The sequence below is a fragment of the Kogia breviceps genome, chromosome 6 (genome assembly GCF_026419965.1).
Source record: "Kogia breviceps isolate mKogBre1 chromosome 6, mKogBre1 haplotype 1, whole genome shotgun sequence".
NCBI classification, from domain to species: domain Eukaryota; kingdom Metazoa; phylum Chordata; class Mammalia; order Artiodactyla; family Physeteridae; genus Kogia; species Kogia breviceps.
The window spans coordinates 57,412,313-57,484,401 of record NC_081315.1 but is presented as its reverse complement, the minus strand read 5'-3'; the positions used below and the strand labels follow the sequence as shown (position 1 = coordinate 57,484,401).

The window sequence follows — 72,089 nt, the reverse complement described above, 5'->3', positions numbered from 1 at the left end:
AATGACACAATAGAGCAGTTGGATTTAATAGATATCTACAGGATATTCCATCCAAAAACAGCAGAATACATATTCTTTTCAAGTGCACATGGAACATTCTCCAGGATAGATCTCATGCTAGGCCACAAAATAAGTCTCAACAAATTTAAGAGGATAGAAATTGTATCAAGCATTTTCTCTGACAACAACAATATAACTAGAAATAACTAGAAATCAATCAATCAAATCAATCAAGGAAGAAAAATGGAAAAGCACAAACACATGGAGACTAAATAACATGCTACTAAAAAACCAATGTGTCAATAAAGAAATCAAAGAGGAAACCAGAAAATACCTTGAGACAAATGAAAATGAAAACACAACTTTCAAAATCTATGGGATGCAGCAAAAGCAGTTCTAAGAGGAAAGTTTACAGCAATACAGGTTTATCTCAAAAAAACAAGAAAAATGTCAAATTAAACCTAACCTACCATCTAAAGGAATTTGAAAAACACCAAAATCAAAATTCAGCATAAGGAAGGAAATAATAATGATCAAAGAGGAAATAAATAAAATAGAGACAAAAAAAGAAAGAGAGAAAAGAGAAGATCAATGAAACCAAGAGCTACTTTTTGGAAAAGATAAACAAAATTGATAAAGCTTTAGCCTCACTCATTAAGAAAAAAAGAGAGAGGACCCAAATAAATGAAGAAATGAAAGAAGAGAAATCACACCTAACACCACAGAAATACAAAAAACTCATAGAGAACACTACAAACAGTAATATGCCAACAAAATGACAACCTAGAAAAAGCTGACAATTTCCTGGAAACATACAATCTGCCAAGACTGAATAAAAAGAAATAGACAAGCTGAACAGACTATTCACAAGTAGTGAAACTGAATTTATAATTTAAAAATTCCCAGCAAACAAAAATCCAGGACTGACTGGATGACTTCACTGGGGAATTCTACTGAACATATAAACAAGAGCTAATACCTATCCTTCTCAAACTTATTCCAAAAAATTAAAGAGAAAGGAATACTCTCAAATTCATTCTATGAAGCTACCTTTACCCTGATACCAAAGACACTACAAAAAAGGAAAATTATAGGCCAATATCTCTGATGAATGTAGATGTAAAACTCCTCAACAAAATATGAGCAAATGAAATTCAACAGTATATAAAAAGGAACATACACCATTCTCAAGAGTGATTTATTTCAGGGATGCAAAGATACTGCAATATTTGCAAATCAATCAGTGTGATACACCACATTAACCAAAGGAAGGATAAAAATCACATGATCATCTCAAGAGACACAGAAAAAAGCATTTGAAAAAATTTAACACCCATTTATGATAAAAACTCTCATCAAAATTGGTATAGAGGGAACATACTTCAACATAATACACACCATTTATGACAAACTAACAGCTAACATCATACTCAATGATGAAAAGCTGAAAACCTTTCCTCTAAAATCAGGAACAAGACAAGGTACCCACTCTTGCCACTTCCATTTAACACAGTACTGGAAGTCCTAGCCACAGCAAACAAAAAAACAAACAAACAAACAAAATAAATAAAAGGCATCCAAACTGGAAGGGAAGAAGTAATCTTCAGATCTGCAGATGACATGATACTACATATAGAAAACCCAAAGTCTCCACCAAAAAACTATTAGAATACATGAATTCAGTAAGTTGCAGGATATAAGATTAATGCACAGAAATCCATTGATTTTCTATACACTAACAATAAATCAACAGAGAATTCAAGAAAACAATCCCACTTACAATTGCATCAAAGAGAATAAAATACCTAGGAATAAACCTAAACAAAGAGGTGAAAGACCTATATTCTGAAAACTATAAAACACTGATGAAGGAATGTGAAAATGATACAAAGAAATAGAAAGATATTCTATGTTCTTGGATTGGAAGGATTAATATTACTAAAATGTCCATACTAACCAAGGCAATCTACAGATTTAACACAATTCTCATCAAAATAACCATGGCATTTTTCATAGAACTACAACAAATAATCCTAAAATTTATATGGAACCCCCAAAGACCCCTAATTGCCAAAGCAATCTTGAGAAAAAAAGAACAAAGCTGGTGGTATCACCCTCCCTGATTTCAGATTACACTACAAAACTACAGTAATGAAAACAGCATGGTACTGGCAAAAAACAGACACATAGATCAATGGAACAGAATAGAGAGCCCAGAAATAAACCCATGCACTTATAGTCAATTAATCTACAAAAAGGAGTCAAGAATATACAATGGAGAAAAGACTCGTCAATAAGCGGTGCTGGGAAAACTGGCAGATACATGTAAAAGAGTTAGATTAGAACATTTCCTCACACCATATACAAAACCAAACTCAAAATGAATTACAGGTATCAATGTAAGACTGGAAACCATAAAGCTAGGAAGAAAACATAGGCAGAAGAGTCTCTGACATATATTGTAGCAATATTTTTTTGGATCTGTCTCCTAAGGCAAAAGAAATAAAAGCAAAAGTAAACAGACAGGACCTAATTAAACATAAAACTTTTGCACAGAGAAGAAAATCATCAACAAAAGAAAAAACATCCTACCAAATGGGAGAAAATATTTGCAAATGATATCACCAATAAGGGGTTGATATCCAAAATACATAAAGAGCTCATACAACTCAATATCAAAAGAAACCCATAACCAAATGGCAGAAGACCTGAATAGACATTTCTCCAAAGAAGACATACAGATGGCCAAGAGGCACATGAAAAGATGCTCCACATCACTAATCATCAGAGAAATGCAAATCAAAACCATGATGAGATATCTCCTCACACCTGTCAGAATGGCTACATCAAGAAGTCTACAAATAACAAATGCTGATGAGGATGTACATAAAAAAGAATCCTTGTAACTGTTGATGGGAAACTGATGCTGTGTTCCACAGCAGCTGCTGTGGAAAAAAAGTATGGCAGGTCTTCAAAATACTAAATATAGAACTACCATACGATTCAGCAATTCCACTACTGGGTCTACAACCAAAGAAAACAAAAACACTAATTTGAAAAGATAAATGCACCCCAATGTTCAGAGCAGCATTATTTACAACAGCCAAGATATGAAAGTAAACCTAAGTATCCATGAACAGATGAATGGGTAAAGAAGATATGTTATACATAGACAATGGAATATTACTCAGTCATAAAAAAAGAATGATATTCTGCCATTTGCAACAATGTGGATGGACCCACAGATTATTATCCTTAGCAAAATAAACCTGATAAAGACAAATACTCTATGTTATCACTTATATGTGGAATCTTAAAAATAAACAAATGTATATAACAGAAACAGAAACAGATTCACAGACACAGACGACAAACTAGTGGTTACCAGGCATAGAGGCATGATAGGGGTATGAGATTAAGAGATACAAACTACTATGTATAAAACAGATAAGCATCAAGGATATATTGTATAGCACAGTGGAAGTCAGCCATTATTTTCTAGTAACCTTAAATGGAGTATAATCTATAAAAATATTGAATCACTATGTCATACACCTGAAACTAATACTGTAAATCAACTATACTTCAATAAAAACAACAAAACCCAAAAATATTGTTTATAACATTGCAACCACACAAATATTCTTTAGGATAAAGCCAAGAAACACCTAGGATTCTACTTCCATCTCTGCTGTTCTGTTCCAATGTCAAGATCACTATCACACACAAAGTAAAGCATTTCAGTGTTAAGATCAAATGAAAAAATCCTTCCTAGTGGAATATACTCCACGAATCACTTGAAATCATGCCCCATTTTGGTCTGTTTCATATTTGGATCATTACAATTTTTTTATTTTTCCTTGAGTTTCCCAGGGACTTTGATGTTGCTTTTAGGAGAAATAATGCCTCCATCATATCTCTAATGTATTTCTGTTTCCAATTTTATTGATTGAAATCTATTCTGTGCTTGTTCTTGAAGTCTAATTTTAGTCTTCCCCCATGTCTTTTCAAAGCATGATAACTCATTTCTTTTTAGGGAGGAATATTCCATTGTCTGGATGTACCCCAGTTTATTTATCCATTCACCTACTGAAGGACATCTTGGTTGCTTCCCAGTTCTGGCAGTTATGGTTAAAGCTGCTATAAATATCCATGTGCAGGTTTCTGTGTGGACCTGAGTTTTCAATTCATTTGGGTAAATACCAAGGAGTGTGACTGATGGACCGTGTTGTATATTTAGTTTTGTAAGAACCCTCCCAAACTGTCTTCCAAATTGGTTGCATAATTTTGCATTTCCATCGGCAATTAATGAGAGTTTCTGTTGCTCCACATTTTTGCAACCAGCATTTGTTGTCATCAGTCTTCCAGATTTGGCCGTTCTAATAGGTGTCTAATGATATTTCATATTTGTGTTAATTTGCATTTGATGACAGATGATGTGGAGCATCTTTTCATGTGCTTTATTTGCCCTTTGTATATCTTCTTCAGTGAGATATCTATTAAGGTCTTTGGCCCATTTTTAATCAGGTTTTTTGTTTTCTTATTGTTGAGTTTTAAGATTTCTTTGTATATTTGTGTAACAGTCCTCTATCAGATGTGTCTTTGCAAATATTTTCTCCCAGTCTGTGGGTTGTCTTCTTATTCTCTTAACATTATCCTTCCCAGAGCAGAACTTTTAAATTTTAACTAAGTCCAACTTAACAATTATTTCTTTCATGGACTGTGCCCTTTAGTGTTATAGCCAAAAAATCATCACCATACTCAAGGCTATCTAGGTTTTTCCTTATGTTATCTTCTAGTTTTATAGTTTTGCATTTCATATTTAGGTCTGTGATATATTTTGAGTTAATTTTTGTGAATGGTATAAGGTCTGAGACTAGATTCATTCTTTTGCATGTCTATGTCTAGTTGTTCCAGCAACAGTTCTTTAAAAGATTATTTTTGCTAAATTCAATTTTTAGAACTGAAATTATTCTCTCTTTGTCATTGTTCTATCTAGTTTTCAAGTGTAGGTTTTATAATACTTTTAGTTTTTCTATTTGTTGTGTTCAAGTCTTGTCAAATGATAAACACATAAATACTTAAATATATATTGAGAAATCAAAGGAATATATGCAGCACAACTAGAGGCACCATATTTCAAGTCAATTCTCTAATGTTTGCTGCAGAATGCATCATTTTTCATATTTTCTCTTTTTTGTGAATCAACTTTCCTAACTAGATTATAAACTTCTTTTGTACTCCGCATTTCTCTTCCCACGACTCCCAGATTAAAACAATATAAGGTACAAAGAATGCATTCAAGATATATTTAAGCAGAATTTGGTCAATAATGCTTTATAACTGTCTGAATTATATCTAGAACCTAATATGTATTTATTAATAATTTCAACAAGTTTTTATAATGATTCATTCATTTAATAAATTTGAACTAAATGTTTATTGAGTACCTGTTATAAGCCAAGCACTATTCTAGGTATTGGGATATATCAGTGAAAACAAAACAAAAATCAAAAAAAACAAAACAAAAAAAAAACAAAGATCTCTGCCTTCAGGAAGCTTCCATCTAACAAGTAGCAGAAGAAAGGGAGGGAAGCAACTGACAATGAAAATAATAAATTAGCAATTATACAGTGAAGAGAGATGAAGTAGGGTGGAATACGGCAGATTGGAAGTATGGAGTATGGTGAGTTATGGGCAGATTGTAGTATGAAGTAGAATGGTTGGCAGGTCTCACTGAGAAGGTGAGATTTGAGAAAAAAAAACTTAAGGAGGTAAGGGAGTTAACCAAGCCGTTATCTGTAGGAAAGCATTCTTTACAGAGAAAGAATAGTTAGAACTGCACTGTCCAGTAACAACTATGCCTACTGAACACTTGAAATGTGACTTGGTGGCTAAGGAACTGAATTGTTTTTACTGTGTTTCAACTTATTTAATTTAAACTTAAAAGCTGACACTGGATTTATTTGAAAAAATTTAAGTTATGTTTAGAATAACTAGGATATGTGATTCTATGCTTCAACTGTAAACTTTATAAAATCTAAATACAGATCAAATATCTCTGATAAAAATTCAGTGTCCAAGTGAAATGTGCTGTCAGTGTAAAATACAGATTTCAAACACAAAGTAGGAGAAAAAATAGTAAAACTTATTGGGTTAAATAATTCATTAATAAAATTAATTTCACTTGCTTCTTTTAACCTTTTTTAATGGTGCTGCTAGAAAATTTTATTTATTTATCTGTTTACTTCCTTCCTTTTTTTGGGGGGGTGGCCACACTGTGCGGCATGAGGGATCTTAGTTCCCCAACCAGGGAGTGAACCCATGCCCCATGCACTGGAAACGCAGAGTCTTAACCACTGGGCCACCAGGGAAGTCCCCCTTGCTGCTAGAAAATTTTAAATTGCACATGTGGTTTGCTTTATATTTCTTCTGGACAACACTGAGCTAGAACAGGGAGTCTTCCTCCTATGTCTGAGGAAAGGTAATTGTGGCTGGCTGATGGTGAGTGAGCGAAAAGTACAGCAGATGATGAGGTCAGAGAGGTAAAGGGTCCATGTCATGTAGGTGCTCATATACCTTTTAAACCTAGGGAAAGGATCCCTGATCCAGGGCAGCACTCACCCTCTCTCTCCCTGAAGAAATGGGAACCTCCCATTTTGTTCAGTCCTTCTCCTCAGGGTGGGAGACTGGGGGGGGGGGGGGCTTATTAAGACTTTTTTTATTAAAAAAATTTCAAGAGCAGCTGAAACAACAGCCAGATCTTCATCTGCATTTTTTCTCCATACAATACAAAACTGATTAATTAACATAGATTTAGAAAGAAAAAAAGCTTTAAAATCAGATGGAAAATAAGCTATTTTCATTCACTTATCAGCTATAAGATGTCCAAAATTGCGTGGGATCTTGTGGACTGAGGACACAAAATAAGGGTAAACAGGATGTGATTTACTGATTGGAAAACCCTGTGGAAGTTATGCATTCCTAAATAAGAAGGGGAATAAAGGAAGAATAATGTTTACTTTCAAGTCTGTACATTTTTTTAAAATGCATAAGAACATTATAATAAAGGTGAGCATTTTATATAACATGAAGAATAGAGAAAAATTCTGTCCCTAGGCATGGCTAATGTTGTAATCAAGAGTTTAGTTATTAACTTTTTTGTCAAAGCTGGAAATTCCCATGAAGCAACTACTGTTGCAACATCATTCAAACTTAAAAGAAAACTGAAGATAACCTAATGCTTTTCAATTTAAGCTTACTCTCTTCTGGAACAGAAAATCTTAGCTTTTAAAAAAAGGGAAGCAAAACTAAAAGGGGTGGTCCCTTAAGGAGATGAGAGAAGATGAACAGGTCTGGTAGCTTTCTTATATGTGACTCAACATACTTTCTAGAGGCTCTAGGGGAGAATCCATTTCTTTTCTCATTCAGGTTGTTGGCAGATTTCTGTTCCTTGTAGACAGATGTAGGACTGAAATCCCTATTTCCTTGTTGGTTGTTGGCTGAGAGCTATTCCCAGTTTCTAGAGGACACCATATTCCTTGGTTTCTGGCCCCTTTCCTCCCTCTTCAAAGCCAACAACAGCAGGTGGAGTCCCTCTCACACTCGAGTCCCCCCTTCCTCTTATTTTGCTGTATCTCTCTAACTATTCTGTCTTCCTCTTTTACTCTTAAGCACCCATGTGATTACACTGGTACCGCTTAATATATGTATGTATATATTTTAAGGTGCATAACCTTAACTCCAACTGCAAGGTTCCATTTGCCATATTCACAGCTTCAAAAGATTAGAGCATGGACATCCGGGGGGCGGGCATTATTCTGCCTATCATATTAGCCAAATGGTGTGGTAGACTTGAATGCAGGGGATAATACCCTGGAAAACACTGGTACTTAGGTGCAGCTGGAGAGAAGGTTCAAGATGGAAATTAAGACGGAGACTAAGCAGAAGTTTCAAGAAGAGAGATTTTTTAGAGCTACCATATGATCCAGCAATCCCACTCCTGGGCACATATCCGGAAAAGATGAAAACTCTAATTCAAACAGATACATGCACCCCAATGTTCACAGCAGCACTATTTACAATAGCTAAGACATGGAAGGAACATAAGTGTCCATCAACAGATGAATGGATAAAGAAGATGTGCATAAAAAGAATGAAATATTGCCATAAAAAAGAATGAAATATTGCCATTTGCAGCAACATGGATGACCTAGAGAATATCATACTAAGTGAAGTCAGTCAGACAAAGATAAATATTATATGATATCACTTACATGTGGAATCTAAAAAATAATACAGGGAATTCCCTGGTGGGTCCAGTGGTTCAGACTCTGCGCTTCCACTGAGAGGGGCATGGGTTCGATCCCTAGTCAGGGAACTAAGATCCTGCATGCTGCATGGCCAAAAATATAAAATTAAAATTAAGAAATACAAAATAATACAAATGAATCTATTTACAAAATAGAAACAGACTCACAGATGTAGAAAACAAACTTATGGTTACCAAAGGGAAAAGGTAGGAGGGGGAGGGACAAATTAGGAACATGGGATTAACAGATACACACTACTATATATAAAATCATAGTCAATAAGGATTTACTATGTAACACAGGGAACAATATTCAATATCTTATAACAACCTATAATGGAAAATAATCTGAAAATATATATACATAACTGAATCACTTTGCTGTACACCTGAAACTAACAAATATTGTAAAACAACTATACTTCAATAAAAAAAGAAGAGAGATTTTACGAAGGAGGAAAAGTTGACTTTCAAGGACCACAAAGTCAAGCTATATAAGACACAAAAAGAGTCTTTTGAACTTGGTTATATAAGAATAACCAGTAACTTATGACAGTTCCACAACAGAAGAAATTCTGACATCAGTAGATTAAGGAGAAAATGGGAGAAAGGATGGGATCCTTACTGAAAGAATGGGATTGATGATGATGATGATGACGGTGGTAGTGGTGGTGGTGGTGTTAGTCCACTCGTGCTGCCATAACAAATAGGACACACTGGGTGGCCTAAACAACAGAAATTTATTTTCTCACAGTCCTAGAGGCTGGAAGTCCAAGATCAAGGTGCCAACAGGTTCTGTTTCTCCTGAGGCCTCTCTCCTTGGCTTGCAGATGGCCACCTTTTCTCTATGTCTTCACGGGGCCTTTTTCTTTGTGCACATGCCCCTGGTGCCTCTTCCTTTTCTTGCAAGGACACTGTTCCTATTGGATTAGGGCCTCCAGTCTTATAACCTCATTTAACCTCAATTATCTCCTTAAAGGCCCGATCTCCAAATACAGTCACAATGGGTTTTAGGGCTTCAAGCTATAAATTATGAGAGGACACAACTCAGCTTATAACTACGATGATGACAATAACAATTGCTGCTAACATTTATGGAGTGCTTACTGTATGCCAGGCATAGTGCTAAACATTTCACATGTATTGTCATTTGATCCTCAAAGCAAACCTATAAAGAACCATTATTTCTCTCATTTTATCATTTGAAAAGCTGAAGCAAAATCATACATCTACAAGTGGCAGAGCTGAAACCTGAATCCTGGTCTTTTAGCTTAAGCCCATGTTTTCAAACACAATGCTATCTCTACTTTTTAAATAGCTGCAATGGAAGGGAAACAAATAAGACAGCAGCCAGGTGAGAATATGAAGATGAGGAAGGTTTTTTGTTCTTTCCTTTGCTTTTATCTTGTTTTTACTAGTCCAAAGCTAAGAATGTCTTGAACAAGATAATACACTAAACAGGAAAAAGCTCAGAGAAAGGGAGAGGTTGAAGATTGATTCTACTGTTCCACTTTTAGCTTCTGCCCTGATCTTGATGAAAACTGAAAAATAAAAGTTACAATGCACAGCTATTTAAGTCATTCCCTCTACAAATAATTCTTAACTACTTATCATGTGACAGGCACTATACAAGAATCTTATAATAGTGAGCAAAAACCAGAAACTGTCCTTGCCCTTATAGTACTTACAGTCTAGTGGGGGAGGCAGGACTAATTAAATAATCAGGAAAGATTATATAATAATAAACTGAGATAAGTGCTATGAAAGAAAAGAACATACTTCTAAGAGAACATTTAATAAAGAAATCTGATCTAGATTGGAGGGGGTCAGGGAAGACTCCTACTCTAAAAGAAAGTTACTACTGAGCTCAAAACAGAAGAACAAGTAATATGTGCAATGGGGAAGGGTGGGTAATATTCTGGGCACCAGGAAGAGCAAGGCAAATATCCTGTGGGATGTGTGGGAGGGCTATGGGATACTTGAGGAAATGAAGGAAGGTTAGTGTGGTTGGTGTTGAAATAACAAAGTGCAGAATGGTGGAAGATGAAGCTGGGGAGGCAGGCAGGGCCACGATAATGAATTTGGTCTTAATCTTAAAGGCTGTTGGAATATTTTAGGAGTATCACAGAGACACAAGATTAGATCTGCCTTTAAAAAAATCCCTCTGGCTCCACTGTAGAGACTAGATTAGGGGGAAAACAGAACGGATGCAGGTTTATCTATGAAGAGACTACTGCAGACTCCCATGTTTCTGGCTTGCACAACTGGTTGTAACTGATGGGTGATGGTGCCATACACTCAGATTAGGTACACTGTAGAGGGAAAGATTTTATGAGTTTGGTTTTGGATATGTTGAGTTTGAGGTGTCTCTTAACTACTCAAATAGAGATGCTGAGTAAGCAGTTTATACACAGGTCTAGAACTCAGAGAAGAGGTCTAGATTGGAAATATAATTTGGGAAACATTGACATATATACATAATTAATGAAGTATGATCATTGACTACGCTGCCTAAGATACAGCTAGTGTTATAGGATGGAAGATATAGGATAGAAAGTGATAAAAGTCTGCCTAGGCCTAAATCTTGAAGATATACACAACATTTAATTATCAGGGAGAGGAAGATGAGACTGCAAAGAAGGAACAGCCAGAGAGGCAGGAGGAAAACCATGAGTACAGTATCACAGACACCAAAGAAGAGAATTTCAAGGAGGAGGGGTTCACAAGTATAAAATGCTGCTGATAGACACCAATTCACAGACTATCAGAGTTTAAAGGGAACTCAGACATCATCCAGTGCCCCATTATTTCCCAAATTATGGAATTAGGATTCAGGTAATACACTAGTTAACTAGTAGAATCTAGATTAAACCCATAATTCCCAATACATAGGCCAATACTCTTTTCATACACTCATTTGCCTGATGACAATTACTTGACTCAGCTTTTCCTTTTTAATTAAATCACCTCTACTACTTTGGTCTTTCACCAAACCTCTGGCTATTTTAATGCCATACTTCTGAAGCTTCTCCAAGTCCTTAAATCATAATCCATTCTAAGAGAAGCCTTCACTAAACCCTAAATTAGGTTGTTGACTGTTCTGGCTCTGCAACCAGAAAATAAGTTGCCACCCCCAGCCACTCCCCTCCCCACCCCCGCCCCTACTAAAGCTGTTAGGCATCAGTATCTCAGCACAGCATCCTACACTTTATATTCAAAGGAAAGACTGCTTAACTGGGAAACAACTGGAAGAAAGAACTGGAGCCTAACTCTTTGTCAAGTTGGTATACTCAGTCATCCTCTCTTGCCCAGGTAAAATTACAAGTTCAGCCCCACAGAGATAAAGGGAGGGAGAAATAAAGGAAGGAGAGAGGTGGAAGGAATGCAGGAAGATGGGACACAGTCTCTTTCCTCCCCTTTTATTCAGTGATTTTACATGACAGAGACAATTGAGGAAATTATTATGAGTACCATATAGCCAATTTAAAATTATCTTTTGAATGAAGGGAAACATATTCCATAGACAATCAATCCGACAGTGGATAATTCAAAACTCATTTGTTTTTGGAATATATTTCATCTTCAAAGTATCTTAACATCTGAATTTGGTTTATGACTGATAACCAGGAGCCCATAATACCTTAAAATAAAGAACAATCCTGTCAAAACATATCTCAAGATAGGCTGGAAAGATTGTTGTAGTGTCTGTCCCAAACCCTGTTCCTCACTCCATGCTATTAAAGAATAGCACCACCTTTTAAACTGATGCATTGTCTCAACACAGCTGCTGGGTTTTTTGGTTTCTGTTCACATTTATAGATGCCCTAGTTGTTTCACACTGTCAATACCAGTCTCTGAAGTAGATGGTTAATCAATTATTTTTTTATTCAAGAGGCTTCCTTCCTAAACTTATATAGGATTAGAATGAATGAAGACCTTTTGTGTATCCATGAAAGCCTTAGAATATATGACAATGCTAATAAGTTTTGGAAATAGATATTTGATCCTGTAACGCAGGATTCCCACGTGGGTTAATCCTAATGCACCTAATTAGCGTAACTGATTATTACGGTACATCCTTTACATACCACCTCAGCATCAGTAGACTGGTTCACAAACTGGAAAGGTTCTGTTTTCCAACCCAGAAACACGGCACAGGATTCTGAGGTTTCCCACTTCTTCACACCTCCCCTTCTCTATCCATTGCATATAATAGGTTTTCCTGAGATCAAAGCTGTCCTAATTTACTCTTTCTTGCTCTAGGCTAGGTGCGGGTACAGGTATGCAGTGGCTAGTGGCCAGAAAAAGGACGTAAGGAGAGAGGGAAGTTGTGGCAACACCTTACAACAACTTTCAAAGACATTATTATTATATAATGGCTAAGTTCTATAGTACTTTGGGGCTTGAATTTAAAAGTACTTTAAAAGTTAACTAGATTTTGGAGGCCAAGGATTACATAAATATATTTATTAAGACTTTACTTGATCTCAATTATATGTGGAATCTAAAAAAACCAAGCTCATAGATACAGAGAACAGACTGGCTGCCCGGGGCGCTGGGGTTCCAGTTATAAAATAAATAAGTCCCAGGGATCTAATTCACAGCATGGTGACTATAGTTAATAATAATACTGTATGGCATATTTGAAAGTTCCTGAGAGAGTAGATCTTAAAATTTTTCATCACAAGAAAAAAATTCTGTGACTATGTATGGTGACAGATGTTCACTAGACTTATTGTGGTGATCATTTTGCAGTACATAGAAACATCAAATCATTATCTTTTACACCTGAAATCTCAATTATTTATACATACACACACACTTTACTTTATACAAGGCAAATAAATAGGAGATAAAAATAAATCAGACAAGGTTCCTGCCCTGGAAGGACCTCTCAAGTTTAACTATCACCACCATCATTTTAACATCTATAGGAAAGTAGGTTCTGATTTCCTAACCAATATCTCACAGATATCTTGAATATCACCCCATCAACAACCCTTTTGCTAATTTTATAAATGTTAGTGATGCACATTTAACTCATATTTAGCTAATGGTTTATTTTGGTGAGAGGTGTCCTTCATCTCTCTTTGTCATACATGCACAAACACAGTGGTTCTCCAGCTCATATTTCTATAGTCTATTCTCTTACTTCCCTTGCCCTTAATGCTACTGCACTTCACACTTATTCATTTCTCTAAATTGTCAAAGTCACTTAGTAGTTTAATTTAGTTATTCACACAATTTGGAATGGCCTGAATATGTAATGAGAGTACTGAGCAGCAAGTAAAAGACATTTCTTTTTCCCTAAAAGGGGAAAAATCAATTGAGAACAATTGAGAATATAAGTAAAAAGCCACTTAATTCAAGTTTTTAGAGAAATAAGAAAGGTTCAACTCACAATCATTTATTTATTTATTTATTTATTTTTAATTTTTATTTTTTGGTACGCGGGCCTCTCACTGTTGTGGCCTCTCCCGTTGCGGAGCACAGGCTCGGGACGCGCAGGCTCAGCGGCCATGGCTCACGGGCTTAGTTGCTCCGCGGCATGTGGGATCTTCCCGGACCAGGGCACGAACCCGTATCCCCTGCCTTGGCAGGCGGACTCTCAACCACTGCGCCACCAGGGAAGCCCAACTCACAATCTTTTAAATTTAAAACACAGAAATAACATTTTTTCAAGAAATAACTTTTTAAAAATAAATTTTACAGATATTTTTAAAAATTTAATTCCATATTACAATCAATTAAAAAGTAAGGATGAAGAAAGACAGAGATATGAATAAATTTTGAAATAAAAGCAAGAGAAAGGGCTTCCCTGGTGGCGCAGTGGTTGAGAGTCTGCCTGCCGATGCAGGGGATGCGGGTTCGTGCCCCGGTCCGGGAAGATCCCACATGCCGCGGAGCGGCTGGGCCCGTGAGCCATGACCGCTGAGCCTGCGCGTCCGGAGCCTGTGCTCCGCAACGAGAGAGGCCACAGCAGTGAGAGGCCTGCATACCGCAAAAAAAAAAAAAAAAAAAAAAAAAGGGGGGGGGGGGAAGCAAGAGAAAGGGAAGGAAAGACAGTAAGAAAATTAAAAGAACTTTGACCTTTGGACTTTCCAAAGCAAATATCTACTATGAGATTCTTCCCCTGCACCATGAATACAAAGCTAACAGGAAAGAAGTCACTATTGCTGCTGTTTACAAATTTAATTCAAAACATAGGAAAAAATGCCCTAACCATGGAAAGAAAGACAAACACCAGTTGCTTCTGCAGCAAAGACTATATGTACATAAATAGGCAGGAAATTCCTACTCTTTTTATCACCTTTTAAATAACTAGTTTCTTTTCTTTTTGGCCAAGATGAAAGATAGAAATGAATTTCTTTAAACATATGCATCAGCAATGATTAATTCCTAGAATTATGAAGCTCAGTGAGTCAGTAACTGTTAATATATGTATTTTATCAACTTTCTATTTCACTCAAAGATAAAATCTTTCTTCAGATATGTTCTTTGTGGAACCCTGTACCTCTAGCCATTATAGGAAGCTCAGGTTCAGTCTCTACCTTATCTGGTAACCAGACTCATGTAATTCATGCAGACTCCCAAAGGGCCTATTTACAGTATTCCATATATAACAATCTTTCTTTATTTTCAAAGAATACAAACAAAGCTATTGTTACAATGGCTACCAAGTTGGGGTTTTTAAAATATAAATAAATAATCTCAATACTAAGATAAAAAAAGACACTTATACTAATTAAAGCATTCATGAGAGCGACAGCAGAACTTCTTGGCTAAATTCTGAACTAAGTTTGGTTCTACTTAATTTTATCATACAGAATGCACCTTGTAGTTATGAGTAGTTAGCACCTTATTCATACAGGTTTCCTGTCCAACCACCTCAGAAGGGATTCCCTAAGTTTCCAATACAGTTGCTATCTCTAATAGTCAGCATACCATGAGAAGCTTCTGAAGAGAGAACAAAAAACATTGCGACAGCGCAACTCTGAATATTATGGATAAAAACCAAAATGGGCTGCTATCAATGTTCAAGAGTAATTTCTGAAGGTTTAAAACAAACAAACAACAACGAAAACCCTAGTAACAGAGATTGCCTCAGGGAAAGGTAGACCTGTTTTTTGTATGTCTGAATTATTTTTAAACTGTGTGTGTGTGTGTGTGTGTGTGTGCATACACACACACACACACACACACACATATCACAATGAAAGCCAGTATAACATAATGGATTTCTGGATCCAGAATGCCTCTGTTCAAATCCCAACTCAGCCACTTTCTAGCTATGTGATCACTTAATAACTATGTGACAATGGACATGTTTCTTACTTCTCTGTATCCAGTTTCCTCATCTGTCAATGGTGATAATAATAGTTCCCCTCACTGGGTTGAGAAGAATCAAAGAGTTAATAGATACAGAGTCTGGTGCACAGTAGGCACTATGTAAATATTAGATATCATTATGTTAATTTTTAACTTTTTGAGTTAATTTTAGACTTATAGAAAGTTGCAAAAATAGTACAGGTATCCTTATCTCCATCACTTCCCTTCCCCTAATGTTAACATCTCATATTACCATAGCACAATTATCAAGAACAGGAAATGAACATTGGTACAATATTGTTAACTAAATGACAGACTCTATTTATAGTTCACCAATTTTTTCCACTAACATTTTTTTTCCAAGATCCTATCCAGGACCCATATTGTATTCCTACTTAGTTTCCAAATGTGATAGTTTTTCCTTGCAGACACAAACTTAACCAAATGATCAAAGTAAATATCGTTAGTCATAAGACATATCAACAATATAAGTTCCTTGACATGATACACTAAAAAGGACATAACAGCATTTGGTTGTTTTCTTGCCAAAAATGCATAACCTCATTTCAATTATGAGAAAACATAAGTTAAGCCAAAATTGAGGCACATTCTACAAAATAACTGATTAGTACTCTTCAAAAGTATCACTATCATTTTTTAACTTTTTAAAAATTAAGAGTAAATTATATTTTTAATGAATATCTATAAGCCATGATAACATCTCAAAATTTGGCTAACTTTAATTCTAATGTACAGGTAGTTCCCCACTTATCAATGGAACCTAATTCCAAAGTTCATTTGAAGACCCATTATTTTCCACCAAGATGATTTTTTTCATGACAGAGCCTATATTTCAAGTTCATTATGAGGTAACTCTATTTTAGCAGGCTAGCCTAGAAATCTAACTAACCTAATATATATTATTTTTCTAGAGAGAAAGGTATTATGGGCCTCAACTAGAGATGTCAGGAATACATCTCTTTCTCTTATTTACTCCGTCCCCAACCTGATGAGCAACAGGAACTCTGCCTCTTTCCTGGTCTATCTAAATACATGCAACGCTGCATTACTCTGCTGCTGTTAAACAATAATGCTGGTTATTGGTAATTCCCAGGACGGCTCCCCTTTTACTCTAGAACTACTTCTCTTTTCCCTTTCCCAAACTATTTGAGACCTATTTCTGGAGCCCTCAGTTTAGGCAATATGTTCATATGCCTCTTTTCTGAGGCTTTCCAGACTCAGCTCTGGACTCTGCACATTCTTCAGATTTTGAGAAGACTCCACAGGTATAAGTAAAAGTCTCCCTCCACTAGTTTAACTCTTACAGAACTCCATCTACTAGCTGAACTGATCTTTGGCATCCTTCCAAATATGTAAATTCAAACTTAGAGGGGTCCAGAAGGGACCTGGGATGAGGAGAGGTAGCAACTAGTACTCTAGAAAGGATTTAGAATATAGGCTAGAGAAAAAAATGTTAATGGAAAGGAGGAATGAGAATAAGGGAGCAGCACTGCAATAATTAACGCTAATGCCCTAAGGTAGTTTCCTTGCCTCCTGCTCTATCCTTCCCTGTTTTCCCTGGAAGAATCTAAGGCCTTCATCTGGTATAAATTCCCAGGGACAGAGACTGCTGGCTGCCTAGTGCACTGAAATCAACTACTGCCTCTGACCAGACTTTCTGTCCATCTTAGCTAATTGTAGAAAAGAAAACAGTCTTCTTCCCTTTTCCTCTCTCCCTGGAATAAGCAAAGTTTTCTAATGGTTATGACTACTAGTCATGACGGGGAAATAAGAGTATAAACATGACTAATAAAGGGCAAGTTTTAAGTCACAATAACCATTCTCTGGTATTCAATGAAATATAAATTAAATGGGGCTCTACACTTCCTCAAGCTTTTCTGATTGATTTCTCTCACCAAAAACCTCAGATTCTATTTATCCCAAATTGTTCCATACTTGGTCCTCTACTTCAATATTCTAAGCTTTCTATTTTCCGGGGAGGTTTGGGTCTGGAATTATATAAACCCCTGAGGTTCCCTTTCACTCCCCTGTTTCATCACAGAAGGGAACTCAGATAGGCTTTTTCATTGCTCTTGTCCTCTGACTCTAGTACTTATTAAATGTGTTAAATGACTTGGGGAAGAGTTACATAATCTTGTGAAGCCTCATTTTCTTCTTCTTCTTTTTTTTTTTTTTTATTTATTTTTTTTTTTGCGGTATGCGGGCCTCTCACTGTTGTGGCCTCTCCCGTTGCGGAGCACAGGCTCCGGACGCGCAGGCCTGGCGGCCATGGCTCACGGGCCTAGTCGCTCCGCGGCATGTGGGATCCTCCCGGACCAGGGCACGAACCCGTGTCTCCTGCATCGGCAGGCGGATTCTCAACCACTGCGCCACCAGGGAAGCCCTTCTTCTTCTTTAAAAAGAGGATACCAGTGCTCTTTCCTACAGAATTAGTGTAAAGACTAGTGAGACACTATGTACAATACCTGGCATATGGCAGGCATCCAACAAATGATCGCAAATATTATGGTCTCCATCATCCATCCTGCTACCACCAATTGGCACAGATGCAAGGTGAGAAGTAGGAGACTAGAGCTGAGGAGTAAGCCATGTTTCCCTGACCACACCTCTTACTGCTCAGCTACCCACACATTAAAATTAAAAGACTAAGGGGGGCCTTCAAGATGGCAGAGGAGTAAGATGTGGAGATCACCTTCCTCCCCACAAATACATCAAAAATACATCTACGTGTGGAACAACTCCTACAGAACACCTACTGAACACTGGCAGAAGACCTCAGACTTCCCCAAAAGCAAGAAACTCCCCACATACCTGGGTAGGGCAAAAGAAAAAAGAAAAAACAGAGACAAAAGAACAGGGACGGGACCTGCACCTCTGGGAGGGAGCTGTGAAGCAGGAAAAGTTGCCACACGCTAGGAAGCCCCTTCACTAGCGGAGACAGGGGTGGGCGGTGGGGGGGAAGCTTTGGAGCCACGGAGGAGAGTGCAGTAACAGGGTGCGGAGGGCAAAGCGGAGAGATACCCACACAGAGGATCGGTGCCGACCAGCACTCACCAGCCTGAGAGGCTTGTCTGCTCACCCGCCTGCTGGGGTTGGCTGCGAGAACACAGCCTGAAGGGGGCTAGTGCACCATGGCTAGCCAGGAAGGAGTCTGGGAGAAGTCTGGAACTGCTGAAGAGGCAAGAGACCACTGTTTCGGGGTGCACGAAGTGAGGGGATTCCTTCCCAGTGTGCCCACAGAAGGCAGAGCACCACGTAAGCCAGCTCCAGAGACTGGTACAAGCCACAGCTATCAACTCAGACCCCAGAGACAGGCATGAAATGCTAACATTGCTGCTACTGCTACCAAGAATCCTGCGTGCGAGTATAGGTCACTACCCACACCCCACCCCGGGAGCCTGTGCAGCCCACCACTGCCAGGGTCCTGAGATCCAGGGACAACTTCCCTGGAAGAACACACGGCATGCCTCAGCCTGTTGCTACGTCATGCCAGCATCTGCCACCACAGGCTCGCCCCACATTCCAATAATGACTACTGTACCCCTCCCTTTCCCCAGCCTGAGAGAGCAAGAGAGGCTTAATCAGCCTCTGCTTTAATCTCCTCCTGTCTGGGCAGGGAACAGACACCTGAGGGTGACCTACATTCAGAGGCGGGGCCAAATCCAAAGCTGAGCCCCAGGAGCTGTGCGAACAAAGAAGAGAAAGGGAAATCTCTCCCAGCAACCTCAGAAGCAGTGGATTAAATCCCCAGTCAACTTGATGTACGCTGCATCTGTGGAATACCTGAACAGACAACAAATGTTCTCAAAATTGAGGTGGTGGACTTTGGGAGTAACTGTAGACTTGGGGTTTGATGTCTGCAATTGATTTGTTTCTGATTTTTATGTTTATCTCAGTTTTTAGGGATTGTGATCACTGGTGGATTTGTTTATTGGTTTGGTTGCTCTATTTATTTATTTTTATTATTTTTTATTTTATCATTTTTTAATTCTTTTACTTTGCTTTATTTGCTTTCTTTTTTTTCTCCCTTTTCTTCTAACCATGTGGCTGACAAGGTCATGGTGCTCTGGCAGGGTGTCAGGCCTGAGCCTCTGAGGTAGGAGAGCCAAGTCCAGGACACCGGACCACCAGAGAGCTCTCAGCTCCATGTAATATCAATTGGCAACAGTTCTCCCAGAGATCTCCATCTCAACACTAAGACCCAGCTCCACCCAACAGCCAGCAAGCTCCAATGCTGGATGCCCCATGCAAAACAAATGGCAAGAAAGGGACACAACCCCACCCATTAGCAGATAGTCTACCTAAAATTGTACTAAGTTCACAGACACCCCAAACGGACGGGGCCCTGCCCACAAGAAAGACAAGATCCAGTCCCACCCACTAGAACACAGGCACCAGTGTTCCTGTGCCTGTGGAAGCCTACACACCAGGAAGCCTACATATTGATAGTTACCTTAAATGAAAATGGATTAAATGCTCCAACCAAAAGACACAGACTGGCTGAATGGATACAAAAACAAGACCGGTACATATACTGTCTACAAGAGACCCACTTTAGACCTAGGGACATGTACAGCCTTGAAGTAAGGGGATGGAAAAAGATATACCATGCAAATGGAAATCAAAAGAAAGCTAGAGTAGCCATTCTCATATCAGACAAAATAGGCTTTAAAATAAAGACTATTACAAGAGACAAAGAAGGACACTACATACGGATCAAGGGATCAATGCAAGAAGAAAATATAACAATTGTAAATATTTATGCACCCAACATAGGAGCCCCTCAATACATAAGGCATATACTAACAGCCATAAAAGGGGAAACCGACAGTAACACAATCATAGTAAGAGACTTTAACACCCCACTTTCACCAATGGACAGATCATCCAAAGTGAAAATAAGGAAACACAAGCTTTAAATGACACATTAGACAAAAAGGACTTAATTGATATTTATAGGACATTCCATCCAAAAACAACAGAATACACTTTCTTCTCAAGTGATCATGGAACATTCTCCAGGATAGATCATGTTTTGGGTCATAAATCAAGCTTTGGTAAATTTAAGGAAATTGAAATTGTATCAAGAATTTTTTCCAACCACAATGCTTTGAGACTGTATATAAATTACAGGAAAAAAACTGTAAAAAATACAAACACATGGTGGCTAAACAATACACTACTAAATAACCAAGAAGTTACTGAAGAAATCAAAGAGGAAATCAAAAAATACCTAGAAACAAATGACAATAAAAACACAAAAACCCAACACCTATGGGATGCAACAAAAGCAGTTCTAAGAGGGAAGTTTATAGCAATACAATTCTACCTCAAGAAACAAGAAAAATCTCAAATAAACAAACTAACCTTACACCTAAAGCAAATAGAGAAAGAAGAACAAAAAACCCCCAAGTTAACAGAAGGAAAGAAATCATAAAGATCAGATCAGAAATAGATGAAAAAGAAATGAAGAAAACAATAGCAAAGACCAATAAAACTAAAAGCTGGTTCTTTGAGAAGATAAACAAAATTGATAATCCATTAACCAGACTCATCAAGAAAAAAATGGAGAAAACTCAAATCAACAGAATTAGAAATGAAAGAGGGGAAGTAACAACTGACACTGCAGAAATACAAAGAATCATGAGAGATTACTATAAGCAACTATATGCCAATAAAACGGACAACCTGGAAGAAATGGACAAATTCTTAGAAAAGCACAACATTCCAAGACTGAACCAGGAAGAAATAGAAAATATGAACAGACCAATTGCAAGCACTGATATTGAAACTGTGTTTAAAAATCTTCCAACAAACAAAAGCCTAGGACCAGATGGCTTCACAGGTGAATTCCATCAAACATATAGAGACGAGCTAACACCTATCCTTCTCAAACTCTTCCAAAAGATAGCAGAGTGAAGAACACTCCCAGACTCATTCTATGAGGCCCCCATCACGCTGTTACCAAAACCAGACAAAGATGTCACAAAAAAAGAAAACTATAGACCAATATCACTGATGAACACAGATGCAAAAATCCTCAACAGAATACTAGCAAACAGAATCCAACAGCACATTAAAAGGATCATACACCATGATCAAGTGGGGTTTACCCCAGGAATGCAAGGATTCTTCAATATGTGCAAATCAATCAAAGTGATACACCATATCAACAAATTGAAGGAGAAAAACCATCAAATCATCTCAATAGATGAGGAAAAAGCTTTCAACAAAATTCAACACCCATTTATGATAAAAACTCTCCAGAAAGTAGGCATAGAGGGACCCTACCTCAACATAATAAAGACTATATAGGACAAACCCACAGCCAACATCATTCTCAATGGTGAAAAACTGAAACCATTTCCTCTTAGATCAGAAACAAGGCAAGGTTGCCCACTCTCACCACTATCATTCAACATAGTTTTAGAAGCTTTAGCCACGGCAATTAGAGAAGAAAAAGAAATAAAAGGAATCCAAATCAGAAAGAAAAGAAACTGTCACTGTTTGCAGATGACATGATACTATACATAGAGAATCCTAAAGACGCTACCAGAAAACTACTAGAGCTAATCAATGAATATGGTAAAGTAGTAGGATACAAAATTAATGCATAGAAATCTCTTGCATTCCTATACACTAATGATAAAAAATCTGAAAGAGAAATGAAGGAAACACTCCCACTTACCACTGCAACAAAAGGAATAAAATACCTAGAAATAAACCTACCTAAGAAGAAGGAAGACCTGTATGCAGAAAACTATAAGACATTCATGAAAGAAATTAAAGACAATACAAACAGATGGAGAGACATACTGTGTTCTTGGATTGGAAGAATCAATATTGTGAAAATGACTAAAGTACCCAAAGCAATCTACAGATTCAGTGCAATCCCTATCAAAATACCAATGGTATTCTTCAAAGAAGTAGAACAAAAAATTTCACAATTTGTATGGAAACACAAAAGACCCCAAATAGCCAAAGCAATCTTGAGAAAGAAAAATGGAGCTGGAGGAATCAGGCTCCTGGACTTCAGACTATACTACAAAGCTACAGTAACTAAGACACTATGGTACTGGCAGAAAAACAAAAATATAGATCAATGGAACAGGATAGAAAGCCCAGAGATAAACCCATGAACATATGGTCACCTTATCTTTGATAAAGGAGGCAAGAATATACAATGGAGAAAAGACAGCCTCTTCAATAAGTGGTGCTGGGAAAGCTGGACAGCTACATGAAAAAGAATGAAATTAGAGCACTTCCTAACACCATATACAAAAATAAACTCAGAATGGATTAAAGACCTAAATGTAAGGTGAGACACTATAAAACACTTAGAGAAAACATAGGCAGAACACTGTATGACATAAATCACAGCAAGATCCTTCTTGACCCACCTCCTAGAGAAATGGAAATAAAAACATAAATAAACGAGACCTAATGAAACTTAAAAGTTTTTGCACAGCAAAGGAGACCATAAACAAGACCAAAAGACCACCCTCAGAATCGGAGAAAATATTTGCAAATGAAGCAACTGACAAAGGATTAATCTCCAAAATATATAAGCAGCTCATGCAGCTCAATATCAAAAAAACAAATAACCCAATCCAAAAATGGGCAGAAGACCTAAATAGACATTTCTCCAAAGAAGGTATACAGATGGCCAACAAACACATGAAAGGATTCTCAACATCACTAATTAGAGGAATGCAAATTAAAAATACAATGAGGTGTCACCTCACAATGGTCAGAATGGCCATCATCAAAAAATCTACAAACAATGAATGCTGGAGACGGGGTGGAGAAAAGGGAACCCTCTTGCACTGTTGGTGGGAATGTAAACTGATACAGCCACTATGGAAAACAGTATGGAGGGTCCTTAAAAAACTAGAAATAGGGAAGATGGTGGAAGAGTAAGACGTGGAGATCACCTTCCTCCCCACAGATACATCAGAAATACATCTACACGTGGAACTGCTCCTATAGAACACCCACTGAACGCTGGCAGAAGACCTCTGACCTTCCAAAAGGCAAGCAACTCCCCCACGTACCTGGGTAGGGCAAAAGAAAAAAGCATAAACAGAGACAAAAGAATAAGGACAGGACCTGCCCCAGTGGGAGGGAGCTGTGGAGGAGGAATGGTTCCCACACACTAGAAGCCCCTTTGCGAGCAGAGACTGCGGGTGGCAGAGGGGGAAGCTTCCGAGCCACGGAGAGCACAGCAACAGGGTGCGGAGGGCAAAGCGGAGAGGCTCCCGCACAGAGGATCGGTACTGACCAGCACTCACCAGCCCGAGAGGCTTGTCTGCTCACCCGCCGCGGCAGGCGGGGGCTGGGAGCTGAGAGCTGAGGCTTGGGCTTTGGTCGCATCCCACGGAGAGGACTGGGGTTGGCTGCATGAACACAGCCTGAAGGGTTTAGTGCACCACGGCTAGCTGGGCCGGTGTCCGGGAGAAGTCTGGAGCAGCCGAAGAGGCAACAGAACTTTTCTTCCCTCTTTGCTTCCTGGGGAGCGAGAGGGGATTAAGCGCGCCGCTTAAAGGAGCTCCAGAGACGGGCGCGAGCCGTGACTATCAGCGCGGACCCCAGAGAAGGGCATGAGACGCTGGGGCTGCTGCTGCCGACACCAAGAAGCCTGTGTGCGAGCACAGGTTACTCTCCACACCTCCCCTCCCAGGGGCCTGTGCCTCCCGCCACTGCCAGGGTCCCGGAATCCAGGGACAACTTCCCCGGGAGAACCACAGCACACCTCAGGCTGGTGCAACGTCATGGCAGCCTCTGCTGCCGCAGGCTCACCCTGCATCCGTACTCCTCCCTCCCCCTGGCCTGAACCAGAGCCCCAGAATCAGCGGCTCCTTTAACCCCATCCTATCTGAGCGAAGAGCAGATGCCCTCGGGCGACCTATGTGCAGAGGCGGGGCCAAGTCCACAGCTGAACCCCAGGAGCTGTGCGAACAAACAGGAGAGGGGGAGGTCTCTCCCAGCAGCCTCAGAAGCAGTGGATTAAATATTCACAATCAACTTGAAGTGCCCTGCATCTGTGGAATACCTGAATAGACAGTAAATCATCCCAAGTTGAGGAGGTGGACTTTGGGAGCAAGATATATTATTATTTTACACTTTTTCTCATTTTGTGAGTGTGTATGTGTGTGCTGCTGTGTGAGATTTGGTCTGTATAGCTTTGCTTTCACCATTTGTCCTAGGGTTCTGACCGTCCCATGTTTTTTTTATTTTTACTTTTTATAATTTTTCTTAATAATTATTTATTTTAATAACTTTATTTTATCCTACTTTATTTTTATCTTCTTTCTTCCTTTCTTTCTTCTTTTCTTTCTTTCCCCCTTCCTTCCTCCCCTCCTTCCTCCCTTCCTTCCCCCCTTCCTTCCCCCCTTCCTTCCTTTCTTTCCTTTCTATTTTTTCTCCCTTTTATTCTGAGCCATGTGGATTAAAGGCTCTTGGTGCCCCAGCCAAGAGTCAGGGCTGTGTCTCTGAGGTGGAAGAGCCAAATTCAGGACACTGGTCATCAAGAGACCTCCCAGCTCCATGCAATATCAAACAGCAAAAATCTCCCAGAGATCTCCATCTCAACACCAAGACCTAGCTTCACTCAAGGACCAGCAAGCTACAGTGCTGGACACCCTATGCCCAACAACTAGCAAGACAGGACTCCAGCCCCACCCGTTAGCAGAGAGGCTGCCTAAAATCATAATAAGGCCACAGACAACCAAAAACACACCACCAGACGTGGACCTGCCCACCAGAAAGACAAAATCCAGCCTCATCCACCAGAACACAGGCACTAGTCCCCCAAACCAGGAAACCTACTCAACCCACTGAACCAACCTCAGCCACTGGGGACAGACACCAAAAACAATGGGAACTACGAACCTGCAGCCTGCAAAAAGGAGACCCCAAACACAGTAAAATAAGCAAAATGAAAAGACAGAAAAACACAGCAGATGAAGGAGCAAGGTAAAAACCCACCAGACCTAACAAATGAAGAGGAAATAGGCAGTCTACCTGAAAAAGAATTCAGAATAATTATAGTAAAGATGATCCAAAAATCTTGGAAATAGAATAGACAAAATGCAAGAAACATTTAACAAGGACCTAGAAGAAATACAGAGGAACAAGCAATGATGAGCAACAAAATAAATGAAATTAAAAATACTCTAGGAGGGATCATTAGCAGAATAACTGAGGCAGAAGGACGGATAAGTGACCTGGAAGATAAAATAGTGGAAATAACTACTGCAGAGCAGAATAAAGAGAAAAGAATGAACAGAAATGAGGACAGTCTCAGAGACCTCTGGGACAACATTAAACACACCAACATTCGAATTATAGGGGTCCCAGAAGAAGAAGAGAAAAAGAAAGGGACTAAGAAAATATTTGAAGAGATTATAGTTGAAAATTTCCCGAATATGGGAAAGGAAATAGTTAATCAAGTCCAGAAAGCACAGAGAGTCCCATACAGGATAAATCCAAGGAGAAACATGCCAAGACATATATTAATCAAACTATCAAAAATGAAATACAAAGAAAACATATTGAAAGCAGCAAGGGAAAAACAACACATAACACACAAGAGAATGCCCATAAGGTTAACAGCTGATCTTTCAGCAGAAACTCTGCAAGCCAGAAGGGAGTGGCAGGACATATTTAAAGTGATGAAGGAAAAAAACCTACAACCAAGATTACTCTACCCAGCAAGGATCCCATTCAGTTTTTGATGGAGAAATTAAGACCTTTACAGACAAGCAAAAGCTGAGAGAGTTAAGCAACACCAAACCAGCTTTACAACAAATGCTAAAGGAACTTTTCTAGGCAAGAAACACAAGAGAAGGAAAAGACCTACAAGAACACACTCGAAACAATTAAGTAAATGGTAACGGGAACATACATATCGAAAATTACCTTAAATGTAAATGGATTAAATGATTCCACCAAAAGACACAGACTGGCTGAATAGATGCAAAAACAAGACCCATATATAAGCTATCTACAAGAGACCCACTTCAGACCCACCTAGGGACACATACAGACCGAAAGTGAGGTGACAAAAAAAGATATTCCATGCAAATGGAAATCAGAAGAAAGCTGGAGTAGCAATTCTCATATCAGACAAAATAGACTTTAAAATAAAGAGTATTACAAGAGACAAAGAAGGACACTGCATAATGATTAAGGGATCAATCCATAAAGAAGATAAAACAATTGTAAATATTTATGCACCCAACACAGAAGCACCTCAATACATAAGGCAAATACTAACAGCCATAAAAGGGGAAATTGACAGTAACACAATCATACTAGGGGACTTTAACAACCCACTTTCACCAATGAACAGATCATCCAAAATGAAAATAAATAAGGAAACATAAGTTTTAAATGATACATTAAACAAGATGGACTTAATTGATATTTATAGGACATTCCATCCAAAAACAACAGAATACACATTTTTCTCAAGTGCTCATGGAACATTCTCCAGAATAGATCATATCTTGGGTCACAAATCTAGCCATGGCAAATTTAAGAAAATTGAAATCTTATCAAGTATCTTTGCCGACCACAACGCTATGAGACTAGATATCAATTACAGGAAAAGGTCTGTAAAAATTATAAACACATGGAGGCTAAACAATACACTACTTAATAACGAAGTGATCACTGAAGAAATCAAAGAGGAAATCAAAATATACTTAGAAACAAATGACAATGGAGACACAATGACCCAAAACCTATGGGATGTAGCAAAAGCAGTTCTAAGAGGGAAGTTTATAGCAATACAATCCTACCTTAAGAAACAGGAAACATCTCGAATAAACAACCTAACCTTGCACCTAAAGCAATTAGAGAAAGAAGAACAGAAAAACCCCACATTTAGCAGAAGGAAACAAATCATAAAGATCACATCAGAAATAAATGAAAAAGAAATGAAGGAAACGATAGCAAACATCAATAAAACTAACAGCTGGTTCTTTGAGAAGATAAACAAAATGGATAAACCATTAGCCAGACTCATCAAGAAAAAAAGGGGAAAGACTCAAATCAACAGAACTAGAAATGAAAAAGGAGAAGTAACAACAGACACTGCAGAAATACAAAAGATTATTAGAGATTACTACAAGCAACTGTATGCCAATAAAGTGGACAACCTGGAAGAAATGGACAAATTCTTAGAAATGCACAACCTGCCGAGATTGAACCAGGAAGAAATAGAAAATACGACAGACCAATCATAAGCACTGAAATTGAAACTGTGATTAAAAATCTTCCAACAAACAAAAGCCCAGGACCAGATGGCTTCACAGGCGAATTCTATCAAACATTTAGAGAAGAGATAACACCTATCCTTCTCAAACTCTTCCAAAAGATAGCAGAGGGAGGAACATTCTCAAACTCATTCTATGAGGCCACCATAACCCTGATACCAAAACCAGACAAAGATGTCACAAAGAAAGAAAACTACAGGCCAATATCACTGATGAACATAGATGCAAAAATCCTCAACAGAATACTAGCTAACAGAATCCAACAGCACATTAAAAGGATCATACACCATGATCAAGTGGGGTTTACCCCAGGAATGCAAGGATTCTTCAATATATGCAAATCAATCAACGTGATATACCATATCAACAAACTGAAGGAGAAAAATCATATGATCATCTCAATAAATGCAGAGAAAGCTTTTGACAAAATTCATCACCCATTTATGATAAAAACCCTGCAGAAAGTAGGCATAGAGGGAACTTTCCTCAACATAATAAAGGCCATATATGACAAACCCACAGCCAACATCGTCCTCAGTGGTGAAAAACTGAAGCCATTTCCACTGAGATCAGGAACAAGACAAGGTTGCCCACTCTCACCACTCTTATTCAACATAGTTTTGGAAGTTCTAGGCATAGCAATCAGAGAAGAAAAAGAAATAAAAGGAATCCAATCAGAAAAGAAGTAGTAAAGCTGTCACTGTTTGCAGATGACATGATACTATACATAGAGAATCCTAAGGATGCTACCAGAAAACTATTAAAGCTAATCAATGAATTTGGTAAAGTAGCAGGATACAAAATTAATGCACAAAAATCCTGGCATTCTTATACACTAATGATGGAAAATCTGAGAGTGAAATTAAGAAAATACTTCCATTTACCACTGCAACAAAACAAATAAAATATCTAGGAATAAACCTACCTAAGGAGACAAAAGACCTGTATGCAGAAAATTATAAGACACTGATCAAAGAAATTAAAGATGATACAAATAGATGGGGAGATATAACATGTTCTTGGATTGGAAGAATCAACATTGTGAAAATGACTCTACTACCCAAAGCAATCTACAGATTCAATGCTATCCCTATCAAACTACCACTGGCATTTTTTACAGAACTAGAACAAAAAATTTCACAATTTGTATGGAAACACAAAAGACCCCAAATAGCCAAAGCAATCTTGAGAACGAAAAATGGAGCTGGAGGAATCAGACTCCCTGACTTCAGACTATACTACAAGGCTACAATAATCAGGACAGTATGGTACTGTCACGAAAACAGAAATATAGATTAATGGAACAGGATAGAAAGCCCAGAGATAAACCCACACACATATGGTCACCTTATCTTTGATAAAGGAGGGAAGGATATACAGTGGAGAAAAGACAGCCTCTTCAATAAGAGGTGCTGGGAAAACTGGACAGCTACCTGTAAAAGTGTGAAAGTAGAACACTCCCTAACACCACACACAAAAATAAACTCAAAATGGGTTAAAGGGGCTTCCCTGGTGGCGCAGTGGTTGGGAGTCCGCCTGCCGATGCAGGGGACATGGGTTCGTGCCCTGGTCCGGGAGGATCCCACATGCCGCAGAGCGGCTGGGCCCGTGAGCCATGGCCACTGGGCCTGCGCGTCCGGAGCCTGTGCTCCACAACGGGAGAGGCCACAACAGTGAGAGGCCCGCGTACCACAAAAAAAAAAAAAAAAAAAAAAATGGGTTAAAGACCTAAATGCAAAGCCAGACACTATCAAACTCTTAGAGGAAAACATAGGCAGAACACTCTATGACATAACTCACAGCAAGATCCTTTTTGACCCATCTCCTAGAGAAATGGAAATAAAAACAAAAATAAACAAATGGGATCTAATGAAACTTAAAAGCTTTTGCACAGCAAAGGATACCATAAACAAGACCAAAAGACAACCCTCAGAATGGGAGAAAATATTTGCAAATGAAGCAACTGACAAAGGATTAATCTCCAAAATTTATAAGCAACTCATGCAGCTCAATAACCAAAAAACAAACAACCCAATCCAAAAATGGGCAGAAGACCTAAATAGAAATTTCTCCAAAGAAGATATACAGATTGCCAACAAACACATGAAAGAATGCTCAACATCATTAATCATTAGAGAAATGCAAATCAAAACTACAATGAGATATCATCTCACACAGGTCAGATTGGCCATCATCAAAAACTAGAAACAATAAATGCTGGAGAGGGTGTGGAGAAAAGGGAACCCTCTTGCACTATTGGTGGGAATGTAAATTGATACAGCCACTATGGAGAACAGTATGGAGGTTCCTTAAAAAACTACAAATAGAACTACCATACGACCCAGCAATCCCACTACTAGGCATATACCCTGAGAAAACCATAATTCAAAAAGAGTCATGTACCAAAATGTTCATTTCAGCTCTATTTATGATAGCCAGGACATGGAAGCAACCTAAGTGTCCATCAACAGATGAATGGATAAAGAAAATGTGGCACATATATACAATGGAATATTACTCAGCCATAAAAAGAAATGAAACTGAGTTATTTATAGTGAGGTGGATGGACCTGGAGTCTGTCATACAGAGTGAAGTAAGTCAGAAGGAGAAAAACAAATACCATATGCTAACACATATATATGGAACCTAAGAAAAAAAATGTCATGAAGAGAGTAGGGGTAGGACAGGAATAAAACACAGACCTACTGGAGCATGGACTTGAGGATATGGGGAGGGGGAAGGGTAAGCTGTGACGAGGTGAGAGAGTGGCATGGACATATATACACTACCAAACGTAGGGTGGATAGCTAGTGGGAAGCAGCCACATAGCACAGGGAGATCAGCTAGGTGGTTTGTGACCACCTAGCGGGGTGGGATAGGGAGGGTGGGAGGGAGGGAGGTGCAAGAGGGAAGAGATATGGGAATATATGTATATGTATAACTGATTCACTTTGTTGTAAAGCAGAAACTAACACACCATTGTAAAGCAATTATACTCCAATAAAGACGTTAAAAAATAAATAAATAAATAAAAATAGAACTACCAAATGACCTAGCAATCCCACTACTGGGCATATACCCTGAGAAAACCATAATTCAAAAAGAGACATGTACCATAATGTTCATTGCAGCACTATTTACAATACCCAGGTCATGGAAGCAACCTAAGTGTCCATCGAGACATGAATGGATAAAGAAGATGTGGCACATATATACAACGGAATATTACTCAACCATAAAAAAGAAACACAATTGAGTTATTGGTAGTGAGGTGGATGGAACTAGAGTCTGTCTCACAGAGGGAAATCAGTCAGAAAGAGAAAAACAAATACCGTATGCTAACACATACATATGGAATCTAAAAATAAAAAATTGGTTCTGATGAACCTAGGGACAGGACAGGAATAAAGATGCAGATGTAGAGAAGAGACTTGAGGACACAGGGAGGGGGAAGGGTAAGCTGGGACAAAGTGAGAGAGTAGCACTGCCCTATATATACTACCAAATGTAAAATAGATAGCTAGTGGGAAGCAGTTGCATTGCACAGGGAGATCAGCTCGGTGCTTTGTGACCATATAGAGGGGTGGAATAGGGAGGGTGGGAGGAAGACGCAAGAGGGAGGGGATATGGGGATATATGTATACATATAGTTGATTTACTTTGTTATACAGCAGAAACTAACACAACATTGTAAAGCAATTATACTCCAATAACGATGTTTAAAAAAAAAGCAAATAATGATTATTTGATAACTCTCCTTCCAAAAAGGTAAAACATTAAGTTTTCTTTTCAGAAGAAGAATGGTAGATTGAAATTGTAATCAACTTATCTCCCAGAAAATGAAAGAGTTATAGTTCAATAAATCACCTGTAGCTTAGCTGTTCCAGGAAACCCTCTCCTTTGCAATAAATTTAATTAAGATAATGGAGGGCTTCCCTGGTGGCGCAGTGGTTGAGAATCCGCCTGCCGATGCAGGAGACACAGGTTCGTGCCCTGGTCCGGGAAGATCCCACATGCCGCGGAGCAACTAAGCCCGTGAGCCATGGCCGCTGAGCCTGCGCGTCCGGAGCCTGTGCTCCGCAACGGGAGAGGCCACAACAGTGAGAGGCCCGCATACCGCAAAAAAAAAAAAAAAAAAAAAAAAAGATAATGGAGAGCCATCCAACTCCAGGAACAAGATACAGATAGCCTGTGTCTAACCAGCATGAAAAGGCATAGTTAAAAAGCAAAGTAAATTGAACTGTCAGTAACTCAAATCTTCAGTCACTGAAAGCTAAAAGGTCATTTTTCTTTTTGTGTTCATCCTTTAGAGTACAGATAACTGTTTCTCCTTTAACATCAGAAATTTGGTAGAGTTCAGTAATCTTTGATGCAATGTGTATCAGGTTCGGATTCCATTCCTTCTGTCATTCTGAAAAGGAGAGGAAAGGTAGATGGCTCGCAGTTGGTCAGTATGGTGATGGAGGCCCCTGAAAATTGGTTCTTCTTTTGTGCATGCATTTGAGACTGCAATGTTTGGGGTAGCACATATCACGGATGAAGTCGTCCTTATGAAATGTGAGCTGTTGTACATCTCATTCTCAAATACCAGATTACATTATCAGGGTACAGCTTTTGAAAATGTCTTCTTATGTCTAAGTCCCAGAAAGAGATTAAGTATTGGCTCAGAAACATCCTTGTTCAAAATTCACTGTCTCTGTGGAATGATTTCAAACAGCAATAAAATATGCACTATTCCTTAGTGCCTTAATGATTTTTTTTATTGTTTATACAATTTTTTTCCAAAATTTTTTTTGGAAAAAAAACAGCCTTGCCCAGTGCCTACTAACTGCCTTGAATAGTCTGTAGGATCTGTCTGATTTCTGGGAAAAGTATTTTAATAATGTTATAAGAAAATCACAGAAGTAGTATTCCACTAAGGGTTTCTGAAAAAATCTAGTGGTAGCTCCCTATATGTCTTAATTCCTTTATAAAAGAGCATTCAGGTTTTGTACCACTATACTTTTAAGAGTTAAGAACTCTATGTCAATCTGTTCCATCTATTCATTATTTTAGGTGCCTATCACATGTGTGGCAACCTCTTCCCTAGGAGTGATAAGCTCAGAACAACAGGATTCTGTTACATTATACTGATTTATAATAAATGGGAACTGTTCCATTCCTAACCCATTTTTCACTAATTTAACTGGCAAAATAGCCTTAATTACTTTTCTCTGCAAGCAATATATTATTTAAAAACAGTGAATGGTGGGTTGGGAATTATCTTTAAATGCCTTGCACTAATCTCTTCCCACTTGAAAACATTTAAAAATTCTACTTTAATTGCATAATTGGGGATCATAACTAAAACGTCATATGAAACACGGATTATAGAAATGTTAAGCTGGAAAGGGTTTTGGTGATTAATTATAAAAACTACATTTGTTTCCTGGGATTCTCCTTTAAATTCAAGAGGAAACTTGTTTGAGTGGATGAACTTAGAATAGTCCAATTCCCGAAACAACCAAAAAATGGCAAACACTTCTAAAAAGAGAGAGAATACAGTTTAATCTTTGTCCTGCTTAATCAAACAGAAAGAGCAATGAGATATAATGACTTAGTGAAGAGAGAAAGTACAAAAGGACTAGGAAGATTTAGAAAAGTTTCTAAAACAAACCAAAAAAAGCCCAGTATCTCTTCTTCTTTCCATACCCATCTTTATATAAAATTTAGTATCAAGGTAGTAGAATATGCTAAATGAATAACTAGACATGTACTGTCCAATATGGTCATCTCTAAACACATGTGACTACTAAGCATCTGAAATGTGGCTAGTCTAATTTGAAGATGTAGTACTAAAAATATTTAAATCTCTTAATGTTTTTATAATGATTACACTTTGAAATAACTGTTTCATGTTCCATAAAATATATTATTAAAATTAACCTGTTTCTTTTTACTTTTTAAATGTGGCTACTAGAGGTAATTCCCTGGCAGTCCAGTGGCTAGGACTCCGCATTTCCACTGCAGGGAGCACGGGTTGGATACCTGGTTGGAGAACAAGGATCCCACAAGTTGCGCGGCATGGCCCAAAAAATAAAAATAAAAAACATTTTAAAATGTGGCTACTAGAATATTTAAAATTAAGTAGGTGGCCATTATATTTCTTCTGGATAAAGCTAGACAAGACAGTAAGTGCTCTAAAGCCAGGAGAAGAAACCACTATGTACTGAAGAAAACTTTATGAAGATATCAAAACTTAAAAGAAGGAAAGGATACAGGAAAGCTGAGGAAAGTGCTAAAGAAACCATAACATATGAATAGAAATTAATCCTCCTCATGTGATAATAGAAAGTATTTAGGTCAGAAGAAGTCATAGTCTTAAAGACACACATCTACAGAAACAGTAGAAATTAGGCAGACTGCCTTCTACAATAGAACACTGTAAAACTTGAAAGACACAAAAATGAACTTGGTTGATTTTTTTCACTGCTCTATTTTCAAATCTCAAAAGAGTGCCAGGCATGTAACAGACACCTAAAATAAATATTCGTTCTATGAATGAATGAGCAATGAACTACTGTAGAATGGGGTGGTGCTTTCCAGTAAACTTTAAGGCAGGGACTCTGGAAGAGGCGGTAAAAAGGGAGAGAGTGTTAAGGAAAGAGAGAGCATCCATATTAGCACCTGCCAGAGCCTAATTAGGCTTACTTTTTTGTATGTTCCAAATAAAGAAGTAAAAAGGTTAAAGCACAAACCACCTCCTGTCCCAACTCTGCATAATTTTGGATCTACATATTACCTGAGAACTTGAAGTGAAGAAAAAATAATGGATAAGGATTTATGAAATCCAAGAACACATTCCTTTTATTGATGCTTTACCAGTTTTCCTGTGAGAAAATTTGCCTTGAATCATATATGCTAAATGAATGAATGAATGAGAAAGAGAAATAATATCCAGCTACTTTGAGATTAATTAAAATAAAGACTAAGAGGTTTTAAAGACTTGTAGTGTTTGATAAAATAATTTAAATGTAGGATATGTCTAAATAAATATATGATTTCAGAATAAAATGTAATCATAATTCTCAAAAAAGAAGTTGAGTAATGTGAAATAATCATCCGAAAATAGTAAACTAGCTATGAACCCCAGATTATACCAACAAAACTAGGGAATAGGAAGAAATGTTTGAAAGAAAGTTACAGTGATTCTTCTCATCTTACAAAGGGAGGAACCAGAAGATTCTATTTATGGTTGATGTAAATTATTTTAAAAAATTTTAACCTGACTTTTTCTAAGATTACTAGCAAAACACAAAACAATGTATTTTTTTCAAATCACATACAAAAATGTTAAAGAAAATATATTTAAAGTTAGAAAGAAATCAAAGAAAAAATAAAGACAAAAGATACATGAAGGAAGCATTTTTAAAAGCTTACAGATTACCAGTTACATGGAAAATAATTAAATTCACCTATTAAAAGTTCCCTTTGATATGATTTTTTAAGTGTTTGCAAGTGACATATTTAAAATAAACAGATTTAGAAAGCTTAAGAGGGAAAGGTAAAAAGAAAAAGGAAACGGGTTACATGGAAGTAGAATCCAAGAAATAAAAACATCACATGAGAAAAGTCATTTTTTAAAAATCCACAACTCATACAACTTTATGTACTAAGTAACAGTGCTTGAGATGTATATATATATATGTAAAAATTGTTAAACATGCAAAAAGAAATATATATAAATTCAGAAGTATAGCTGTTTAGGAGACTTCTTCAGACATGCAATTATAGTCAGCAAAATATAAATAAGGTGAAATAAAAGGTCGTTTAATGTCAAATAAAATAAGCCTTACATGTAAGAGTTTGGACTTAAAAGCAAAAGAAAACGTGTAATTTTTTTTTTTTACTTTATTTATTTATTTGGCTGTGTTGGGTCTTCATTGCTGCACGCAGGTTTTCTCTAGTTGCAATGAGCGGGGGTTACTCTTCGTTGCAGTGCACGGGCTTCTCATTGCGTGGCTTCTATTGTTGCGGTGCATGGGCTCTAGGGCATGCAGGCTTCAGCAGCTGTGGTGCACGGGCTCAGTAGTTGTGGTTCGCGGGCTCTAGAGCACAGACTCAGTAGTTGTTGAGCACGAGCTTAGTTGCTCTGCGGCATGTGGGGTCTTCCTGGACCAGGGATCGAACCCGTGTCCCCTACATTGGCAGGCAGATTCTTAACCACTGTGCCACCAGGGAAGTCCAAAAAAGTATAATGTTTCAAAAGAATGTTCTTTTATATAGTTATGTGAAGGATGGAGAGTGAAAGGACTGAATCTTCCTGAATGGAAGAATGAATGGCAATCAGAATTTCACTGCCCAGCGTAGTCCAATAATTAAATACATTTCTAGGAAATGCTACCTTAAGGCTTGTTCCCATATGGGTGTACTCTATTCTATATTTATACAGCACTTTATTATCTACAAAGCACTTTCACATTCGTATTACTTTCAACCCTGTAACAAAAGGAAGGGACAGTAATATTTAGATGAGAACAAAATAGAAACTATTGGAAGAAAGGAACATGACTCAAGGAGGGAAATTCCTATTGCTGTAAGAGGATTGCTGGTGTATAAAATGCCTTATATATGCCACTTAAGACTTCTCTTCCATGGTCAGCATTTCTACTCCCTCCAAGAAGAGTATCAAAGCCAAAGCAGCAGCAACAGACAAACATGAATATGAAGGGCATGGCTACAGTCCTGGCTGTGATATTCTGTGCTACAATTGTTCAAGGTATATGGTACTTTTTACTTCTCAAACTATAAATTTCTTTTCTAATGCTTCAAATGTCTTTTCTTCCACTTTTATCCTAAAAGATACAGTAAATTTTTATTTAACCTCACAAATTAGAAGTTACTATAGGTTTGGCAGAGAATACTGGAAATGTTTAAAATACTAGAGATGATTACTTAAACTAGAGATGATAAATTTAATAGAATTTCTTATTTGGCTGCAAAATCTGGCAAGAGCCTTTGGCAATAGTTTTAAATGTCTGCTAGGAAGATTTTATATGAGAATGTTATTAGCTTTCTGGAAAAATTCTTGAGCATAAAAGCAAGAGGCAAATAAGCTTGATCTCCAATAAACATCTTTCATTCTTCCCCTTATTCTTTAATGGTTTGCTTACAAATTTAAAGAGAAGATTATCAACTTCTACTTAAGCTCCTTTCCCAGTAACAGCAGTGTTGAGTGCTATTTGACAAATTACTATCTTTAGCCTTAATGAAAACCTGGCCCACATTCTTCAATCAAGATTATACATAATACAATGGAATATTACTCAGCCATAAAAAGAAATGAAACTGAGTTATTTGTAATGAGGTGGATAGACCTGGAGTCTGTCATACAGAGTGAAGTAAGTCAGAAGGAGAAAAACAAATATCGTATGCTAACACATATATATGGAATCTAAGAAAAAAAATGTCATGAAGAGATTAGTGGTAGAATGGGAATAAAACACAGACCTATTAGAGCATGGACTTGAGGATATGGGGAGGGGGAAGGGTGGGCTGTGACGAGGTGAGAGAGTGGCATGGACATATACACACTACCGAATGTAAGTTAGATAGCTAGCGGGAAGCTGCCGCATAGCACAGGGAGTTCACCTCTGTGCTTTGTGACCACCTAGAGGGGTGGGATAGGGAGGGTGGGAGGGAGGGTGACACGAGAGGGAAGAGATATGGGAACATATGTATATGTATAACTGATTCACTTTGTTGTAAAGGAGAAACTAACACACTATTGTAAAACAGTTATACTCAAATAAAGTTGTTTAAAAAAAAAGATTATACATAAATCATAGCTATATGATTGCAATCAGATGTATTAGTAACTGATGCTGTGATCTGTTCTAGGCTTCCCCATGTTCAAAGGGGGACGGTGTCTTTGCACAGGCCCTGGAGTAAAAGCAGTGAAAGTGGCAGATATTGAGAAAGTCTCCATAATTTACCCAAGTAATAACTGTGACAAAACAGAAATTATGTAAGTAATGGACTCACTGAAGATAACAATGGTGGTGGCTTTTTTGCTTTGTTTTTCTTATGTTTTTCCATCCAAAATTTAAAAACTGTTTTGGATCTTCCCTTAACAGTATCACCCTGAAAACACATAAAGGACGAAGATGCCTAAATACCAAGTCAAAGCAAGCAAAAGTTATAATCAAGGTAGGTTACCAGATTACTTCCATTTTATAATCTATTTTATCCAAGACAAATCTTTTGAAAAAATAAAATTGACAACTGCAGAATTGTTTTGCTATGATCCTGTGTAAATGTTTTGATAAAGGGTCTCTGGTTATAATTAGCTTCCCTTTCCTGCTGTATGTTTTTGCATGTCAACTCCTAAATCACTGGGAAACAAGAACAGCCCAAGTTTGTAAAACTCACATCTTCTCGTTACAGAAAGTTGAAAGAATGAATTTTTTAAAATATAAAAAAGTGTGAAGTCCTGGAAAGGAGGATTTGAAAACCTAGAACAAGTGTAACTGACTACTGATGTGGATAAGAATTCTGCAACAGGAAACTGACTTTCTCCTGCCTGTTGTAATGAACATTCATGCATTTCTAAGTTAGGAAACTTTCTAGATTTGATGCTTGTAACTATTCTGCTGTGGCTATGAAAACATTTCTGTCTCTAAAAGTTATCTGTCTGTATTTGACCTATATTTTATATTATAAGATGTATTATTACTGAAATCAAGACCATGACTCATAAGTCAAAAGCATCTATGAACATTCCCTAAATATTTTGTATGCAAATCCACATTCCTTTTCCTAAAAATTGGAAAAAGTCCTTAAACGCCTCTTGTTTTATAAAAAAGCCTGTAATTCATGAAATGTACTATGAAGACAATTATAAGCTAAGGGTAACTGGTAAGAGTGCAAATATTTCATAACAGAATTAGTAGCTCTGGTCTTGATTTTTTTAAATTTATTTTATTTATTTATTTTTGGCTGCATTGGGTCTTCGTTGCTGCATGCAGGCTTTCTCTAGTTGTGGCGAGCAGGGGCTACTCTTCGTTGCGGTGCGCTGGCTTCTCTTGCTGCGGAGCATGGGCTTTAGGCGCATGGCCTTCAGTAGTTGCGGCATGTGGGCTTCAGTAGTTGTGGCCCGTGGGCTCTAGAGCACAGGCTCAGCAGTCGTGGCGCACGGGCTTAGTTGCTCTGCAGCATGTGGGATCTTCCCGGACCAGGGCTCGAACCCGTGTCCCCTGCATTGGCAGGCGGATCCTTAACCACTGCTCAACCAAGGAAGCCTTTGATTTTTTTTAACAACCTTTTTTTTCACTGAGATATTTTGAAGCAATTAGGATGTATGTTTACCGTGAATTTTGGTTTTATCTACTGTTATAAATTATACTAATATTTTGAACACATTTTAAATATGAAATGCTTTTTTCTACCAAAGAAAAATGTTGAAATAAGTATATGTGCATATCTGGCAATCACCTTTACTTTACTTCCTGTGATTCTTTTTCTTAGAAAAATACATATTTAAACTATTTTTGTCATGCTTGTACTATAAAATTTAGAGATATCTATGATAGTTTCACTTTGAAAAGAAAATAATTTTTCACTAATAAACTAAACCCTTCTTAAATCAGAAACAATTATATGTTTTCAAGAAATGTGAGATGCCTTGAACAATTTTACCTTGTATTTCAAGAGGCATACAGCTACCTGTCATCACACAGAATTGTTTTGAAATATATTTTAATGAGTAGTTGTGAAGGACAGCTATCTCTTTTTTTAAAGGGTCTTCCTAGGCTCAAACCCCCTTCTTACTCAGGGCAAATTTCTTATTATGTGAGCTTTGGTGGGAAGCCAAAAGGTAGAAGCCAAAGGAAGAAGTTTCTCTCTGGCAGCCAGAACAAGGTCTCAGCCAGACCACTCCTACCCTAGACTTTGAACTCCAGCTAGCACCACAAAGATGCTATCAGTAAGAAATATTTAAAGTGGCAGTAGTAACAGTGTAAGTCTGATAGTAGAGGCTTCCTAACACGTTCCTGTAGCATGACTTTGGCTATAGTCCTTCCTGCCACCTAGCACCCTTATGTTTTGTACACTTTCCAAGTCTGATTCTTCAGTCTTCCCGTGGCTTCTTCAATTACCAATTACATTCCTTTCCTGCTGAAGCTAGCCAGAATTGGTTTCTCTGCGTGTATCCAAAAACCTTAGCTGTTACATCACTGTTTATATAGACAACTATACATTTGAAAAATGAAAATATTTTAGAATTACCAAAAATCAGGTATTTCTGTTTATTTGAAAACAAAAGAACAATTTAAATGCATCTTTGGTGTATCCTTCTCATCGATATCAAAGAGCCAACCATAAAGCAGATCAGAGAATGGACAGAAAAGTAAATAGCAGAGTAGGCTGCCTGGAACCTAATAGGCCCTCCTACTGACTAACTTTTTGACTGGTGCCTACAAGCAATAATGAGAAACCAAAATGTTACCTAGGGGATTTGTATATAAATAAATAAATATCTCAATTATATGTTTATTCTATGATGTATATAATATAGATATGTAGTATAAATATTATATATGCATATATCATAAATCTATATAAATTTCTACATAGAAATGGGACTTCTAGATGAATTCCCTGGAGTTTTAAAACCTGGATCTATTATTTGACTATTTACAGTGATTTTTTCTTTTTTTTTTTTTTTTTTTTTTTTTTTTTTTTTTTTTTTTTTGTGGTATGCGGGCCTCTCACTGTTGTGGCCTCTCCCGTTGCGGGGCACAGGCTCCGGATGTGCAGGCTCAGCGGCCATGGCTCACGGGCCCAGCTGCTCCGCGGCATGTGGGATCTTCCCGGACTGGGGCACGAACCCGTATCCCCTGCATCGGCAGGCGGATTCTCAACCACTGCGCCACCAGGGAAGCCCCTACAGTGATTTTTTTAAGAGTATCTTTAAAAATTAAAAAATTCACTGAGTAAGAGCTGTATGATAAATTTGGTGTTTTTTAAAGTATATATCCACATTATATATCATAGAATAAACATATGATTCAGATATTTATTTTTTTTAAGTAAAGTAGCATAGACCAGTACATTATTATTGAGAAACAACATAAAACTTAAATTTCTTCACAGCAAAATAAACATATGAATGAATTAACATACTTGAGCCAAGATCCTTCCCACCTCAGTACCTTTGCACAGACTATTCCCTTAGCCCACTCCTTCATTAAGCTAATGCCTATTCATCAGTAAGATCTCAGCGTAAGTGACATTTTCTCCACGTGGTCATCTTTGAAACAACCCCTTCAATCTCAACTAGATTAGGTGTCCTATTTGTTTTCAGAACACTCTACTTTTCATGACACTATTTGTTGCAAGTAAAGAAGTATTCCTGTACTTAATATCTCCTCTCCCACAAGTGTAAGCTCAGTAAGAAAGATACTGTCGTCCTATGCCTAGCAGATATCAGACCCCTTGACAAATATTTAAGAATACAATGACTGAATGGCAAAAGAAACTAAGGGGAAGGGAACTTATAGCAGAGGAATGTCATGAAGGAATGCACAATGGTAGGAAAGTATAAGGTGAGCTTTGAAAATAATAATTAAATTAGTTTAGTTGAAGTGAGTACGAAGGACATCAAATGTCTAGCTAAACAACCATGAATTTTACTTCGTATAAAATGGGGATTCATTAAATGTTCATGAATAAGAGAATGACCCTATCCAAGTTATTCCAAGTTATTCTAAATTATTCTGGGAATGGTATAGAAGGTTGACTGGAACTAGAAAAGCTTGGGAAAGGGAATATGTTGCCATAGCTCAGGTCTGTATATACCAAAATATGGTCATTCTCATACCATCATCACAATTTTTTTTACCATATTTCTGATCAATTTTCATTATCCTTAGCAACTTCTGTGTACCACCTTTATTTTGCTTACATTTGCATAAAAAGCAAACTTTCACTACTGTACATGTGAAATCAGCATCACTTGCTATAGAAATAAAATGTAACAATAAAAGGAAATAAGACAAATTCTCAAAAAGGTACAATCTCCCAAAACTGAACCAGGAAGAAACAGAAAATATGAACAGGCCAATCACAAGTGTGAAAGTTGAAACTGTGATTTAAAAAACTCCCAACAAGCTGCCACATAGCACAGGGAGATCACCTCTGTGCTTTGTGACCACCTAGAGGGGTGGGATAGGGAGGGTGGGAGGGAGGGTGATGCAAGAGGGAAGAGATATGGGAACATATGTATATGTATAACTGCTTCACTTTGTTGTAAAGGAGAAACTAACACACTATTGTAAAACAGTTATACTCCAATAAAGATGTTAAAAAAAATAAAAAATTTTAAAAATTTTAAAAAAATTAAAAACTCCCAACAAACAAAAGTCCAGGACAGATGGCTTCACAGGAGAATTTTATGAAACATTTAGAGAAGAGTTAACACCTATCCATCTGAAACTATTCTAAAAACTTGCAAAGGAACACACCCAGACTCATTCTATGAGGCCACTATCACCCTGATACCAAAACCAGACAAAGATACCACAAGAAAAAGAAAATTACACGCCAGTATCACTGATGAACATAGATGCAAAAATCCTCAACAAATACTAGCAAACTGAATCCAACAATACAGTAAAAGGATCATACACCACAATCAAGTGGAATTTATCCCAGGGATGCAAGGATTTTTCAATATCTACAAATAAGTGTGATATACCACATTAACAAACTGAAGAATAAAAACCATATGATCATCTCAATAGACACAGAAAAAGCTTTTGACAAAATTACACCCATTTATGATAAAAACTCTCCAGAAAGTGGGGGCATAGGGAACATACCTCAACATAATAAAGGCCATATATAACAAATCAGGTAACAAAACAGGTAACATCACACTCAACAGTGAAAAGCTGAAATAATGTCCTCTAAGATCAGGAACGAGACAAGGATGTCCACTCTCACCACTATTATTCAACATAGTTTTGGAAGTCCTAGCCATGGCAATCAGAGAAGAAAAAGAAATAAAAGGAATATAAATTGGAAAAGAAGAAATAAAACTGTCACTGTTTGCAGATGACATGATACTACTATACATAAAAAAGTCCTAAAGATGCAACCAGAAAACTACTAGAGCTCATAAATGAATTCAGTAAAGTTTCAAAATACAAAATTAATACACAGAAATCTGTTGCATTTCTATACACTAACAACAAAAAAATCACAAAGAAATAGTCTCATTTACCATCACATCACAAAGAATAAAATACCTAGGAATAAATCTACCTAAAGAGGCAAAAGAGCTGTATGCAGAAAACTATAAGATACTGATGAAAGAAATCGAAGATGACACAAACAGATGGTAAGATATACCATGTTTCTGGACTGTAAGAATCAACATTATTAAAACAACTATACTACCCAAGGCAATCTACAGACTCTATGCAATCCCTATCAAAATACCAATGGCATTTTTCACAGAAATAGAACAAAAGATTTTAAAATTTGTATGGAAACACAAAAGACTCCAAATAGCCAAAGCAATCTTGAGAAAGAAAAATGGAGCTGGAGGAATCAGGCTCCTTGACTTCAGACTATACTACAGAGCTACAGCAATCAAGACAGTATGGTACTGGCACTAAAACAGAAATATAAATAAATGGTACAGGGTAGAAAGCCCAGAGATAAATCCATGCACATATGGTCAACTAATCTATGACAAAGGAGGCAAGAATATACAATAGAGAAAGGACAGTCTCTTCAATAAGTGGTGCTGGGAAAACTGGACAGCTACATCTAAAAGAATGAAATTAGAACACTCTGTAACAACATACTCAAAAATAAGCTCAAAATGCATTAAAGACCTGAATGTAAATCCAGACACTATAAAACTCTTAGAGGAAAACATAGGAAAAACACTCTGACATAAATCGCAGGAAGATCTTTTTTGACCCACCTCCTAGACTAATGAAGATAAAAACAAAAATAAACAAATGGGACCAATTAAACTTAAAAGCTTTTGCACAGCAAAGGAAACCATAAACAAGATGAAAAGATAACACTCAGAATGGGAGAAAATATTTGCAGATGAAGCAACTGACAAGGGATTAATCTCCAAAACATACAAACAGCTCATGTGGCTCAGTATCAAAAAAAACAAACAACCCAATCAAAAAAATGGGCAGAAGACTTCAACAAACATTTTTTGAAAGAAGACATACACGTGGCCAACAAACACATGAAAAGATGCTCAACATCACTAATTATTAGAGAAATGCAGATCAAAACTATAATGAGGTATCACCTCACACCAGTCAGAATGGCCATCATCAAAAAAATCTACAAAAAATAAATGCTGGAGAGGCTGGGGAGAAAAAGGAGCACTCTTGCACTGTTGGTGGGAATGTAAATTGATACAGCCACTATGGAGAACAGTATGGAGGTTCCTTAAAAAACTAAAAACAGAACTACCATGTGATCCAGCAATCCCATTCCTGGGCACATACCCTGAGAAAACCATAATTCAAAAAGATACATGAACCCCAATGTTCAGTGCAGCACTATTTACAATAGCCAGGACATGGAAGCAACCTAAATGCCCATCAACAGAGGAATGGATAAAGAAGATGTAGTACATATATACAATGGAATATTACTCAGCCATAAAAAGGAACGAAATTGTGCCATTTGCAGAGATGTGGATGGACCTAGAGACTGCCATACAGAGTGAAGTAAGTCAGAAAGAAAAAAACAAATATCGCATATTAATGCATATATGTGGAATCTGGAAAAATAGTATATATGAACTTATTTGCAAAGCAGAAATAGAGACAAAAACATGGAGAACAAATGTATGGATAACAAGACGGGGACGGGGAGGTGGGATGGACTGGGAGACTGGGATTGACATATATACACTACCATGTGTAAAACTGATAGGTAGTGGGAACCTGTTGTATAGCACAGGGAGCTCAGCTCCACGCTCTGTGATAAACTAGATGGGCAGGAACGGGGGAGTGGGAGGGAGGTCCAAGAGGGAGGAGATATGGGGATATATGTATACATATGGCTGATTCACTTCGTTGTACAGCAGAAACTGACACAACATTGTAGAGCAACTATACTCCAGTAAAAAATAAATAAATAAATAAATACTCTGTAATAACCTATATGGGAAAAGAATCTGAAAAAGGATATATGTATAACTGAATCACTTTGCTGTACATCTGAAACTAACTCAACATTTTAAATCAACTATACTCCAATATAAAATTTTTTTAAAATTTAGATGAATGAAATACTATGCATGCTACAACATGGATGAACCCTGAAAACATACTTAGTAAAAAAAAAAAAAAAAAAGCCCGATGCAAAAGGAAACATATTGTATGATTGCATTTATATGAAATACTCTGAATAGGCAAATCCATAGAAACAGAAAGCAGATTAATAGTTGTCAGGGCCTACAGGGAGGAGGTAATGAGGAGAGACTGCTTAATGGATCCAGAGTTTCTGCTTGGGTTGATGATAAAAGTTCTGGAACTAGATTCTAATGATGATCATACAACACTGTGAATGTACTTAATGCCACTGAATTTTATAATTTTATATGGTTAAAATGGTAACTTTTATGTTATGTGTATTTTACCACAAAAATAATAATGGCTAAAATAAGGTGGTAATGGTGAAAATGGAAATATAATGAGATTACACTGCAAAAAGAATAAGACTTAGTAATAGATTGTATGTGAAGGCTGAAGCTGAGGAAAGGAATCGAGGAAAATGCTAAGGATTTGAATTTGAAGTAGAAGCAGTGAAAGGAATCGAGAAAAGAAGCTGAGATTTTGAGGTTTAAAAGAAAAGTACTGCCACTAACAGGAATAGATAGATCAGGGGAAGGTGTGGTTTAGCAGAGAAAACTGAAGGTTGGGTTTTAAATATATGGAACCTGAGATGCCAAATATCCACAGTGATTTAGAAGTTCAGAACTGTTTCTTCTAATTAACCAAGAGGAGCTTTGAAACAGATGAAGCAGTTTTGGATAATACTGGTAGAAAAAGAAAGATTATATTTAATTATTTTTTGCTACTGAGAATGGTATTTAATATACCCATACAGAATTAATATACCTCTTTAGTATATGTTCCTTAAAGATTTCCAGAACCAACAAATCTAAATCTTTATGATGTATTTGATGCACTGTGTGGTGTATAATAGTACACTCTCACACACACAACTGTTTGGGTATTTTGTGGGGTTTTCTGAAGGTGGGTGGCAAGACAAAGTTAGTTGCTTCTTCTTGCCTTGTCTACAAATTTTATTTGAGACTGAGATCATTATGTACACTGCAACTATAGTTTCACTTAAGTACCAAAGAAGGACAACTACATTTGCTGGAAATCCTAGCACCATAAATGCAGATACACTTGCTTGGTGCTAGCTGCTCAATAAACTGCTAGTATATATTGGAAATGCCCTGAGGTAAATTACAGGCTTCATATAATTTCCCATAGATAATGATTTAGCTTTCTTCTGTATATTGTTCACAAAGAAAAGACAAATTGTCAGTAAGAGCCTGAAGAAAACTAAATGGTGATATAGCCCCATCCCCAGCACCCGAATGGAGCCCGCGTTTCTGCAGTGCTGGAACTCCTGGCTCGGGGTCTCTTCCCTCTGCTGTCACTGAGCTGCTCTGGAGCCCAATGGGAGGGTGGCCTCACTGAGGCTTCCAGCTCTGGAGGGACCCCACCGGCTGAAGCCACAACAATCCTTGGGACCCCGGTCCAGTTCCCTGAAACCTGGACCTCGAAGGCCACCTTTATTCACACAGAGAAAGGATTTTTCCATTTGAAGGTCAACATGTCAGAGGTCAGGAGCCTTGGTCTCAATATCCCTGTTTAAAAAGTGTTATCACGTCTGCCAGAAAGAACTGCTGACAACACTGGAAAAAATTGAGAGTTATCCTTAACAATGAAGGGTTGTGCAGCAACATGGATGGACCTAGAGATTGTTATGTTGAGTGAAGCGAGTCAGACACAGAGGGACAATGTCGTATGATATTGCTTATATGTGGAATCCAAAAAAAAAGCAGTCAAAGAGCTGGCTGAGGAGAAATATCTGTGAGAAATGTACATAATGGGTATGGCAGGAGGAGAATAAAGATAATAAAGAACAGAAAATATTTTTTAAAAAGACTGAGAATTTCCCCAAATGAATGTCTGACATGAAAACCACAATATCCAAACTCAGAGGAAAATATGAATAGTAAAGAAAGCTACTGACCAATCGATGTTCTCTCAGGAACATTGATGCAAAAATCCTCAACAAAATATTAACAAATTGAATTCAACAATATTTTGAGAGAATTTTTTATCATAAATGAGAGGGATTAATCCCAGGTATGCAAATCTGTTTCAATATTCTAAAATCAAATAATTATATCCATCATATCAACACCCTAAAGAAGACAATCATCAGCATATCAACAGATTTTCAGAAACCTTTGAAAAAATCCAACACCCATTCTTCATAAAAAACTCTCATTAAGGAAACAGACTGAGGCTTTCTCAAGTTGATAACAAAAAAATCTACAAAAAACTTTTATCTTACATCATGATTAATGGTAAAAAACGTGAAGATTTTCCACTAAGTTCAGGTAAAAAGCAAGGATGTTTCCTTTCATCACTCCTTTTCAATGTTTTACTCCAAGTCCATGCTAATGCAATAAGGCATGAAAAGAAATAAAATAAATACAGATTGGGTAGAAAAAAAAAAGCAGCATAAATAAAATGTGGACCAATATACTTTATGAACATCTCACCAAAGAAAATAGACACTTTGCATATAAGTATATGGAAGAATAATCCAGATTACATGCTGCCATTAAAAAGCAAACTTAAAATATAATTATATACCACTATGTCACACTTAGAATGGCCAAAATGTGAACAATGACAAGAACAAATGCTGTAAAAGACGTAGAAGACTAGGAAATCTCATTTGTTATTGGTGGAAATGAAAAATAATAGTTACTTTGGTAGTCTGATTGACACTTGCTATAATATTGAACATTCTCTTACCGTACAAACCAGCAAGTGTTCTCATGGATATATACTGAAAGAAGTTTAAAACATACATCCAGGGCTTCCCTGGTGGCACTGTGGTTGAGAATCTGCCTGCCAATGCAGGGGACATGGGTTCGAGCCCTGGTCTGGGAAGATCCCACGTGCCATGGAGCAACTGGGCCTGTGAGCCACAATTACTGAGCCTGCGCGTCTGGAGCCTGTACTCCGCAACAAGAGAGGCTGCAATAGTGAGAGGTCTGCGCACTGCGATGAAAAGTGGCCCCCACTTGCCACAACTAGAGAAAACCCTCACACAGAAACGAAGACCCAACACAGCCATAAATAAATAAATAAATAAAATGAAGCAGATTACTAGCACATAATTAAAAAAAAAAAATACATCCAAAAACCTGCATATGGATATTTATAGCACCTTATTCAATATTGCCAAAATGTGAATGAAACTAAGGTGTCCTTCAACAGATGAATGAAACAATATAGATTAATATATTCTGGGAATGGAATAACATTGAGCACTAAAAAGTAAGCTATCAATCCATAAAAATATATGTTAACTATTTTTTTTCTTTTGAAGTATAGGTGATTTTATTTTTTAATTTAAATTTTATTGGAGTATAGTTGATTTACAATGTTGTGTTATTTCAGATGCACAACAAGGGATTCAGTTACTTATATGCATATATTCATTCTTTTTCAGATTCTTTTCTGATAAAGGTATTCCCAGAATATTGAGTAGAGTTCCCTGTGCTATACAGCAGGTCCTTGTTGCTTATCTATCTTATGTATAGTAGTGTTTTCATGTTCACCCTAAGTTCCTGAGTTATCCCTATCCCCCCATCTTTCCCCTTTGGTAACCATAAGTTTGTTTTCTAAGTCTGTGAGTCTGTTTCTGTTTTGTAAGTTAGTTCATTTGTATCAATTTTGGGATTCCACCTATAAGTGATACCATAAGGTATTTGTCTTACTCTGACTTGCTTCACTTGGTGTGATCATCTCCAGGTCCACCCATGTTACTGCAAATGGCATTATTTTGTTCTATTTTATGGCTGAGTCATATTCCATTGTACATATGTACCACATATTCTTTACCCATTCATATGTCAATGGACCTTTTGGTTGCTTCCATGTCTTGGCTATTGTAAACAGTGCTGCAGTGAACACTGGGGAAGATGCATCTTTTCAATTTATGCTTTTCTCCAGATATGCACACAGGAGTGAACTTGCTAGGTCATCTGGTAGCTCTATTTTATTTTGTTTTATTTTGTTTCATTTCATTTCACTTCAGTTTCAATTTTTTTGGAGTATAGTTGATTTACAATGTTGTGTTGCTTTCTGCTGCACAGCAAAATGAATCAGTTATACATGTACATATATCCACTCCTTTTTAGATTCCTTTCCCATATAGGTCATTACAGAGTACTGAGTAGAGCTCCCTGTGCTATATAAGTAGGTCCTTATATGTTGTCTCTTTTATATACAGTAGTTTGTATATGTCAATCCCAATTTCCATTTTATCCCTCCCCCCCCATCCCCTGGTAACCTCCATTCTGTGCTCCATGGTGGCTGTTACCAAATGGCATTCCCACCAATAGCGTAATAGGCTTTCCTTTTCGCCACACCCTCTCAAGTATTTCTTGTTTGTAGACTTTGTGATGATGGCCATTCTGAGTGGTTCTAGGTGATGCTTCTTTGTACATTTGATTTGCATTTTTCTAACACAAAGCAATGGTGAGTATCTTTATATGTGCTTTTTTTTTTTTTTTAACAGTGTGAGTAAAATTTACCTCTTGAAACAGGGAAAAAAATGATGATTTAAAATATGGAATAACATGCACTATTGAACTATATACTTAAGATTCCTCATCCCCAAAAAGACAACAATGAATCAAAATTAAAACTAGACCTTTTCTAAAGCTTCTAATTCAAAATGGAACAAAATATTCATAAAATTCATATTTACATTATTTAAATCTCTGATTTATGGGAGAGGGGAAATGTACCATACTTTTCAAAACACCTTTACTTTTACAGTGCTCTCACCACAGTTATCATATATATATATATATCTTTTATAGTTATCTCCTCCCCCAAATGATTGTCTATCCTCCCAAATGCATAAATTCAGGAACATAGCACTCTATTTCAAGGTACATTATTCTCTGTCATCTATGGCAGTTCCCCAAAAAATACGAGGTCTGTCCCTACCTCTACCTCTACCATGACTGTGGGCCTCTCTTCAATAAAGCCATATGCCTATGGCCTTCCTGCCCTGGTTTCTTCACACCCCAAGTTGTCACAAGATCCTGAAACTAAAATCATTTATATTGCCTTTAGGGTAATTCCATGGTGGTCTAGTGGTTAGGACTCCACGTTTCCACTGCAGGGGGCATGGGTTCCGTCCCTGGTTGGGAAACTAAGATCCCACAGGCTGCACGGCACAGCCAAAAAAAAAAAAAAGCCTTTAATACGTATGTCAATCCAACAACAAATACATCTATATCTACACACACACACACACACACACACACACACACACACACTTCACACACATATATTCCATTCAGCCCATTAAAAAAGATAATAGGAAGCAAAGCAAGGATGTAGGAATCTCCTGTCATTCATATACAGCACCTGTCCAAATAGCATTACATGAATGTACAATCCATATCACATTAAATTTATTTAATTCATCCTTTTCACTCCTACCTCTATGAGTAAAGATTAGTTGTCCCCAGTTAGCTCTTATCCAGACTACCGTAAGAACCTCCATCTACCTGCCTCATCTTCCAACAGTGTTCCAAAGTTAACTTTTGACAGACTCTCTCCTTGACCAATTTTTAGTTTGCTCCTCTGAACCCTCTTGTAAAGTAGGTTTCCTTGTCTTTGGAGAATGGAGTTTTAGCCAGAATCCTGCTAAGTCAGTTTAGCAAGAATCCCCCACCCTTGATATCTAATCACTCTTGATATCTGGTCAAACTCCTCATCTCCCACCATCCCCCAGTGACATCTGATAACTCTGGCTTGCCTTCAGCAAGAATCCTATTAGGTCAGTTTAGCAAAAATTACCCTATTACCTTCATAATTTTCCATCCACTAATCCCCAGCTCCCCTTCTCACACACACACAGTCTCACTCCTTGGCTATAAATCCCTACTATTCCATGCAGTACTCAGAATTGAACTCAGTTCTATACTGAGGTCTCTTTTCCCCCTATTACAATAGTTCCTGAACAAAATCTGTTTTTCTGCTTTAACTATTGTTCAGCTCTGGTTTTCTCTGACATCTTCTAAAATGTGAATCTGATACTACTCTCCTTTAAAAACCTTTCAATACCTTCTCATTGCCTTCAGAATAAAGTCCACATTGCTTAGCCTATCTCTCTGATGCTGCTTCTAATTGTTACCTCGTTGAACTTTCTACACCAGTAATATTCAATTATTTGCCATTTCCATGCTATTTTCTATCTGAAATGTCCTTCTCCTTTATCCACTTGTCGAATACCTACTCATCTTTCAAGACTCTGTTCAAGAGCTACCTGCCATATCCTTCCTGAGGTATCCCACACATACACTATAGAATGGATCTTACTACTTCCACTATAACACACCGTTCCTCTCATCTGCTTACAATGGTCTTCCTCTCTTAGAAGATTCCAAGACTTCTTTCAGCAATCATGGGATCTCTTTGACAGTCTCTGAGCTTCCATGGCTGGTTGTCAGCCAATGGTTATCTTACAATACTTCTTTTTCAGGACTGAGACTATGTCATAGTTACTTGTACTCCTGTAACATCCATGGTACAGTACCTTGGCAGGTGCTCAATACTTGCTAGTAAAATAGGACTCTTGGTGCCTAGAGCACCAGAGACCAAATGGTTTTCACCAAATTATGCATGAAGTGGTCTTCTAGTTGTAAAGTAAGTGATCCTCACATCTGTATAAATGGCATATGTTGTATCGAACAATGCTCTTAAACACTCACAGGTTTTTCAAATACTTGTGATTTTCTGATTTATAGTAGTGATAGTGTATATCACTACTTGTGTATCATTTATATTTTTTCATTAAATTCTTTCATCATCACTGTTCTGTTTTTTAATTTTGCATTAAAGGTTCTAATAAACAAATCACTGAATATCATACATGTGCTTTATAGTCAGTCTTAATTGCTCACTCTGTAACAACTATGAAAGGGTTGAATGAGCACAGATCATACTATGCTATAATATACTATATTATAAAACAGCAGTTCTCAAAGTGTGACACTCTCCCTACCCCCTACTTTCTAAAGAGTCCTTGAGACACTTTCAGAAAATCTGTAAAGTCAAAACTATTTTCATAATAATATTAAGATGTTATTTTGTCTTTCTCAAATATCATGTGATATCATTTATATGTGGAATATATAAAAATGATACAAGTGAGCTTATATACAAAACAGAAACAGACTTATGGTTTCCCAAGGGGAAAGGTGGGGGGGGGGAGGGATAAATTAGGAGGCTGGGATTAACATATACACTCGACTATATATAAAACAGATAATCAACAAGGACCTACTGTATAGCACAGGGAACTCTACTCAATATTCTGTAATACCCTATATGGGAAAAGAATCTGAAAAAGAATGTATGTATGTATATGTATAACTGAATTACCTTGCTGTACACCTGAAACTAACATAACAATGTAAATCAACTATACTCCAGTATAAAATAAAAATTAAATTAAATTTTTAAAAAAAGAAAAAGAAATCCAAATAGAGGCTGAAGAGGATCAAAAACTTAAAAGACAGTTTCTTTAAAAAAAAAAAAAAATTGTCTTTTTTATTCTCATTCTCTCACCAGTTTCCCAGAGGCTACATGGCATGTAATAACAAATTAAATGTAGAAGAAGATATGAGAATCTACCTATCTTTATTAAGCCAGACATTAAAGAGATTTCCAGAAATGTAAAACAATGCTACTCTTTTCACTAAATGTTTTTTGTTTGGAAAATATAGCTATTTTCATAAAATACGTTTTTATGTTAATATGTAATAGGCTTATCACTAGGTTCCAGTAACATCCTTTCCTTACCTTGCCTCTTTCTGACAGATGATAACAGCTGCTTTCTGGATGCCCTCAATATCTCTTGTTGGCTTCTTTATTCCTGCCCACACCTTCGTTAAATTCTTTTCTGAAGTCCAGCTGAGTATACCCCCATTTCCTCCCAGGTCCCTGTCTGATATACACTCCTCTTGATCCTCCTCAGGCAGATTCAGCAACAGACCCTGCTTCTTCCTGAGGGACAAATGATGCTACTAATTTAAGATGACCAGCTGCCCTGATCTGCTGACTGATGTCAAAGATTTTGTCCACAGAGGCTGATGACAAAAACAATTCACAGAAGCAATATAGTACAGAGGTTAGACTCTGGAGTTAGACTGCCTGAGTGTGCTCTTGCTATGGAACCCCATTTTAGCTTACTATAAAACAGGTACACCTTACAGAGTGGTCATTAAAATTAAATAAGGTAAATTTTAAAAAACAGCAAAGCAAAAAAGAAAACATATAGTAAATACTAATTTTAATATATTTTTGTAAAATAAATTCTAATACTAAGCAGCTTACACAGACTTTTTAAAAATTATCTTTATTGAAGTGTAATTGCTTTACAATGGTGTGTTAGTTTCTGCTTTATAACAAAGCTATACATATGAATCAGCTATACATATACATATATTCCCATATCTCCTCCCTCTTGCATCTCCCTCCCACCCTCCCTATCCCACCCTTCTAGGTAGTCACAAAGCACTGAGCTGATCTCCCTGTGCTATGCAGTTATGCAGACATTTATTATGGAAACCAGTCATCCTTCAGACTCTTTGTCTTAAGAACCATGCATAACTTGAGAGTCCCCTGTATTGGGATTTGTCAATACACTTTAATCCAGAGTCTTCCTGCCCTACTGGGGTCATGAAGAAAGAAAATGAGACAGAGACAGAGAGAAAGAGAAAAAAAAGAGAGAGAAAGAAGGGGAAAAGAGAGCTGAAGAAAGAAAGTGAAAAAAAGAAAGAGACACAGGGGGAAATAGATATATACTGGAGGGGCAGGGCAGGGGGAAGAAAGGAAAAGGAAAGGAAACCAATTCCCACCTCCCTCTCTTCTCTGCCAATCCTCTGGTTTTATCTCCTACCATCTCAACTATTCAATTTAATGCACTAGCCATATCTTGCCATTTCTCCCTCTCCAGTTCTTTGATCTCTGGATTAATACAACTCAATGTCCCTCTCTGAATAGCACGCTGATGTAAATTCATTTGTTGCTCTGTTAGGCCAAGATATTGCTGCAATTTAATAGAGTGTCTTGGAAACTTGCCAATTTTTAAGATAAAAAATAACTCAGAAAAGCAGTGGCATATTTATGCCACATTCCTTTTGCTTCTCTCCAAAGGAGGAACCAGGAATCTAAAACTTACTCTCACTCCTGTGCCGAAATGAGAAGTTTACGGTCAATTATTTTTTAATGGACAACAGATTTGGTGTACAGATTTGGATTAATCATTTTAGTTGATGATACACATATTGTCATCTCTGATCCATGCATGCATATATCATGTTTGTAATACAGTGAAGACTCATGAACTCACGACCCAAATCAAGAACTAGAACATTAATAATAACTTAAAATATAGCTATGTGCTCCTTCCCTATCCTATTCCCTTGCCTCTTCCAACCCCAAGACAATCACTATCCTGAATTGTGTTTATTCTTCCTTTGCTTTTTTAAAAATTGTGGTAACAACCTCCTGAGACTGAACCAAGAAGAAATAGAAAATATAAACAGACCAATCACAAGCACTGAAATTGAAAGTGTGATTAAAAATCTTCCAACAAACAAAAGCCCAGGACCAGATGGCTTCACAGGTGAATTCTATCAAACATTTAGAGAAGAGATAACATCTATCCTTCTCAAACTCTTCTAAATAGAGCAGAGGGAGGAACACTCCCAAACTCATTCTGTGAGGCCACGATCACCCTGATACCAAAACCAAACAAAGATGTCACAAAAAAAGAAAACTACAGGCCAATATTACTGATGAACATAGATGCAAAAATCCTCAAATACTAGCAAACAGAATCCAACAGCACATTAAAAGGATCATACACAATGATCAAGTGGGGTTTATGACAGGAATACAAGGATTCTTCAATATATGCAAATCAATCAATGTGATACACCATATCAACAAACTGAAGTAGAAAAGACATCTGATCATCTCAATAGATGCAGAAAAAGCTTTCAACAAAATTCAACACCCATTTATGATAAAAATTCTCCAGAAAGTAGGCATAGAGGGACCTACCTCAACATAATAAAGGCTATATGACAACCCAAAGCCAATATCGTTCTCAATGGTGAAAAACTGAAACCATTTCCTCTAAGATCAGGAACAAGACAAGGTTGCCACTCTCACCACTATTATTCAACATAGTTTTAGAAGTTTTAGCCACAGCAATCAGAGAAGAAAAAGAAATAAAAAGGAATCCAAAGAGGAAAACTGTCACTGTTTGCAGATGACATGAGAGAATCCTAAAGATGCTACCAGAAAACTACTAGAGCTAATCAATGATTTTGGTAGAGTAGCAGGATACAAAATTAATGCACAAAAATCTCTGGCATTCCTATAAACTAATGATGAAAAATCTGACAGAGAAATTAAGGAAACATTCCCATTTACAACTGCAACAAAAAGAATAAAATACCTAGGTATAAACCTACCTAAGGAGACAAAAGACCTGTATGCAGAAAACTTTAAGACACTGATGAAAGAAATTAAAGATTATACAAACAAATGGAGAGATATACTATGTTCTTGGATTGGAAGAATCAACATTGTGAAAGTGACTATACTACCCAAAGCAATCTACAGATTCAATGCAATCCCTATCAAACTACTAACGGCATTTTTCACAGAACTAGAACAAAAAATGCACAATTTGTATGGAAACACAAAAGAGCCCAAATAGCCAAAACAACCTTGAGAAAGAAAAACAGAGCTGGAGGAATCAGGCTCCCAGACTTCAGACTATACTACAAAGCTACAGTAATCACGGCAGTATGGTACCGGCACAAAAACAGAAATATAGATCAATGGAACAGGATAGAAAGCCCAGAGATAAACCCATGCACATATGGTCACCTTAACTTTGATAAAGGAGGCAAGAGTATACAATGGAGAAAAGACAGCCTCTTCAATAAGTGGTGCTGGGAAAATTGGACAGCTACATGTAAAATAATGAAATTAGAACACTTCCTAAAACCATACACAAAAAAAAACTCAAAATGGATTAAAGACCTTAATGTAAGGCGAGATACTATAAAACCTTTAGAGGAAAACATAGGCATAACACTCTATGACATAAATCACAGCAAGATCCTTTTTGACCCACCTCCTAGAGAAATGGAAATAAAAACACACACAAAAAAATGTGACCTAATGAAACTTAAAAGTTTTTGCACAGCAAAGGAAACCATAAACAAGACGAAAAGACAACCCTCAGAATGGGAGAAAATATTTGCAAATGAAGCAACTGACAAAGGATTAATCTCCAAAATTTACAAGCAGCTCATGCAGCTCAATATCAAAAAAACCAACAACCCAATACAAAAATGGGCAGAAGACCTAAATAGACATTTCTCCAAAGAAGATATACAGATTGCCAACAAACACATAAAAAGAGGGTCAACATGACCAATCATTAGAGAAATGCAAATCAAAACTACAATGAGGTATCACCTCACATCAGTCAAAAGGGCCATCATCAAACAAATCTACAAACAATAAATGCTGGAGAGGGTGTGGAGAAAAGGGAACACTCTTGCACTGTTGGTGGGAATGTAAATTGGTACAGCCACTACAGAGAACAATATGGAGGTTCCTTAAAAGACTAAAAATAGAACCACCATACAACCCAGAAATCCCACTACTGGGCTTATACCCTGAGAAAAACATAATTCAGAAAGCGTCATGTACCACAATGTTCATTGCAGCTCTATTTACAACAGCCAGGACATGGAAGCAACCTAAGTGTCCATCGACAGATGAATGGATAAAGAAAATGTGGCACATATATAGAATGGAATATTACTCAGCCATAAAAAGAAACGAAATTGAGGTATTTGTAGTGAGGTGGATGGACCTAGAGTCTGTCATACAGAGTGAAGTAAGTCAGAAAGAGAAAAACAAATACCGTATGCTAACACATATATACGGAATCTAAAAAAAAAATGGTTCTGATGAACCTAGGAGCAGGACAGGAATAAAGACACAGATGTAGAGAATGGACTTGAGGACACAGGGAGGGGGAAGGGTGAGCTGGGACAAAGTAAGAGAGTAGCACTGACATATATACACTACCAAATGTAAAATAGATAGCTATTGGGAAGCAGCCACATAGCACAGGGAGATCAGCTTGGTACTTTGCGACCACCTAGAGGGGTGGAATAAGGAGGGTGGGAGGGAGACGTAAGAGGGAGGGGATATGGGGATATACGTATGCATATAGATGATTCACTTTGTTATACAGCAGAAACTAACACAACACTGTAAAACAATTATACTCCAATAAAGATGTTAAAAAATATTTTGGTAAAATACACATAACATTTTACTATCTTAAACATTTTTTCCTTCCTTCCTTCTTCCCTCCCTCCGTCCCTTCCTTCCTTCACTTTTGGCTGCGTTGGGTCTTCGCTGCTGCATGCGGGCTTTCTCTAGTTGTGGCGAGCGGGGACTACTCTTTGTTGTAGTGAACGGGCTTCTCATTGCTGTGGCTTCTCTTGTTGCAGAGCACAGGCTCTAGGCGTGTGGGTCAGTAGTTGCAGCTCAAGGGCACTAGAGCGCAGGCTCAGTAGTTGTGGCACAGGGGCTTAGTTGCTCCGTGGCATGTGGGATCTTCCCGGACCAGGGATCAAACCTGTGTCCCCTGCATTGGCAGGCAGATTCTTAACCACTGCACCACCAGGGAAGTCCCTGTCTTAAACATTTTGAAGTGTCAGTTCAGTGGCATTAAGTACATTCACATTGTTGTGCACCTATCACTCCCTTGCTTTTTAAAATTAGTTTTATTTATACACACACAGCTCAACAAAGTATTATTTAACTTTAGTTTTGCTTAACTTTATCAAAAGGGTAATCTTTCTGTATTGAATCTCAACATTATTTTACATTACATTCTTTTAGAAAAAGTCATCTGCATATTCTGCAAATAAATCTTGCCTTTTGTTAGTTTCATTCCTTCCTAAGTATTTTTTTTTTTCTTTTTTTCTTTTCTTTTTTTTTTTTTTTGCACTACGCGGGCCTCTCACTGTTGTGGCCTCTCCCGTTGCGGAGCACAGGCTCCGGACGCGCAGGCTCAGCGGCCATGGCTTACGGGCCCAGCCGCTCTGCGGCATGCGGGATCCTCCCGGACCGGGGCACGAACCCGCGTCCCCTGCATCGGCAGGCGGGCTCCTAACCACTGCGCCACCAGGGAAGCCCAGTATTTTGTTTTTAAGTACTTATTGTTGCTTCTGTAAATTTTTAATAAAATGACACGAAAATTATTTTGTTATTGATGTAGAAAGCATAGTACATTGATCTTCTAGGTATCCACTTTGATAAATTCTATTATTTCTAAAACTTAGTAAATTGGGGGGGTTTCTATGCAGAAAATCTTCTAGGCAAAATTTTATTTCTTCCCTTCCAATTCTTATGGCTTGAATTTCTTTCTTTCTTTTTTTCTTTCTTTGTTTTGTTTTTAGGACCTATATAGCACAAAGAAGAGAAGTGAAAAAAGGGCATCTGTGTCTTGTTTTGTAAATTCACAGTGTACTCTTATTCATCAAAGATAAAACAGGTTACCTAAATAAGCCCTTTCCTAAGAAGGAAATGCTTCATGATTCCAGCCCTCAGTTCCACCAGGAGAGGCCTGCTATGGCTGGTCAATGCTGTAGACTAACAGACACATCTGATCACATGAATAACTACATCATCCAGAGAGAAAATACTATCTGTTGCACCTAGGAGATAAGCTAATACTTGGCCAGAGAGCTGGCTATATTTTTGAAATGTTGGCCAGTGAAAACTTCATTTAGACTTGTTAAATATTATTAATTATTTTTAAATAATCTGTCATCTTTAGAATTCTGTCATACTTTAGAATTAGAGTATCTAATGTAGGTTAGATACCACAATGCATATTTGAAAATAAGAAAACTGAAGCATAGATAGACCTAACAGTTTGTCCAAGACCATAGAGCAAGTAAGATACAAAACTATATACTGTTATCTATAGATTCCCAGCCCATCTCATCATGCCGTCAAGTGTGAGAAAAGCAAAACGCTGCATGGTCTGAATAGGTGCACAAACAGAAGCTATTCTCAGGCTTTCCCAAGCATGATGATTTTAAGTATACATCACCAACTTTACCCTGGTTGTGAATGATGAGACACATCGGTAACTCACAAGCATGTAGCCAGTATTACCAGACACTGCTAACTAAGAGAATCTTTTTGCAACTCAGTCAATACTATAAAAAGCAAAGCTCTGCCCTCCTCTCCCAGCCTTTCCAAGGTGTAATGTAAATCAGCTGAGGGGATTCCCAGTCTACAGAAATCATCGAACTCCTCCTGCTCGCTTTTTGGGAAATTTCTACTAAGCACATTAGTTTCCCGGAAAAGCTTTTTCTAAATGGGTCTGTAACAAGTCTGTTAGAGCAGACTGTTTCTTTTGGCCTGATGCCATAGTTAGAGTCGTAAACCAACAGCAAATGAAACTGAAACTAAAGATGGACTATTTTCTTGATTCTTGTTTTCTCTCAAAACTACACTCAGATCAGTGAACACTAAAAAGTGAATATGGGCTTCCCTGGTGGCGCAGTGGTTAAGAATCCAACTGCCAATGCAGGGGACACGGGTTCGAGCCCTGGTCTGGGAAGATCCCACATGCCGCAGAGCAACTAAGCCCGTGTGCCACAACTGCTGAGCCTGCTCTCTAGAGCCCGCGAGCCACAACTACTGAAGCCCGCTCACCTAGAGCCCGTGCTCCTCAACAAGAGAAGCCACCATGATGAGAAGCCGGCGCACCACAACGAAGAGTTGGCCCTGCTCACCGCAACTAGAGAAAGCCCGCGCGCAGCAACTATGACCCAGCACAGCCAAAAATAAATAAATTTATTTTTTTATAAGTGAGTATATCAAAATCCTGGCAAAAATTAAAATATAAATTTTAAAAGTTATAGGGTCTTCCCTGGTGGCGCAGTGGTTGAGAGTCCGCCTGCCGATGCAGGGGACATGGGTTCATGCTCCGGTCCGGGAAGATCCCACATGCCGCGGAGCGGCTGGGCCCGTGAGCCATGGCCGCTGAGCCTGCGCGTCCGGAGCCTGTGCTCTGCAACGGGAGAGTCCACAACAGTGAAAAAAAGAGTTATAATTTAATTTTTATTCAAGTGATTCAGGTAAGGTTGGCTGTGGATATAACAAGTAATAGTTGGCTTCCTATTCTCTCTAAAGTTTGATTTTTTTTCTGAATTCTTCTCCACATTGATCACACTTAATAAGGTTTCTCCCCTGAGCCGATCCCTATTCAAAATAAGAGGAGAATGGTCCTTTGTTTTGATTCTGTTTTCACCAGAAAACAATCTGATAACTAATTCAACTTCCCAGGTACTCTGTTACTGGAAAAGTGTGACTTGGTTATCAGACCCAATCATTCCAGACACTGGAAGGTCCTCGTTATAAATGAATAAACTGGGACTTCCCTAGCAGTCCAGTGGTTAAGACTTTGCCTTCTGATGCAGGGGGTGCGGGTTCAACCCCCTAGTCGGGGAGCTAAGATGCCACATACCTCATGGCCAAAAAAACCAAAACATAAAACAGAAGCAATATTGTAACAAATTCAATAAAGACTTTAAAATGGTCCACATTAAAAACAAAGAATGAATAAACTGTCTTTTAAATTTGCATCTTAGATTCTTGTAGATTTGGTTAGCAGAATTAACTCTTTAAGAACATGTTTACCCTGGATGATTAGAATGTCATATTTTACATCTTCATGCTTATCCCTTAACTGTTTAGTGTAGTTATAGCTGCTCCTACAATTTTTTTTGTCTTTTTATCTACATACTGGCTTTTTTTTTTTTTTTTTTTTTTTTTTTTTAATGCTGTATGCAGGCCTCTCACTGTTGTGGCCTCTCCCGTTGCGGAGCACAGGCTCTGGACGCGCAGGCTCAGCAGCCATGGCTCACGGGCCCAGCCTAGCTGCTCCATGGCATGTGGGATCTTCCCGGACCGGGGGCACGAACCCGTGTCCCCTACATCGGCAGGCAGACTCTCAACCACTGCGCCACCAGGAAAGCCCCATACTGGCTTATTTAAGTAATCTTAAATCCTTCCTATATATTTGCCATTTTTTAATTTAAACTTTTAAAATTTATTTTATTTATGTATTTTTGGCTGCACTGGGTCTTCGCTGCTGTGCACAGGCCCTCCCCAGCTGTGGTGAGCAGAAGCCGCTCCCCATTGCGGCCCACAGGCCTCTCACTGCAGTGGCCCCCCCTGCTGTGGAGCACAGGCTCCAGGCACACAGGTTCAGTAGTCGTGGCTTGCGGGCTCTAGAGCGCAGGCTCAGTGGTTGTGGCACACGAGCTTAGTTGCTCTGCAGCATGTGGGATCATCCCAGGCCAGGGCTTGAACCCATGACCCCCGCATTGGCAGGTGGATTCTTAACCACTGAGCTACCAGGGAAGCCCTATATTTGCCTTTCTTATTGGCATTCTCCCTTTTCCTTAGATTCTACTTCTTTTCCATTTAGAGAAGACCCTTCAACATTTCTTGTAGGGTATGTTTAGTATTGATGAATTCTTTCCGTTTCTGCTTGTCTGATAAGTTTTTTTTTATTTCTCCTTCTATCCTAAACAGTATTCTTGCTCAGTAGAGTACCCTAGGTTGCAGGTTTTCCATTTCAGCAGTTTCTGGACCTGTAAAACTGAGGACCAGATACTACAGAATCCTAACAAGGTATTACCATCCCTATGAGACCGTGCCAACATGCCTGACTGGTTGGCTGGCATTACTCGATACCATTTTTGGTGACACTTCTCTAATTGCATATGCTTTCCCTTCCTGGCCACTTGTCTTAAGTACAATCCATACCTTAAGGTTCATCTGAGCACTCCTGGTCTTAATGAATATAATCTCCTATGAACCCCCATCGTATTTATTGTCTATACCACTCATTTGTCACTGATCATACAGTTTCTTTTGTTGATATTTATTGTTTCATATTTGCTGATCTTTCCAATGAGAATGCAAGTCCCATCAAGGACAGACAACGGATCTTATCCCTCCCAGTATCCCCTGAGATTAGCTTGGTTCCCTACACAAAGTACAAACACAATAATGAGAACAAGTACAACCCTCCTCATTCTTCTGCTTCCAAAACCACCCACAAACATATATGCAATATGCACTGAAGAGACTTGCATTCCTTCATTCATTCAATGCATAACTGCAGAGAACCTCCAATGAATAATTTAAAAGTTTTTAGGTGTACCACCCTTTATATATTTACCCCATAGTCCTAGGAATAAAGATTTTGACCTATGGCTAGCTGAGAATACCTATATTGATTCTACCTATCCGAATCTATGCTAACTTCTGGGAAAACTGTAGTTTTCTTAGGTTAAACTTGGTTCCTAAAGCTAGAGGAAACAGTAATACACATGTCCTAATGTAAAAATGTGATGAGTCAATGGAAATGCTTTTTGAAGATGTATAACTCTTACTTGTGCTGTTGCTGAAAGTCTGGAAAAATTTATACATCTATCCACCCATCCAATATTTACTGAATACCTTCCATATGCCTGGTGATGCTCTAGTTGCTGGGGATAAGCTCTGAATAAGACTGATAAGGTCCCTGCTCTTTGGGGACTTATATTTGAATGTGAAGAAATAGACAGTAAAAAAATAAAAAGTGAATTAAGCAAATATCAGAGAGTGAGAAATGCCAGAGAATTAAAATAAGGTCATGGCTGCTCTAGATTGTTTGGTAAGAGAAAGTACTATAATATTTAGCTAAAATCCAAACATCCAGAAGGAACCACCAACACAAAGAACAGGGGGAAAAGCATTCCAGATACAGAAAATCGCCAGTATAAAGGCCTCTGTCTGTGACTGGAGTATAATGGTTGAGAGGGAACAGTGTGAGATGAAGCTGGAGAAATCAGTAGCAGCTAGATCATAGAGGACCTAGCAAAACAGCATACAAAACTGGATTTAATTCTAAATATAACTGTAAGTTATTGGAGGGTCTTAAGCAGAGGAGTGACATGATGACTTATGGGTTTTTTAATTTTATACTGGAGCACAGTTGATTAACAATGTTGGTTAGTTTCAGGTGTACAGCAAAGTGATTCAGTTATACATATACATGTATCTACCCTTTTTCAAATTCTTTTCCCATTTAGGTTATTACAGAACATTGAGCCCCATTCCCTGTGCTATACAGTAGGTCCTTGTTGGCTATCTATTTTAAATACGGCAGTGTGGAGACGTCCCTGGCAGTCCAGTGGTTAAGAATCCCACACTTCCACTGCAGAGGACACAGGTTTGATCCCTAGTCAGGGAACTAAGATTCTGTGTGCCACGCGGGCACAGCCAAAAACAAATAACTAAATGTGCGTGTGTGTGTATATATACATACATACATATATATATATATATATATATATATATGGCAGTGTGTACATGTCAATCCCGAACTCCGAATCTATCCCTTCCCCACAACCCTTTCCCCCGGTAACCATAAGTTCATTCTCTAAGTCTGTGAGTCTGTTTCTGTTTGGTAAATAAATTCATGCATATCTTTTTATTTTTAGATTCCCCATATAAGCGACAGCATATGATATTTGTCTTTCTCTGTCTGATGTACATCATTTAATATGATTATCTCCAGGTCCATCCATGTTGCTGCAAATAGCATTATTTCATTCTTTTATATGGCTGAGTAACATTCCATTGTATATATGAACCACATCTATTTTTTTTATTTTATTGGAGCATAGCTGCTTTACAATGTTGTGTTAGTTTCTGCTATACAGAAAAGTGAATCAGCTTTATGTATACATATATCCCCTCTTTTTAGGATTTCCTTCCCCTTTACGTCACCACAGAGTACTGAGTAGAGTCCCCTGGGCTATACAATCAGCTCTCATTAGTTACCTATTTTATACATAGTAGTGTATATATGTCAATCCCAATCTCCCTATCCATTCCACCTCCTCCTTCCCCCCCTTGTTATCCACACGTTTGTTCTCTATGTTTTTGTCTCTATTTCTGCTTTGCAAATAATTTCATCTATACCATTTTTCCAGACTCCACATATATGCGTTAATATGCAGTATTTGTTTTTCTCTTTCTGACTTACTTCACTCTGTATGGCAGTCTCTAGGTCCATCCACATCTCTGCAGATGGCACAATTTCATTCCTTTTTATGGCTGAGTAATATTCCACTGTATATATGCACCACATCTTCTTTATCCATTCCTCTGTTGATGGGCATTTAGGTTGCTTCCATGTCCTGGCTATTGTAAACAGTGTTGCAGTGAACACTGAGGTGCATGTATTTTTTTGAATTATGGTTTTCTCAGGATATATGCCCAGGAGTGGGATTGCTGTTTCACATGGTAGTTCTATTTTTAGTTTTTTAAGGAACCTCCATACTGTTGTCCACAGTGGCTGTATCAATTTACATTCTCACCAACAGTGCAAGAGGGTTCCCTTTTCTCCACACCCTCTCCAGCATTTATTATTTGCAGATTTTTTGATGATGGCCATTCTGACTGGTGTGAGGTATTACCTCATTATTGTTTTGATCTGCATTTCTCTAATAATTAGTGATGTTGAGCATCTTTTCATGTGTTTGTCGGCCATCTGTATGTGTTCTTTGGAGAAATGTCTGTTTAGGTCTTCTGCCCATTTTTCTGACTGGGTTGTTTGTTTTTTTGATATTGAGCTGCATGAGCTGTTTGCATATTTTGGAGATTAATCCCTTGTCATTTGCTTCATTTGCAAATATTTTCTCCCATTCTGAGGGTTGTCTCTTCATCTTGTTTATGGTTTACTTTGCTGTGCAAAACCTTTGAAGTTTAATGGGTCCAATTTGTTTATTTTTGTTTTTATTTTCATTACTCTAGGAGGTGGGTCAAAAAAGATTTTGCTGTGATTTATGTCAGAGTGTTTTTCCTCTAAGAGTTTTATAGTGTCTGGATTTATATCCAGGTCTTTAATGCATTTTGAGTTTATTTTTGTGTACGTTGTTACAGAGTGTTCTAATTTCATTCTTTTAGATGTAGCTGTCCAGTTTTCCCAGCACCACTTATTGAAGAGACTGTCTTTTCTCCATTGTATATTCTTGCCCCCTTTGTCATAGACTAAGTGACCATAGGTGCAAGGGTTTATCTCTGTGCTTTCTATCCTATACCATTGATCTATATGTCTGTTTTTGTGCCAGTACCATCTGTCCTGATTACTGTAGCTTTGTAGTATAGTCTGAAGTCAGGAAGCCTAATTCCTCCAGCTCCATTTTTCTTTCTGAAGTTTGCTTTGCTATTCGGGATCTTTTGTGTCTCCATACAAATTCTAAGATTTTTTTGCTCTAGTTCTGTGAAAAATGCCATTGGTAATTTGATAGGGATTGCACTGAATCTGTAGATTGCCTTGGGTGGTATAATCATTTTGACAATATTGATTCTTCCAATCCAAGAACATGGAATATCTTTCCATCTGTTTGTGTCATCTTCAATTTCCTTCATCAGCGTTTTATAGTTTTCAGAGTATAGGTCGTTTATCTCCTTAGGTAGGTTTATTCCTAGGTATCTTATTCTTTTTGATGTGATGGTAAATGGGATGGTTTCTTTAATTTCTCTTTCTGATCTTTCCTTGTTAGTGTAGAGAAATGCCATAGATTTCTATGCATTAATTTTGTATCCTGCAACTTTACTAAATTCATTGCTGAGCTCTAGTAATTTGCTGGTAGCATCCTTAGGATTTTCTATGTATAGTAGCATGTCATCTGCAAACAGTGACAGTTTTACTTCTTCTTTTCCAGTTTGGATTCCTTTTTTTTTTTTTTTTTTTTTCTTGTCTGACTGGCCAGGTCCTGTCATATGCAGAAGCTGCTGGCTGCTGTTTAGCAGGGCCTGGTCACAAGGCAGCTGGCTGCAGAACCCTAGAGGGTCCCAGCTCTAACAGTGGCTCACTGGTAGGCAGAGTCAGATCCCAAAGACTGGCTGTTGCCCAGCCACTGGCAGATGAAGCCAGGTCCTGGGGTTAGTGCCTGACTACTGACAGGCAGAGCTGGTTCCTGGAGTCTGGCTGCAGGGCCCAGAGATCCCAGAGCTCGTTTCAGATCACTGGTTGGGGGCCCAGTTTCTGACACAGTTGGGGGTATCCTGAGCTTGTGTTGGCCTGCTAGTGGACAGAGCCAGGACCCAGCTTAGGGGTAGGATCTGGCCTGCTGTGGACAGGCTGGGTCTATAGGCTGTGGGATTGTAGTTTTCTTGTGTCTGGTGTCTGTTCCTTGGTTGGTGAGCCTTGTCTAGAAGTTAGTGCAGGTTTACTGGAGGGAAGGGCCAGTGCCTGTCCACTGCTGGATAAAGCTGGGTCTTGGCCCTCTGGTGAGCAGGGCCATATCTAGAGGCATGTCTAAAGGTGGCTGTAGACTCAGAAAGTCCTTAGGCAGCCTGCCTGCTGATGGTTAGGACTCTCTAAGACCAGAGGGTAGGTCTGGCCCAGGCTCCTATCAAATTACTGCTTTTTCCCTGGGTCCCAGTGCACATGAGATTTTGTGTGCACCCTTTAAGAGTAAACTCTCTATTTTCCCCAGTCCTGTGGGGCTCCTGAAATTAAGATCCACTGGCCTTCATTGCCAAATGCTCCAGCAGTTCATCTTCCTGGTGCAAGACCCCCAGGCTGCGGAGCCTGATGTGGAGCTCAGAACTCTCACTTGTATAGGAGAACTTCTGCAATATAATTATTCTCCAGTTTGTGGGTTGCACTCCAAGGGGTATGGGATTTGATTTTATCACAAGTTCACCCCTCCTACTCATCTCATTGTGGTTCCTTCTTTATATCTTTGTTGTATAAGATCTTTTCTGGTAGGTTCCAGTCTTTTTCATCGATGGCTGTTTTGCAGATAGTTGTGATTTTACTGTGTTCATGAAAGGAGGTGAGCTCAGGGTCTTTCTACTCTGCCACATTGGCCGCTCTCCACAAAATGGATTTTTAAAAAGTATGATCCAACTGTACAGTTTTTACAAGAGGCATAATTTATATTCACTGACATCAACAGGTTAAAAGTTAAACAGCAGAAAAAGATATATCATGCTGACAGTAACCAGAAGAGAGCTGAATTAGCTATATTTAATAGACCAGACAAAAAATTGTTAGTAGAGACAAAGAAAGATAATTTATAATGATTCAGCAAGTCACAGCAGTTAAAATAAGAATATAAAAAAATTTGGGAGACATTTATATTTCTGATGAAAGAAAAGTTGAGTAGACTGATGAATATAACCGAGGAATTGTCTAATTGCATAAATAACAAGGTGCTGAATGATTAAATCTATTTGCAGTGTTTTAAAAAATTGCAATAAAACCCAACTCTTAAAGAAACAAAATTTACTTTTTTTTTTTTTTTTTTTTTTGCTGTACGCGGGCCTCTCACTGTTGTGGCCTCTCCCACTGCGAAGCACAGGCTCTAGACGTGCAGGCCCAGCGGCCATGGCTCACGGGCCCAGCTGCTCCACGCCATGTGGGATCTTCCCAGACCGGGGCACGAACCCGTGTGCCCTGCATCGGCAGGCGGACTCTCAACCACTGTGCCACCAGGGAAGCCCAAAATTTACATATTTTAACACAATTAGAATACAAATATCAGAACTAGGAAGAAATAAATGTCTCTTTTCCCCAGTCACAAAAATCCCAGGATCACAATGTTCAATATAATCTAAAATGGGACTGCCCTGGTGGTGCAGTGGTTAAGAATCCGCCTGCCAATTCAGGGGACACAGGTTTGAGCCCTGGTCTGGGAAGATCCCACATGCCACGGAGCAACTAAGCCCCTGCGCCACAACTACTGAGCCTGCGCTCTAGAGCTCGCGCGCCACAACTACTGAAGCCCACGTGCCTAGAGCCCGTGCTCTGCAACAAGAGAAGCCACCACAGTGAGAAGCCCACACACCACAACAAAGAGTAGCCCCCGCTCACCACAACTAGAGAAAGCCCGTGAGCAGAAACGCAGATCCATGCAGCCAAAAATTAATTAATTAATTAAAATAATTAATTAATTAATAAAACGAATCCAACTGAACATGGTCTGTTTTAGGCAAGAAAACTACCTTTTAAAAATACTATAAGTAAATAAATGTGTATCTAGGTGATTGTTTACTAACACGTATATATCTGTATATATGTTTAACATACATATACTACAGCATTTTTCATTTCAGTATGAATTCAGTGTAAGATAGATACATCTTACACCTTTTCTAGGTGTTTAATTACTGAGGCATCAAACTAACATCGAAGATGGCTTCAGCCAATCAAGATAGAATGGAAATCAGAAATCCAAATCAAGAACAGTGTTCTCTCTGAGAGGCAGCATAACAAAGTTGTTGAGAAAATGGACTCTAGAGCTAGTTACTGGGTAACATGAGTCATTTAAGGATGAGTTATTTAAGGATTAAATAAGTCAATATTCATAAAGCACTTCAAACAACGCCTGGCATACAGTTAATGCTATGTAATACTTAATTAAAAATCAATTAAACAAATAAGAAATATTTTCTCATTAATAACAATCCACTAGCAGCCATCTACCTCAACTCTCCTTTTACTTTGCTATATAGACAGCATTTTAGCTGAGAACTGAGATACTAACAAAAATAAAATTATCACCATGTATCTTTTTATTGTTTAATGTTGAACTGTTCAGTGCCTCTTCCATCCGTGATGTCAGACATTTCCCGAAAAAATATCTGGCATTTTTACTCACAGTCCAATTTTTATTCTGTACAAACAGCCATGGGAGGGCCCCTCCATGTCACTGTCTCGCACAAACATTTCCCTCATCAGAAGAAGGCCTTTTTACTGAGTGAAAGTCTTCTCGGCTCTATCAGTCTCTGTCTCACTTCCCCTCCTTCTGAGCTTCCAGTTTCCCCACAGTTAAGTCCACTCACTGACTTAACCACTGGGAAGCTTAGCTCTACCCAGTCCCTGGAACAGACCAACCTGGGATCCAGCAATTTCCGCCTCCCCAAGCAACACCTCACTGCTCTGATGACGGATCTCCTGTACCTGAGGTTCCAAGTCTTATGTGTGTCCAGTTTGCAGATACAGGCTTTTGTCTTGGCCTCTATGCCAAGCTATAGGCCAGTATCTGCCAGGTACACTAGTCTAACCCTAGGATGGCAGACCTACCTTTCCCTGGACTATTCCCTACATTGCTGCAGCCTAGCTGACTATGAAAAGACCTCCCAAGTACTTTCCTAGGTTCCAAGTATCACCTGCATCTGATGCCTGCATTTAGAATAGTATTTCATTTTGTATCCCCTGTTGCCAATCACTTGCAAAGAACACAACCAGACTATATAACCCTTGGATATTGGTGAACTTCCAATACATGTTATACTACATGAGTATCACCTACTTCCTACTGATGGTGTCAGCCAAGTACTACTGAATGCTAAGATAAGAGGCCAAGTTTTGACCCTATTTGGCCCTATTTGCCCAGTTGAAACTGCTTATTTCAGTTATCAATGTTACCAGCTCAAAGGCTAACACTTTTTCGCCTTTGCTTTGCATGTGACATTCTCTTAGAGCTGTACCCATCTTAAGTCAACCTCTATTTCCATTCTGTTCTCCTGTCTCTATTTATGCCCTTCTTTTAAGTTTATTTCCTCAAAAAGCATCTTTTGTTTTTTGCAATAACCCTACTATAGCTACAAATCCTTTCCTTACTCCATTCTGGATATTGTCTTACAATGTTTTCATTCAGGGACTGACTATAATACATGAAACTTGTTTAATAACATACCAGAAATCAGATATCCAAATGAGTAGTGTTTTCCCTAGAAATAATTATGTTGGAAGCTATTCACTTATTCTAATGATGTTATGAATAATCAGAGCACTTCTGGAATTCCTTGAACCTTACAAGTTCTATATCTTTGACCTTGTCCAAAAAGACCAAACCTATTACTCTGTAATACTGATCAAACACTGCAGTGCTTGGCTAAATTACTGTTTCCAAAAATTAGATTTACCTCCAAAGGTTGAAAAATTGCTACTACTGTGGAATTTTTAAAAATTATCTAGCCTCTGAAAGTATTACTAAAATTTAAAATAAATGTTGGAAGAAAAGCATCATAGTTAGAATAAATGGATGGCAACCTTTGTATGACCTAACATAGTTATCTAACTCTGAAGATTATTCTTCCACATATAAAATAATTTCCTACCTTCTTACAGGATTACTGTAGAAATAAAATGAGAAAGTATACAACATCTCTGAAACCCAAAAAAAGTGAACAAATGTAAGATATTCCTATTCATGCCTTACTGCTGCAAATTTAAATGGATTCAAAACAAATATTAAGGCTTACTTGTTTTAAAACTGTGTTTAAGACTTTAAGTTGAGTTTAAGTTGACATTTGCATTTTTCAGGAGGTGCGAGATGAGAATCCAAGTTCCATTTTTTTTTAAAGTATTTATATTTGCCGTAAAGTTATGTTTTTCAAGAAATCGTTCATGATTTAGGAAGTGAAACCTAGCTCTCTCTTATTGAAACAAAGGAGGTAGAGGGAAATTCCATAACTCAGAAGCCACAATAAATACAAATAATATCTTTGATTCTGCAACATGGGACTTCCCCAAGGAACAGACACAGGTTTTCCCAAGTCAACTGTAATGTTATCCAATCAGAGTTAGAGAGGGAAAGTGCCTTTACAAATAAATACTGCAACCTAGCCCGACGTTTTCAGAGACACTCCTCAAGTGTTCAGGCAGTCTGAGCCTACTACAGAAGAACCTTCAGTTGCAGCACCATGAACCAACGTGCTGTTCTTATTTTCTGCCTTATCCTTCTGACTCTGAGAGGAAGTCAAGGTGAGGAACATCAAGGGATATTTAATTTGTAAGATCAGGAATAGGACTGGGTATAAACTCTTTAAGTGCAGAAATAATGTACTTGCAAAAGTTTTACAGCCTGCCTTTTAAATGACGGGTAAATGAGCAGAGATTCCTTCTGGTCAGAGTTTATAGTCAGAGAAGCAAGTGGAATAAAAGAAAGAGAGGTGGAGGAAGGTGGGAGTGGAAGAGGGACAGACAGAGAAAATGTGAGGGAAGGAGGAGAAAGAGGATGAGACAGGTATCTCTTTAGTTAACTTAAGTAACTATATTACCTGGGCTCAAGGGTATGATCTCACAATCAACAAGTTACAATTCCATTCCTTCAGAGAAATGACTAATTAATTATACAGAGCTGTATGATCACAGATTGACTATGTGATTACACAGAGGTACAGGTTCAGCTAAGTACTACCCAAACCACATTAAATGCCTAAAATGAAAACTGCGCTAACGTCGTCTGCTGTACCTGTCTCTTTTCCTGCAGAAATACCTCTCTCTAGGACTACACGCTGTGCGTGCATCAAGATCAGTGATCAACCTGTTAATCCAAGGTCCTTAGAAAAACTTGAAGTGATTCCTGCAAGTCAATCTTGCCCACGTGTTGAGATCATGTGAGTAAAATCCCACCTAATGATCACCTCCCTGGTTGTAATCACACAATTAAATACATGATGATGATTACAAAAATCAGTAAAGGGTTTGTGATGATTCTAAGACTTCTGTACAGCAAAGGGAAACATCTAAAGTGAAACCTAAATGTCTGACTTTAAAACTGTATATTCCACATTTTATTGGCCCAATATTGTTTTAAATATTTTCACTCCTGTTTATTTCTA

At 38.0% G+C, this 72,089-nt stretch overlaps 2 protein-coding genes across 3 annotated transcripts in view; both read left to right on the top strand.

The window, feature by feature from the left end:
- The first annotated feature begins 36,572 nt into the window (after positions 1–36,572).
- CXCL11 (C-X-C motif chemokine ligand 11) lies at positions 36,573–39,567 on the top strand. Of its 2 annotated transcripts, none has more exons than XM_059066891.2 (4): positions 36,573–36,700; positions 37,822–37,948; positions 38,058–38,130; positions 38,368–39,567. In XM_059066891.2, exons 1-4 carry the CDS (start codon positions 36,640–36,642, stop codon positions 38,407–38,409), a joined length of 303 nt encoding a protein of 100 aa, XP_058922874.1. In that variant the 5' UTR covers positions 36,573–36,639; the 3' UTR covers positions 38,410–39,567. The 2 variants fall into 2 exon arrangements, with proteins under 2 accessions (XP_058922874.1, XP_058922873.1); XM_059066890.1 differs by having other exon boundaries at positions 36,640–36,700; positions 38,372–38,383.
- A 31,536-nt stretch (positions 39,568–71,103) lies between these two features.
- Positions 71,104–72,089, top strand: part of CXCL10 (C-X-C motif chemokine ligand 10) — a 2,576-nt gene continuing 1,590 nt past the window's right edge. Inside the window, exons 1-2 of the mRNA XM_059066889.2 lie at positions 71,104–71,229; positions 71,738–71,864. Coding sequence (XP_058922872.1) covers positions 71,169–71,229; positions 71,738–71,864 — 188 coding nt within the window. The 5' untranslated portion in view covers positions 71,104–71,168. The remainder of the gene's footprint in view (positions 71,230–71,737; positions 71,865–72,089) is intronic.

What these genes read in the sequence shown, in the direction of transcription:
- CXCL11 (XM_059066891.2), top strand. Translation starts at nt 36,640, where the DNA reads ATGAATATGAAGGGCATGGCTACAGTCCTGGCTGTGATATTCTGTGCT. An exon ending in TGTGACAAAACAGAAATTAT is followed by an intron (nt 37,949 to 38,057) that starts GTAAGTAATGGA and finishes TTCCCTTAACAG; the next exon opens with TATCACCCTGAAAACACATA. An exon ending in AAGCAAAAGTTATAATCAAG is followed by an intron (nt 38,131 to 38,367) that starts GTAGGTTACCAG and finishes TTCTCGTTACAG; the next exon opens with AAAGTTGAAAGAATGAATTT.